This window comes from Sapajus apella, unplaced genomic scaffold, assembly GCF_009761245.1.
Source record: "Sapajus apella isolate SASKATOON/1434 unplaced genomic scaffold, GSC_monkey_1.0 scaffold66, whole genome shotgun sequence".
Lineage (NCBI taxonomy): Eukaryota > Metazoa > Chordata > Mammalia > Primates > Cebidae > Sapajus > Sapajus apella.
The window spans coordinates 10,505,761-10,577,849 of record NW_022437006.1 but is presented as its reverse complement, the minus strand read 5'-3'; the positions used below and the strand labels follow the sequence as shown (position 1 = coordinate 10,577,849).

The window sequence follows — 72,089 nt, the reverse complement described above, 5'->3', positions numbered from 1 at the left end:
TGAACCAGAGAGTCAGAGGTTGCAGTGAGCCTAGATTGCACCACTGCACTGCAGACTGGGCTACAGAGCAAGATAGATAGGTAGATAGATAGATAGATAGATAGATAGATAGATAGATAGATAGATAGATGATTGAATAGTTAGGAAGATAATAGACAAATAGATAAGAAAATACTAAAACTAGCTTTCTTTTACCCAATAGAACTTTAGGAGATAATTATCTCCCATTATCACATTAAGAAAAATAGAATTCTTTTAAATTACAACTAGTGCCCATCTTTCTTTTCCTAATTCTCTGTTTAGGGTAATCCTAGTTGTTTGACTGCCACCTACAGTGGAATATTTCCTTGTTCTTTCTTTGATTGGAATGCTCTTTGAGGTGAAGATTCTAAGGCCAGGTCCACATTAATGCAAAAATAAGCATGAGGGTCTTATAAGTTATTTATATAATATTGATATAAAAAGCCCATAACATAAAATCAGCACACCAAAAAGGAGTGAATAATTCCCCAAAGTCTAGAATTCCCAAAGCTCAACAATAGTGCTAGAATGAACTATTCTCTGTATTTTTAAGAAAGGTCTAACTAGTATAAATAATCATTGTGGGTTTATTCATTTATTAAAAATTATTTACTGAATACTTATAGTATGCCAGGTGCTGTTATAAGTATCAAACATACAACAGAACAAAACAAAACAACAACCCCTGTTTTTATAAAATTAATATTGGCAATTCAATATCATTGGGTTGACTATGTGCTTAGAATGATCTTTGTAGCACCACAGGGAATACTACCAATATAAATGTTACAGACTATTGATCTCCTGGTGCTTTATAATCTCAGTAAGCATGGAGGTGGAGTGAAAATAAGATTTGTGCTATGAAGGGGTCCATTGCAATGTAAAGCAAAGCAATATAAGACGGAGTTTAAGGCAAAACAAGTGGCTCAGGCAATCACAGTTCAAAAAACCTGAATGTGCTTTGTACTTAGCATGCATATTTGAAAAGTAAATTCTTCTTTGAGCAAGCAGAGTTTTTGAAAAACAATTTTGTGGAACTTGAGAAGGACCAAGAAAAATTAGAAAAATGGTAGAATATACATAATTAAAATAAGGTGGGTTACAGTGTCTCTATTCTTGCTTATCTATTGCTTTCTCAAAGAAGCTACTCTATAATTTACTAAAACTGGGAGTAAAATAGCATTTTGTGGGTCTTGAAACTTTGATGTAACCTTGTTATTTGAACTCGTATTGGCAGTTAGAGATTAATATGGACCAAAGCATTCAAATTACACAAAATTGTATTTTATGTAGCCAAGTAAAGTGACTTCCAAATGTGATGGATTTATGTCCAAGTTTAGACCATAGACAATTTGCAGACTGCCTGACACTAAACTTACTTGATTAAATTTTCCAGTCTCACTGTTTTACAATAACAGTTTCTAAACTACCTTATTCATATAGTTAAAAAAGCAATGAAAGCAGTATTTTTTGGTGGGAGAGCAGAGTATGAGTGAAGCTGTTTTGTTTTTGCTTTCTTAATCTTTTCTTCATTTTTTTTTCTAAAGTCAGAACATCATTTCTAAGATTTCGTTTCTAAAAAGAGGTAAATTCAAGTATTTCTAATGATGGAGGCAAGCGGATGGAGCTTACTATTATGTTTTCAATACTTGTGAATAGCCACAACTGAGTGATGGCATTATGGTTGATAATCAACAATTCTAAGAACTAGAAATTTTTTGTAAGGAATCTGGTTTCTCTCCATTAATTTTATCTTTTTCCACTACTACAAAAAACTTAGTGCTTTCTGATACATTAAAATTTTTATTATTATTATTTTTATTTATTTATTTATTTTTTTGAGACAGAGTTTCGCTTTTGTTACCCAGGCTGGAGTGCAATGGCTCGATCTCGGCTCACTGCAACCTCCGCCTCCTGGGTTCAAGCAATTCTGCCTCAGTCTCCCGAGTAGCTGAGAATATAGGCGTGCGCCACCATGCCCAGCTAATTTTTTGTATTTTTAGTAGAGACAGGGTTTCACCATGTTGACCAGGATGGTCTCGATCTCTTGACCTTGTGATCCACCCGCCTCGGCCTCCCAAAGTGCTGGGATTATAGGCGTGAGCCACTGTGCCCAGCCTAAAATTTTTATTTTAAACATTTTTCAGCATGCTAAGTTCCTTGAATACATGCTTCCTTCCCTTACTGCACTTATAATCTTTTGACAGAAACACACTAATTGTTTAAGATCATAATCAAAAGAGCAACTGCTAGGTGTGACCGAAGTTTGAAACTCTCGAACTTTTAAATTCCAAGTGAAAAATGATTGTATTCTGGGTAGAGTTGCCCCTAAATACTTTCATACACAAGATGACCAAGTACACATCACAAATCAGTAGTGAATAGCTACACCTAAAGCCCTGGAAATGAATATTGAATAAACCCAGTTTGCATATTAACTAAAACAAAACTAGCATATATTTTAGAAGAAAGGTCTAGTAACCCAAGGAATCTAGCTTCTTAATAAAATCGTTATTTTAAATATGGGCTAAATTGAACTGAGTTCACCCACAATTACCCATAGATTTAATGATAAACAAATAGGCAATGATCACAGTTCCATTAGAGTAGCTGCTAAACATGCCTGGATGTAAACCAGAATGTAAGCTAGAAATTGGCTTACTGTCCAATATGAGACAAAAGTCCTTAGGGCCCCTGCAAAAACCTATGCAAAATCTACGAAGTTTGTGGCAGCAGATGGAGGGACTGTCTTAAGTCACAATAGTGTGTTCTATATCACAACAGTGGTATTCAATAGATAGCGCCACCACTGTAACTACATAAATTGTTAGCAAGTTATTCAAATGTTTGAAATTTGAGGAGGAAAAGAGAAGATTGGAAATATATTTATGGGGCCAGCAAATCATGCTGTGGCCCTCAGCATATCCCTTTATATTGGTGGCCAATGGCACTGGAAATTCAGAAAAGCAGTCTCGCCACTTCAATTTTGGAAAGTGCTCTCATAAATGAGGCATTTTCCTCTAAGCACTAACCCCCTGCTTAGCTTTTAGAATTCCTATTTTTAATCCTTATAAACCAGTTTTAAATAGTTATTCACTATACATAAAATATATTTGCTGACAGCCTAGTAATTCTCTAAATGATGTCACCAAATCCTCAGACAGGACTAAGCCTCTAAAAGAACCTCCTCATTTCAACAGACAGAATGAGACCCCATTGGAATGCCAACAGCTGTGGCCAAAACAAATATCATTTCTTCTAAAATTAGTGTGCTTCTATTATAGTGTCTTCAGGCTCTTTCAGGGGAGGGTCTTGGCTGTTCATCAACACTTCCCCAGACAGTTAATATACTAGTTCTACAGACTTTGTCCCTGCAATAAGTCTGGTATGATTAATTGACTCACAGCACTGCTTACCAAAAAAAAAAAAAAAAAAAAACACTGCTGACAGTGATTGCTAAATGCCAAAATTTGAAAAGATTATATATGACTGATAGCCCATTCTGCCTTGTGAACTAACTGCCTAGAAGAGTTGGAAGTGGTGAAAATTGGGACTGGAAAAGTTGAAGTGGTGAAGAGCTATTATTTACTTTTCACTGTGCGCAGAACACTATATATTATGCAGCAAAATGAGCTTAAAATACGTTCCATAATCTGCATGGGATCTATTGGGTAAAACAACCTGAAAACCATGAAAATGGCCTTAGGACATGTCAAAGCAACATTCTAGTCAATGTCTCTACAAACACTACTTTACACTCTCAAGGATGGTTCTCAACCAGAAACAATTTTACTGCCAGGAGAAGTTAGGAAATTGGAGATATTTTTGGTTGTCACAGCTGAGGAGGATAAATAAGATTTACTGGGACCTAGCAAGTAGAGGCCAGAGATGCTGCTAAACATCCTACAATGCACAGAACAACCCCATGACAGATAATTATCTGATCCAGAATGTCAATACTGCTGAGATTGAGGGACCCTGCTCTAAAAACAGTACTATCCAGTAGAAATTTAATGTGAGCCACATATGTATTTTTAAAATTTCTGTTTTATTGTGAAATATAGAAAAAAGAAATAGGAAATTAAATTAATACCATTTTATTTAACCTACTATATTCAAAATATAATTTCAACCTCGAATCAATATTTTAAAATTATTTAGATATTTTACATTCTAATTTTTTAGTACTAGCTTTTCAAAATCCATTGTCTTTTACATGTGTAGCATACTTCATTTCAGTTTAACCACATTTCAAGTGGCTAATGGCTACCCTATTGTAAAGTGTATTTCTCAGGGTTTCGAAATATATATTTCAGTTTGTTTGCCTAGAAAGAGCTGCGTCTATCCAATTTGTAAGACATGAGTGAAGTCCTCTCCCAAGCTTATATTAAAAACTTTTCTAGTTCTAAACAAGTGCCATGACAGACAAAATTGAAGATGCTGTTTGGAAAGCCTCGAAGGGTCATACTTATGGAGCAAGCGACTTTAAAAAAACAGAGTTGTCTACCACAGGCTGGTGAGTACTGACCTTATTAACTGAATGCTAAATGAAATTGAATAGGACATGGCTGAAGAGCAATTCTGAATGCTTGGAATATAGAGCACATGAGTCCACTTATCCACAACATTTGAATTCTTCAGAATGTATTAAAATTGGTTATCTAACAGAAATACTGTAAGTTTTAAAGCCTCTTTTTCTTCAACCCAAAATGTAAAACAACTTTTGAATAGCAAATAAAAAAGCTTCAAGTCCCAGATCAATCAGTCAGCAACAATTATTTAGCTAGCACTGTACATGGACCATGATATTATGCAATAAAAGGGGATTAAAAACAGCTCCTTTGAGTTTCTTACAATCCGCCTGGGAATGAATAAATGATAACATATGAAAACAATTTTAGGACATTTAAAATGCAACATTTGACTGAACGCCTCTATAAACCCTACTTTATAATCTGGGGCATTTTTAAATAATATAGTTCCCTTTGTTAATGTAGAAATAGCTGAATATCATAGAAATCTATTAAAATTTACTGCTTCTAAATCAGTCTGCTAAGCCAATTACAAACAACTGAGTGCAGGTTTGTTTTGGAGCACACAAGTGTAGTTAGTTAGTTTTTTACTCTTTTAAAATAGTTCCTCATGTTATATTTTCAGAAAAGGAAAATTTCATGGTGAGATTTCATAAAAATACCTGTGACCACACGAATGTCACAAAATAGAAAATCATTCTTTTTCACCTCTATTCTCAAATTGTAAACAGATTCAGATGCGCATACAGCAATGACACCTTTATGAGGTAACAGGTGAAACCACACTTTTATGAGGACCCAAACCACAAGATAAAGTTTGTATCTTCTTTTCTCCTGAGTTTAAGGCCAAATATATCCTTAAAGTGGAAAACACACTTTCATTTGTAAATATATTTATCTAGTATTTTTGTAAACAAAACAAGCGTCTAAGAGTAGTTCTTAGAACTTTTAGCCAAGTACAGAAATAGTTGCGAATGTGGGCAAAAAGGATACACACTGATTCACTATGCTGAAAAATCATCTCAAGCATCTAGCTAGCCAAAGGTAGCTAGAAATATTAGATCTGTGCCAAGTGTACCTGAAATTCATTCCACTTAATCACATTTTAATTCAATGCTTCACACGCTGTTTTCTAAATGAATAAAATTATTAGTTACAAATAATGAAAATCACAATTGGGTAAATAGACTTTAACTAAGGTTTGAAATTTTTCTTTACAATTCAACAATGAAAAACAAATAATTATCCTCAGCAAACGAATGCAGGAACAGAAAACCAAACACCACATGTTCTCACTTACAAATGGGAGCTGAACAAAGAGAACACATGGACACAGGGAGGGGAAAGACACACTCTGGGGCCTGTTGGGGGAGTTGAGGGAGTGGAAGAAGAACCTTAGGAAAAATAACTAATGTATGCTGAGCTTAGTACCTAGGTGATGGGTTCATAGGTGCAGCAAACTACCATGGCACATGCTTACCTAAGTAACAAACCTGCACATCCTGCACATGCACTCCAGAATTTAAAATAAAAATAAAAATTTTTTAAACGGGACAAAGGACATGAATAGATATTCTTCCAAACAAGATATATAAATGGCCAATAAGCACATAAAAAGATGCTCAACATCACTAACAATTATGGGAGATTTAAAAACAAAAACTTCTAGAGTGACATCAGCAAGATGGCTGGCTACAGATACCTGGCACTCATTTCCCCAACAAGAAAGGACCAAAGCAATGAAAAAAACATCTAAGATTTGAATGGAGTGTTGAAAGGTGAGTGCTGGAGAGACAGCTGTGGTGATTGGAAGCATAGAGGAAAGTGTGGATGCAAAGTCTGCAACCTCATCTCCCTCACCCAGATCAGATCAGTTCGTAGACAGGAGGGACTTCCCCTTCTGGGGAAAACATAAGCAGAGGATCCCCACCAGGCCCCATTGCCATTGCAGACACCTACAGTTCTTACTACAGGAGAGCCTCACAGTCCTTGCAAGCCCTGAGCCCAGTTTGGAGACCTGCCAGAAATTCACAAAGCTGCACTGCTCCTGATTAGGAAGGTAAGATGTGCCCTCCCTACCCTGCAGACGCTGCCTGTGAACCAAGCTGCTATAGCACCATACTATCTTGAGATCAGAGTCTCAACTGGAGTGTGCGCTCCTCTGGCAACAAGTAGCCACTGCACTTCTCTATCACTGGGGCTCTATCTTTATTCCAGCAAGCTCAGAAGGGTGGCTGAACACCACAAACCCAGCTTTGCAGAGTCTAGGCCCAGGATCAACTGCAACTCTGGCCCTGCACAGCAGGAAAACCAACTCCTGCTGTCTGCACTTCCAGCTAGAGGAACAGTTTGGCAACCCTACCCAGGGCAAACCCACCCTTGAGCCAACCAAACTGATGCTTGCCATCTCTCCCAATCAGGAGGGGCCCCTGAATCATTGAGCAGATAGCATACCCATAGGGTAGTGGCACAGCTGCACACCCATCCCCAGGGCCTGAGAAACAGCCCCATGGTGTCTTCCAAACATGCCCCTGGCATACCCAAAGTCCCTACACCAACGATCAGGGTCTGAGTAAAGTCTTATAGGCAGCCCCTGGCAATGCTCCTCCAAACCAGCTGAGAAACTCTGTGGCCCACATCCTGGGCCTGAGAAACAGACCTCCCCTGGTGGACACACCCCCAGGCCAGCAAAGAAGCTGTATGCATATGCCCCTAGCCTTAGAAACAGCCTATAGGCCAATCCCAGTAAACATGCCTCCAGACCAGCCAAGCAAATATGTGCCTGTGCCCCTGGCCAGTGTAACATTCCCAATTCCAGTGGTCAGATCGCAAGCTGGCCGCCATGTGCACTCACGCTCCTTTGACTTGAGAAATAACTCAGCTAGCCCACCATGACAAAGGCACACCACCATCACCACAAAATCTCAGCATAGGCCACTGAGAAAGTCACAAAGGTCACCGGTGTGAATTATGGCTGAAGGAACTGCATAGAGACTACACTACTACAAGGCCAATGTACCCCATCAAACAAGCACCTCAAGTCACATTCATAATCAGTCTTTCCCTATAAACTCTATTCTATAAAATTGGGACAGGCAACTGTTCCACCAGATGCATAAAAATCAACGTAAAAGCATATCAAATATAAAAAAGCAAGAAAACCTAATGCCTCCAAAGAAATAAAATAATTTTTAAGTAACAGAACACAATCATAAGTAAATATATAAATTGCCAGAAAATAAGTTCAAATTAATAATCTTACGAAACTCAGTAAGGTACAAAAAATACAAATAGACAATTCAATGAAATCAGGAAAATAATTCATGATTTGAATGACAAATTTCACAAAGAGATAAATATGATTTAAAAAAGAAAAGAAAGAAATCTTAGAGATGAAGAATTCAACAAATGAAATTTTAAAAATCAAAAGCTTCAACAACAGAAGAGACCAAGCAGAAGAAACCATTTCTAAACCTGAAGATAGATCTTTTGAAATAACATAGACAGACAAAAAGGAATGAAGAAAGCCTATAGGATTTATGCAACACCATTAAGCGAACAAATATTCTCATTATAGTTGGTACAAAAAGAAAAGAGATGGGAAAGGGGTAGAAATCATATTTAATGAAATAATAGCTAAAAATTTCCCAAGTCTTTGGAGATAAATGAACATACACATGCAGGAAGCTCAAAGAATCCCAAGATATTTAACCCGAATAGGTCCTTACAGTCAAATTGTCAAATGTAAAAGACAAAAAAAAAAAAAAAAATTCTAAAAAATTCTAGAAAACATAAGAAAAGTGTCAAGTCACACATAAAGGAATCCCCATTAGACCAGAAGCATGTTTCTCAGCTGGGGCTGGGAGAGAATAGGCTGATATATTCGACGTACTGAAGGAAGAAAAAAAAATCAGCCAAGAATATTATACCATGCAAAGCTATCATTTAGAAATAAAGGAGAAATAAAATATTTTACAGACAAGCAAAAACTAAGGAAACTCATTAAGATTAGACCAAATTTACAATAAATACTCACTGGAGTCTTACAGCTGAAAGTGAAAAAATGATAACCAACATCATGAAAAAAAAGCAAAACAATAAAATTTACTGATACAGCCAATACACAAAGGAAAAAGAAAAAAAAATCAAATCTTGTTACCACAGAAAGCCACTCAATCACAAAAATAAACAAAATTGAAAGCAAGAAACAAAAAATATACAAAACAACTAGAAAATAATCAAGAAAATGATAGGAGTAAGTTCTTACCTACAAATAATAACCTTGTATATAAGATTAAATTCCACCACTTAAAAGTTATAGAGGGGCTAAGTGGATTTAAAAAAATAATTTAAAATACCCAGTGATATGCTAGCCACAAGAAATTCATCTTCCTTGTAAAGATATGTATAGACTTTATATTCCATGCAACCAGAAACCAAGAGTAAGCCAGCCAGTATAGCTATACTTATATCAGATAAACAGATTTCAAGTCAAAAGTCATAAAAATAGACAAAGACATCATATAATAATAAAACGATCAATACAACAAGGGAATATAATAATTGTAAATATATATGTACCCAACTTAGGACCACCCAGATATATAAAGTAAATGTTACTCCTTCTAAAGGGAGAGGTAGACTCCAATATAATAATCGCTGGGGACTTCATTCCACACTCAGCCTTGGACAGATCATGTGGATAGAAAATTAACAAAGAAACATAGGATTATTTAAACTGCACCATAAACCAAATAGATGAAACAGACTTATGAAGAGCATTTTACCCAACAGCTACAGAATACACATTTTCCTTACCAGCATGTTGAACCAGGGCTGATCCTATATTAGGACATAAAACAGGTCTCAAAAATTTTTTAAAACTTGAAATTATATCAAATATCTTATCTGACCTCGATGGAATAAAACCAGAACCCAATAACAAGAGAAACATTTGAAACTATACAAACACATGGAATTTTTTTTTTTTTTTTTGAGACAGAATGTCACTCTGTCACCCAGGCTGGAGTGCAGTGGTGTAATCTTGGGTCACTGCAACATCAGTCTTCCAGGTTCACGCAATTCTCCTGCACTGACCTTCCAAGTAGCTAGGGCTACAGGCACACACCATTTGTATGTCCACATCCAGCTAATTTTTTCTACTAAACACATGGAAATTAAACAACATGTTCCTGAAGAATGAACGGGTGAAAAAGAAATTAAGAATAAAATTTTAAAATTCCTTGAGACAAATGAAAAAAGAAACACAACATAATACAAAAACCTACAGTACATGGCAAAAGTACTAATCAGAAAAACATTCAGCAGTAAATGTCCAAATCAAAAATTGAGAAAAACATCAAATTAACAACTTAATGATGAATATCAATGAGCTAGAAAAGAAAAAAACGAATCCAAAATGAATAGAAGAATTTATAAAGATCACAGCAGAAATAAGTGAAATTGAGATTAAAAAAATAATAAAGATCAATGAAAAGGTTGGTTTTTTGAAAATATGAACAAAATCAACAATCCATTAGCTAGATTAAGAAAAAAAGAGAGAAAATCCAAATAAATGAAATTAGAAATAAAAATGTCACAATTGATGCCACATAAATACAAAGGATCATTAGAAACTACCATAAACAACTATTTGCCAATGTATTAGAAAATCTAGAAGAAATGAGTAAATTTCTGGACACATGCAATATACAAAGATTGAGTCCAGGAGAAATAGAAAACCTGAAAAGACCAATAATGAGATTGAATCAGTAATAAAAAGAGCCCCAACGAAGAAAAGTCTAGGACTAGATGGTTTCACTGCTGAATTCTATCAAAACTTTGAAGAAGAGTTAATACTAATTCTTCTCAAACTATTCCAAAGAATTGAAGCAAAGAGAGAACTCTCTTTAACTCCATCTACAAGGCCAGCATCATCCTGATAACAAAACAAGACAAGGACACAACAAAAAAATAAAACTACAGACCAATATTCCTGATTAACGTAGATACAAAAATCCTCAACAAAATACCAGAAATTTAATCCAACAATACATCAAAAAGATTATACACCATGATTAAATGGGAGTTACTCCAGAAATTCAAGAATGGTTCAATATATGCAAATCAATAAATGTATTACATCGCATCAACATAATGAAGGACAACAACCATATGATTAATAAAATAGATGCAGAAAAGGCATTTGATGACATTCAGGATCCCTTCATGAAAAGAATTCTCAATAAACTAGGATAGAAGGAAAGTACTTCAACACAATAAAGGCCATATATGACAAACTGACAGTGAACTTTATGCTAAATGGGGAAAAGCTATAAGCTTTGCCTCTAGGCACTGGAACAAAACAGGAATGCCTACTTTTGGCACTCTTATTCAACATGGTACTGGAAGTCCTAGCCAGAGCAGTTAGTCAAGAGAGAAATTAAGGGCATCTGAGTTGAAAAAGAGAAAGTCAAATGGTCTCTGTTTGCAGATATAACCTTACATACTGAAAAGAAACTAAAGATTCTACAAAAACAAACCAACAAAAAAATGTTTAGAACTGATAAGCAAATGTATTAAAGTTGCAGGATGCAAGATCAACATAAAAAATCAGTAACACTTCTATACGCAAAAAGCAAATTAATTAAAAAGAAATCAAGAAGTCAATCCCATTTACACTAGCTGTGGAAAGAATGAATACCTAAGAATAAATTTAACCAAGGAGGTGAAATAACTTTATAAGGAAAACTACAAAACACCAATGAAAGAAATCAAATTAGATACAAACAAATAGACTTTTCATGCTCATAATAGAATAATTAATATTTTTAAAATGATAATTCTACCCAAAGCAACCTATAGATTCATTTCAATCTATATTAAATACTAATGACATTCTTCACAGAATAGAAAATAAATCTATTTGTGTGGAACCAAAAAAGGCTTCAAATAGCCAGAGCAGCTCTTAGAAAAAAGAAGAAACTGCAGGCATCAAACTACCAGAATTCAAAATATACTATGAAGTTATAGTAACCAAAACAGCATGGTATTGGTATAAAATGGGCATATAGACCAATGGAACAGCATAGAGAACCCAGAAACTAATCCATGTATGTACAGGCAAATGGTATGGACAAAGATATCAAGAACATTCACCAGGGAAGAAACAGTCTTTTCAATAAATAGTGCCAAGAAAACTGACTATCTACATACGGAAGAATGAAACTAGACCCCTACCTTTTACCCCATACAAAAAATTAACTCAAAATGTATTAAAGACCTAAATGTAAGAGCCCCAATCTGTAAACCTACTAGACGATCACACAGTGGAAATACTCCAGACCATTGATTTAGGCAAATATTTTATGGCTGAGACCTCAAAAGTACAGACAACAAAAGCAAAAATTAACAAATGGGATTACACCAAACTAGAAAGCTTCACATCAAAGGAAACAATCAACACTGTGAAAAGACAATGTACAGAATATGAGAAAATATTTGCAAACTATTCATCTAACAGGAGATTAATACCCAGAATATGCAAAGAACTGAAACATCTCAACAGCAAAAAAATTCAATCTAATTTTAAAATGGGGAAATGGTCTGAACAAATATTTTTCAAAAGAAGACACACAAATGGCCAACAGCTGTTTAAAGAAAAAAACTCCTTAACATTAATCATCAGGAAAATGCAAATCAAAACCACAGTTAGGTACCTTAGTTAGGATGGCTATTATGCTATTGTCAAAGAGACAAGAAAACAAATACCGGTGAGAATGTAGAGAAAAGGGACTCTTAATCACTGTTGGTGTGAAAGTAAACAGTGCAGACATTATGGAAACAGTATGGAGTCTCCTCAGACAACTACAAATAGAACTACCAAATGATCCAGTAATCCCACTACTGGGTATTCATCCAAAGGAAAGTAAATCTGTATATCAAAGAGACATCTGTACCTCCATGTTTACTGGAACACTAATCACAAAAGCCAAGATGTGGAATTCACTTAGGGATCCAACAACAGATAAATGAATAAAGGCTGCATGCTTTCACACAAGCTAAATAAATAAATAAATAAATAAAAATTAAAAAGTTGATCTCCTAGAAGTAAAAAGTAGAACAGAGGATACTGGTGTCTGGCAAGGGTAGAGGGAGATGGGGACGTGGATGGATTTGTTAATAGATATAAAATTACTGCTAGATAGAAGGAATAAGTTCTAGTGCTCTATAGCACTACAGGATGACTATAGTTAACAATAATCTATAGTTTCAAATATCTAGAGGGAATATATTTACTGTTCCCAACACAAAAAGTGATTAAATGTTTGAAATTATGAAGATGCTAATTACCTTGATCTGATCACTATACGTTATATATATGGAAATATCACAATGTACCCCATAAATATGTACAATTATATGTCAATTTAAAATTAAATTAAATTTTGACAGAAAAAATCTTGAGATGAATGACAGTGATGGTTGCACAGCAACAATGTAAATGCACTTAATGCCTCTGAACTGTGCACTTAAATACAGTTAAAATGATAAATTTTGTGTTATGTATATTTTACCACTGTAAAGAAAAAAGAAAACTTCTGTAGAAGAGTCTCAATTGAGTGCATACAGAAGTCATTTACTGTGTTCTGCTTGTGTTCTTACTGAATTCTTGACCCTTATCATTTCCTTGTGCCCCAAAGAAAGAGACTGAATAGAAAGCCTGTTGTATTTGTGTTTTTCCCTATGTGTCAAATCCATGGATCAACTACCATTTCCACTTGATGTCACACAGGCATCTGAAACTCAAAGTATTGCACAACTGAATGCATTGTCTTCTCTCCCATGCCTACTTTCCCTCTTCTATTCTCTACTCATATATTGGCATCAAAATTGCAAAGTAAAACCTTTGGCTTTGGCCACATACACTTGTATGTCAAAACCACCACAGTCCAGCTTGCCAAGATACTGCAGGCATGGGTTCCAGTAGCACATGGTGTATCACGCTGTATCTCAATCATCAAATCAAAAAACTGGGGAGCTATACTTAATTTCTCCTCTACGCATCCCTGGATCTAATTCCTGATGAAGAATTGATTCTACCTCTTCAGACCTCACAGATCTGCCCCACTTATTCATTCTTTCCAGTATCACTTTAGCACCTAACCAGTCTTTCTATTGTTAGTTTTGTCTTCCCCTAATCTATCCTTCAATGTGTTATCAGTGACCTTTCTAAAATGCATATATGTGTATGTACCTTTCACGTCTGAAAAACTAAACTAAGGATACCTGCTACTGCCATTACAGCAACTCCTATTCCAGGAAATAGGAACATAGACGGAAAGAATGTAAAATGGAAGCTGAATGACATGCAATATCTGTTGACCAAGGTTACATCACTGGGGTAACATCCATATGTATTGCTGATGAAGCATTTACAAATGAAATCGCCTCTGTCGTAATTTGGTCTCACAGAATAGTCCATTTTTTTACATTCAATTTTTTCCCACTTATTTATATTCTTAATTTCAAAAATATTTAATTTTCTAATTATGTTTCTCACAAATTCAAGAAAATAACGAAATCTACAAATAAAATGCAACAGCATCTGTGATATCACTAAGCACTGAGTGCATCTTATAAAAAGAAAATTACACTCCCAAGGGCTATGAGAAGGTGCAATACACCTTAGCTGCTGAAACCCACATCTGTAGAACCCTGGGAAGCTGGACTGTGAGTGTTTGAAGTATAAGCATATGTGACTAAAACCAAAGGTTTTACTTTACAATATTCTAAAACTTCTCAAGTGTGATCAAATGTACAACCAAATAGGTAGTTTAAAAAGAAAAAATAAATGCTCATTATCCATAAGTAATGATTTTTGGTTTAAAAACCTCAGTTGATTCAATTGAGAAATGATTAGAAATAGAGTCAAGAAACATAGCTAATCATAAGATAAATATGCCAAAGACCCATTGCTTTCTTGAAACCCACAAAAATATATTTAGAAAGTATGAGAAAAAAAATCCCCATTCTCAAAAGCAACAAAAACCAAACTATCCTAAAAAAAATTGCCTTTTTAAAATAAATGGGGATGAAACGAAATATATATCATGGTTCTGCTTAAGGATATTGGATTAATTAAAAGTATAATGCAATGATTATCAAAATTTTAACAGGATTTTCTTGGTAATGAACTGTTTCTAATATTTATCTGAAAGAATATATTTGATATATTTTAAGAAAATTCAGAAAACCTCTTACTCTCCTCAGTTTGTTTTTTTCAGAAAATCTTAGGCTGGCTTTTAAGTGCCTTGCGTAATATATACCTCTGGCATTATCACACTTCACTGTAGCTGTTCATTTTCATGTCTTTCTTCCCTTGGACTTCTTGAAGTCAGAGTTAGTATCATTCATCTTTCCCATCACGCAGCACAAAGCCTGGCTCAGGGAACATTCAATATGTTTGTGGAGTAAGTGATTTTTAAACTGGTTAAACAACTACACCCAGAGAGTTATAGTTAACAGATCGATGTCACTCTGAAGGGCGGGCACCAGTGCCATGAAAGGATTTTCTTTGCCCTGCCTTCATCTCCATTTTCGTCAAAGATTCAATGAACTTGTATATGATACATGTGCTATTTTGTGAATGATAGGAGTCAGGGAGGAATAAATACTAACTAGGCAGAAATAAGAATGCTACTGTGTTCTGATTGGCTGGAAAAACAGATTTAATTTAGAAGAGTGCATTTCATTAAGGGCAAGTGTAAAATTGTGATCACACACATTCATGCACACATACACAGCCCTATGTGAATAAAAATTGGAGAACGCAGGACAGGAGTAGATTTTTTAGAACAAAGTTGGAGCCTTGGAAGCCACATACAGAGATGCAGCCTCCAAACTCTAAAACAAGATGGATTTTTTTAATGGTCTAAATGGTCCTAGACCCATCTTGAAAAGCAAAAAGAAGTTATAGTGTTTCCAGATTTAATAACAATCTTCAGGTTTTATGGTTATATTTGTTTGGATTAAAATCACTTAATATTTGATTGCCATTCTATATTTCTGTGGTATCAGTTTGTGTCCTCTTTTTTTTTAAGCAGAAATATAATTTTGTACCACTAAACAATTGCCTCTGTGAGCCATGGGAAAATTAAGCCTTTCCCTGAATCTTCATGTAAGCATGTAAGGACTCGACCAGATACAAAACCAGACATGAACTTGGCCTTCAGCCTTTCCCATAACTATGAGAATAGCATTGTTGTGGCCAAATGTAGACACGTAGACAAGGAGCTTGTTCTATTGGCACACTGGTCTTTTCTGGAAGCTTCTCAAATGTCAAGATATATGATAGGAGAGTTGCTCCATCAAATAAGTTTTCCTTGAAGACCCTCTCAGAACATCAGGCTGCGGCAGTGCAAGGCACTGCTGTTAAACAGAGAGTATGTGAGATTTACCAAATAAAGAAATTAGACTTGCCGTTTATGCTGTATCTTAAAAACATATTTGCTTCCCTTTCTTTTGTCTCTATTTCCCTCTTTCTTCCATTTACATACATATTTTGCCACTACCAATACAGCAGAATACAGTGGAGGCACGTGCATAAAAACTCTAACTTAACATAAGCGAATGATGCCTCAGGTTTATTTTCATTTTAGATATATGTGAAATTTGCGCTTTTAAAAGGTAAGTTTGAGCATTAAGTTATTGATACTTTTTCACTCTATCCCATGGCCATTATTCATAAGTGATATAAGTCAAAAAATGTGGGTTTCTTCAAACCTGTAGCTACCAGTCTGCATGCCTCACAGAACAAAACTACTTCCTATAAACATTTTCACATACAAACAAATTTTCCTGCATACCAGAAGGAATGCAACAGAGAGAGGCAACCTACCATTACACTTCCAATAAATGCAAGTGCACAAAATAGTTCCTGAACAGTTGCCACGGATTTCAGCAATATCTTTTGGTTTACCAGACACACAATTGACTAGCTCAGACTTGACTAAAAAAATAAAATAAAATAAAAAATAAATGCTAAATGTCTGGTATGTCTGTAGAAGAAAATGCCAACAATATCATGTGCTACACTGTTAACACTATGAAAGAAAGAAGAGTGCTAGAGATCAAAATTTTCCATCCTTACTTTCTCCCTTAATGAATTGTTCTATTTTCAGACTGTATAAATATAGTGTAAATATCATCTGGTATCTACTCTCTCCCTGATGCAAACACCATCGCGTGGGTTGTAAAAGACCAAAAACCTCTCCAAAATATCTAAATATTTATGGGGGAGGGAAAGCTGGAGAAAAAAGAGCTGGTACTTCCTTGGCTCTGAATGCCTGCTTCTGCTTAATTTACTCATTTACAACTCTTTCTGTTGGTTCTGACCCTAATCCACCCAACATGGAAGGAAACCTTTCCCATAATTTTCAATCCAAAAACAAAAGAAAGCCCTCGAAAAATGGGTGCTTATGACAGACTTTACTAAAGGTTGAGGAGTTGGACATTACAGTTACAGAAACAGATGCCACTTTACTAAAAATTTAATGTTCTAGTGCTTAATAACCCTTCAGACACCCCAACACCTTGGATTTTTACTCACTGCCTTTACCCTCTGTTATTTCCCAATACTGCATCATCTCCCTGGCTATTCTGCTCCTCTCCCCTTTCATGAACATTTCTCTTTCTCTACCCCTCCTTTCCTATATCTTCCCAATTCCAGTGAAGTCTCTGCATATCCAACCACCAAAATTAGTGCTAAGGCTACCTTAGCATATTCAGATCCAATATGGTGCTCAGCAGACCAAAACATATCTTCTATTTACAGTATCCACCTTCCTCTGAAGCCAGTTGTGGTTGGTCTTGGCCATTTCCCCCACTTAATTTATAACATATGTATTTGTTAAAATAATTTGGAGCAGGATCTGAAAATCGGGAGAAACCACTTGTCTATTTCTTTGCATATCACAATTTTTTACAAATATAAATTTTAAATTAACCTAAATATTCAAGGTAAGTGGAGTGAGTCATATCTCTCCTTTTGTGCTTATGGCTGCTTAATTGTGAAAAGACCAACATATAAAGAACCAGGAGATCAAGTCTGATTGAAACTTTTTCCTGACTTTCTCACACTGTCAGCCTCCCTGGCTCAGCATCTTGAAGTATCCCCTCAAGTGTAACTATCGTTAAAGGCTATGGAGGACAAAAGTAAGGTAGTGTCTTAACATGAGTGAATTGTGACAGTTAAGAAAATAACATTGTATCCAACTTCAAATGATTTGTTAGTACCTAAATGTTACCCTAATTATCTTTTCTTCTAAATTGTCTTCTGGCTTTTTACAGGCATAAGCAGCACTGATTTTTTTACACATTTTGTATTTACATACTGTTGTATTTTGTAGTCATGTAATAAATTATGCTGACATAGATGGGGGCACAATCTCTATTTTCAAACATTGTTTGTCTCATGTCTTACAGATGCTAGCATCTGATTCTCACATATGAAGTGAATCTAAATGGTCTCAACAATTTTTGCCATGGTTATTATTCTAATGATATCAGTTTCCAAGAAGTTTCACTTTGACAAGAAAGAAGGAAGCATTTTGCTAAAGCGAAGAGAGTTCCCAGATTTATCTTTTTTTTTTTTTTTCATCTAGCCAAAACCGTATTTCTGACTGAAAGTATTTCTTATTCACTCACCGTGTTGTTCAACTCATGGTTTAGAGATGCCCTGGAGGTGAAAATGACTGCTTAAGGCTTATTCCATCCAACCCTATGATTCACCAGTCCTATGAGCCATAGTTTGTAATCATAACATAATGGAAGATATTATTTTATTAAAGGAGAAGCTATGACTTGTCCAAAAGTGAAATATATATTATAGTAAATATAAGGTGAATTAGGATACAAATTAACACTTTCCTTTTGTATGAACAGGATTTGAGTGAGTCATTTTAGATGGGAAAAAAGAGACTAAAAGTTTAATTGATTATTTAAAACATTTGGTTTATTCTTAATGAGTAAATCATCCTAAATTTTGTGTTTTCTTTGTTCTTAGGGAACTGAGCTTTTGAATAGAAGGATTTAAAAACTTTAATATTAATTAAAATGTATTTTGTCTCTTTAGTTACTTTGGAAATATATATGTTTTAAATTTCTTTTTATAGTAGATATATTTCCACTTCAATAACCAAAAAAAATTATTGGTATCATTAAGTACAAGCATTTAAAAGAAAAGCAAGTAATTTGTCAATATGATGAGTAGCTAAATTTGAAACTCAAACACTTTAAGAACCAACTGACTTACAGTAATTGTGTTGTATTTTTCCATTACAGACAAGAGCATTTTGGACTACCTTATTATAAATTCAGAGTCCAGGGAATTCCAATGAGATAATGTCATTAACCTTGAGTACAAATAATCAGTGGCAAATATTGTAATATGATAATGTGAAAGTTGCAAGAAGCTCATTCTCAGACTCTATTTAAAAACCTGCTAAATAAACAATAGGATGAGGCACAGTGCAAACTAAGGGAGCAGAACTTTAAGGCATGTTACCTAAAATAGAAAGGTTTTTAAATAACTCTAAGAGATTAAGAGTGAGCCCTCATGCTTAACTGCTGTTAAATTAGTTCAGCATGTGAGCATTTATCATGTATCTCTCTCCTCTGCATCATGTAAGTGACCAAAGATAAATGTCAACTTTCATCTCAATGATTTTCATTTGGTTTTTTACTTTGCCTATTGTATCATTTAAGTCAGTGAAATTTTCCACCATTCTGAAAGCATGCAGCTTCCTCAAAAATGCTCCATTTCCACAAGCTGCACACTCTACTGTGAATGAGAGAAAAATGTTGACTCTTTAAAGGGGCAATGCCATAGGAGAAAAAGATCATTTGAGCTGTGCTATGTATGTTTACACCTACAGGCTGCCAAAGCCTCCTTGATATTCATCAGAAATGCAGCTGTAATTAGGGAGAGTAAAAGAAAATCAACTTCAGTTTGCTAACTGACCTGAGGCATCTGATTTATGTACATGTTCATTTTGTTAAAACATGCAAGCATAGAGCTATTGGAGGCCATATGCCATTCGTTATGAAAAGCACATTCCTTTAGTGTTTGTAATGAAAACCATATGGCTTTCTGAAAGTTAATTATATCACAAATATGCCGTAATAGTGAGGAGTGTGGTCTAGCATTTGCTGGAAGAAACTTCGAGACTGGTTTTGGGTCAGTTTCTCAGTTGATTCAATTCAGCATCTTCGGGAAGTCACATGCCCACTGTACCTCAGTTTCCCAACACTGAGAGTGATGATAATAACATAGAACCTAAATAAGAGAAGCGAACTGAAATGTTTTCCTACTTAAAGGTAAATAAAAAATACAAACTATAATTTAGGTCAATAAACAAAGAGTAAAAAGATTCTTTTGAAATGTTATCTGGATAATTTATCAAAATTGTCTCCTCCTCTTTCCAGTGCTTCTTTCCCACCACCACAAGAGTAATCTTTCTGAAACACAAGTCTGATTGTTTATTCCACTGTCATACATTACTTGCAAAATAATGCTTGAATTCTGTATAAATGGTCCCCAGGCTGCTGGTCTAACCTGACCTGCCACCAGTCTTTCCTTGCCCTATCACATAGACGTACACACCATGGCCTAGAAAGGTTGCACTCATTACACCAACTATGTCCTACATTCTATTCTTCATTTAACTCATGTGTGTGTCAAGGCCCAGACCATCATTTTTCCCAAAGGAAGGACTTTAACTCCGTTAGGCCATTGGTAGTTCCTTGTTCTGAGCTATAATAGCACTTGCTGTATACCTTCATAAGCACTTACTACATTGTAGAGTAATTATTTTTAAACACACCTCTCTCTTCCCACCAGAATTTTGGCTCCTAAAGGAAAGGGTCTACGTTCTGTAAAATAGCAGGTGCTCAATAAATAGCTTATCCTCCACTTTTTAAAGTCAGAGGTAACTAGCTGTTTGACCCAGGGGCCTAGTTGTTAACTAGTTTCCATACCCATTTTCATCTCCAAACCCTCTCTCTCTGTTAACATTCAATAATAGTCAGAAAATGATCCCAAGGGACTCATAATGTTCTTAACTATTGGAAACAGTTTTCCACTGTGCTATCCTTTTGATGCAAGAAAGTAAAATTATTTTAGAAAGGTTTTCAACAAAAACTAAAGTCAAGTGTTTTCTGTTTAAACTTAAGCTGACTAAAAAATTAAATAAAACTCAAGTCTTCATTCCCCAAGTATTCCAGTTAAGCATGGTTTTATGGAATATTCATGCAGTATGGAAGCTAAAATGAAACAAGAAGCCAACATGTCCAACAATGACATCCCCACCTTGACATAACTGAAGATAGTTGTGCTTGCCGTAATAATAATGACCCTAAATTGTCTAGCATTAAATTCCCACCCCAGCGAAACAGAACATTATTCTAATGATCCAGTTTGATTTTTTAAAATTGGTTTGGTTATGTTTCTGGTTTATACTTTAAAGAAAGAGAAAAACCTCTCTGAGATTCCATGGGAGTGGGATTTTGTAGAAAGCAGGCGTTCAAAGAATCCTGTTTCAGGAACTAAATCATATCCACATGTGCTAAGAGTAGCAAAAAAGCAAGAACATTTATGTCTGTGATATGTTCATGTGACTTAGAGCAAAACCAGAGAGGAATGTCTAAATGTCAAAGAGGACATTGGGTAGAGTCTGACTTATAAATTTGTTGGGAGCTGCTTTATAAGAAACAAGCTTTAGAATCTGACTTGAGGACAAGCAACAGGGAAATAATAATAATTAATAATAATAATAAGGGCAGGAGGTTATTGATGGAAATGAGCTCCAAAATTTTAATTTCCCCAAAATAGTTTCCAGACGGTTAAGACTATCTTTCTATGTATGACATTTTCAGGCATTAAATAAAACACAATTTACTTAGTAAATAACTAAATTAAAAGCTATACATTTGCCTACATGATAATTTCTCAGTAAGATACCACATTCATTTCAAATGTCGCTGTTGATACTAATCCTTTGATGCTCAAGACACCTGCCTGCCTGGGGGTGAGCAGTATCTTCTAATTTCATCAGAGTTTCAGATTTGTCACCACCCCTCAGATGCAGAGCTCTGAGTTATGAGGATGTAACAATCCTGCGCTTTGATATCCACTCTCTTCCCAGAAGGAGAGTCCTAACCAACTGTTTGAAGATGTTCTCCCTTCTTCTTTCTGCATCATAGGATGCAAGCTATGAAACTATTGCAGGGGAGAAGAACGAAAAACTACTAACAAAGGAAATAAGGTGGCATTTCCTGATTCTCCAAATCCTTTGTCATCTTACTGGAAACAGACCCAAACTGAGGCTCAGAAGACTGGAGGCTCCTCCTCAAGCCTTCCTCTCTGCTAAGTTAATGAACCACTTTTTACATCTGTGAGTCTTCTGCTTTCTTAATAGAAGTACTAAGAGTATGAATAACCCTATTACTATAACAGGTGAACTTATTAAAAGTCTATTATATAAAAACATTGACTTGAAAAGGATCACTTTTACTACCGAGCCATGTATTTATTCATTCATTCATTTGGCAATTATGTTTAAATGCCTACTATATATCAGATAATGGGTGCCGGAATTTACTAATGACTGAAGCACAGTCCCTATCCTTGCTGAGTTTAAAGTCTAATAATGAAGACAAGGGTTGACTGAATAATCACAAAACAGATAATTACAAACTGAAATATATAGAATTACAACACATAATTATCATGATCCAGAAAATACTGTATTTTCACTATCGAATGCTGTTGTTTGTTCTCTAATTTGCATATCAGCTCATTTTAATCATCGAGAGATTCCTGAAAAATAATTTTCCAGCATAGCATGCTATTTGTAAGTTGAGGCTTTTAGATAATGATTCAAATTGCAATTTCCAGACGAAGCTGAGTCCACATTTAGTGAAACAGAAGAAATCTGAAACCAGAAGATAGGAAGGCAAGACCTAAAGGATTTTCCTAGAAGGGCATGGGACATATTTACAGGAAAACCATCTTTCAGTCTTTTGAATATAAAGATCCTACATCTAACCTGAAGGACACAGCATTAAATGAAATTAGCCAGGAAGAGAAATACAAATGCATATACAATACAAATGCAAGAGAAATACAAATACAAATATGTAACCTCACTTATATGTGGAATCTAAAATGGTCAAATACAGAAGCAGAGAGTAGAATGGTGGTGACCAGGGGCTGGAGGCAGGAGTGAGGGGAAGATTCAGGAGATGTTAGTCAAAGGATATAAAATTTCAGTTAGACAGGAAAAATAAGTTCCAGAGCTCTATTATACAACATGGTGATAATAGTTAATAACAACATATTGTATACTTGAGAGACATTTTGTGTTCCCACCACAAAAAATAAAGGATAAGTAGATGAAGCAATACATATACTAACTTGCTTAATTTAGCCTTCCCACAATGAATATATATCCCAAAACATCATGCTGTACACTATAAATATATACAACTTTTATTCATCAATTAAATAAATAATCCTACATCTGTGGTATTACTAACAGCTTACCCATTACATTTACTATACGTCAAGGTATTGTTCTAAGCACTTTATAAATATTAACTTGTATAATCGTTGCAATAACTCTCTAATGTAGGTAATGTCAGTGGTAGTGAAATTATTACCATGTTTCAGATGAGGAAAATGAGGTACAGAGGGATTACACACAACCAGTAAGCAGATCTTTGATGCAAACCCGGTCTGTGCTCCTATCCACCATGTTCTACAGCCTCTCATTTATACAAGTGTTCTGCTGAAACATGTCAAAAATTATAATTTTTTGGCTCAATCATATAGATAGCATGTTGAAAATATATCTCCACCTGCTTTTCATATTCTAAGAATAAATTCTACTTGATAATTCCTGATCAGAGTCCTATTTAAAACAAAGCAAAACAAAACTTTCAATTATTTTCAATCAGAAATTTAGTCTACTTGGACTTTTTAAAAAGGAATGTTTCATAACTATTTTTCAAAAACGAGGTTCAGTTCCTCATGCTTTAACAAGATGCTTCTTTATTATTGCGGAGTACATAGCACATAGGTTTGACAGACATTTTACCATGAAGGAAATGATTCTCCTAAAATTTGGTACAGCATTATGTCAAATGGTGCCATTAGTCTAAAGTTTAGACTATAAATTAATGTGGAAAAATCAAACCTGAAGTGGCCCCATTCTATCTTCTTAGAAATGTATCTACAGAAGGTGTGTTGATGAATACACCCTTGTCATCTCAAATCATGCTGCTTCCTAAGTTTCAATCATTCCAGAAGATTTCAAAAGAGGAAGAAAAAGGAACAAAGTAAAAGAGACATAAATTTAGTGTGAAGAGTGCCTTTTGAGTTTTTTAATGGTAGAAAGAGTCTTTTTGAGATGAAGATTAAGAAATGATTAGAAATAAGATTCCTTATTTGATGTGAGAATTAGCACATAGACTGTTTTGGAACTTAAAATTTCAGAAGCCCATTTTGAAACAAAGAATTACTACAAACACTGCCAATCATTGATATGCTTCCTACTGCTTATCGAACAGAAAAAATAAGAATCTTTGAGGTAACTGCTATCAAGCTGTGTTTGAGAACAAGAGTTTTACTACTATACAGAAAATTGAGAAGATAGAAAATTGCATATACTTGTTAAGATATGTCACCAGCTAAAACAAAAGTAACAGCTAGAATTTATAAATACTTTTCTTCTGGGTAGATATTATCTGTTGGGTCCTCATTTTGTAGATGAGAAAAAAAAACACTTAATTCAAAAATGACCAAGTTAATACTTTAGAAATATGAGTATAGCAAAATACATGAATATACAGTGATTCCTTAACATAGAACTCTAACTTGCACCTCCTAAACTTGTCAGAAAACTGTTAGCTTTAAGCAGGTGCATCCTTCTCAGGAAGGGGAAGGATCAAGCTAAACAATGGTGATTGGTTGTCAGCAAGTCATATGTAGATGAGGCATATGAAAGGATGGGCCAGCATGCTGTTCCTCTACCCCATTATCACCTTGAAAATAAGCGTCTTCATATAGTCGAGAGTTGCAACTGGTGGACCACAGGCGACATTCAGGCCACCTCACATACCCTTCACCCTACTCTTTCGTACCATACATAACTTAAAATGCTCTCAGCAAGATACTCTAAGCAGTAGACATACTCCTTTTGATTGAGGCAGAGCTGTTTGCCCAAGTTTTTGTTTGTTTTCAGAGTTAAGGTACTGAGGTTAAAGCAATATGAAAGACTCAGCTTTCTCAGCTGAAAAGGGATAGAGATGATATAGGAATTAAAAGGATGCCAAAACTATTTCTTCTATTTTGTCAACATATAACTAAGTGTAAAGGTCTTAGAGCATAGAAACCTAGTGACTAGGTTTCAATTTGAAGGGCAAAATTATTTAGAATGAAATGCAGTCAGCCACTGCATTGAATGATTGACAGTCCATTGAGGCACATCTCCATCTTTTAACAGAAGATCTAGGAAGTGATACAAAATAAATAAAAGTTCTCATCTTTACTCTAGAGGAGTTCAGCAAGTCTGGGAACTGCCCGTGAAATAGTCACAAAAATTTTCAAAGCAGCAAACCATAAAAAGCAACTGCATATGGCTTAATTAAACTGGGTAATGAATCACAGCCAGTATTTGTCAAAAGTCAGGCACTGCACTATGTGCTTTATATACATTTTATCCCCATTTCACTGTGAACAAATTGACGCTCTAAAAGTCTTATGTAACTTGTCCAAAGTTACACATATGTACAAATTCTACTCTCTCCCTCTCTCTACTATCACTCACTGCCCATAAACAATGTACTACATTACTAAAAATGAAGGTAGCATAGTGACATTGAAAGTTACAAAATATTGTTAAATTAAAAAATAATAAAAGTTATATCTACCACAACCATGAAAAGTTTATATGCAGGTAGGGGAGACTTGGAAGGAAACAGAGAAGTTAAAGAAGTTATGTTAGGGTGGTAGGATTATAGAGGACTCTCAGAAAGTTCTTTTTATCTTGCTGCAAAATTAGGTGAAGTGTATTTAAATTTGATAGAAAGGTGTTGAAATCCATCAAGGAAGACTTCCTGGATAAAGGCACTTTTCATCACTGTTTCAGAAGAAAGGGGGTTTCATGTTGGCCATAAGGAGGAAGAAGTTGTCAGAGCAGTGACAAGACAGTTAATTCAGTATTTCAAAGTATACACAGTAGTCACCTTCTTATCCCTGGTTTCAGTTACCCAGGATCAACTGCAGTTTGAAAATATTCAATGGAAAAATGCATAAACTATTCATAAGTTTTAAATTGTACACATCCTGAGTAGTGTGATGAAATCTTGTGTCATCCCACTCCATCCCTCCCAGGAAATTAATCATCTCTTTGTCCAGTGCACCCGTGCTGTGCAATATGTATGTATGGGAAAAAGCACGGCATATATAAAGTTCGGTGCTAACTGCAGTTTCAGGCATCCACTGGGGGTCTTGGAACATATCCTCATGGTCCCAGAGAGATATATGTTAAACAAGGCTGCCGTAACACAAAGATAGTTGCAGGAAGGTTAAGCTGAGATGTCTGAATTTTACAAGTTAGAAAATGAGAAGTCACGGGATAAAAGGATGTGAGAAACTTTATTCTAATTGCTGTGTAGAAGATGGTTGAGAGGAAACACAGACCAGAACAGGGAGACCACAAGAAGACAGTGAAATAAGAAAGACGTTAGGATGTGGTGTGAGCTGAGCATCGGAGCACAGCTATCTCAACTACCCCACAAATAGTCTCAGATAAATGCATCCACTGCTCAAAATTCTCCATCTTTAAAGTGAGGGTAGGGAACCTACAACCTTGGTAATCCCATGAGACTCTTACATTACACCAAGGCTGTCAAAGGCATAAAGTTCTAAAGGTATGCAAATAATATGAAGAGAGAATACTCAAAGTATTTAAGTGTTGCCTTCTCTCTGCTCTTCAGGAACCCAGGAAAGTTTTGAATGAGTCTCATATGAGTGGGCATGCATGCCACACCTATTAAACAGACAAACAATATAGTTAAAATGAAACGCTCTGGCTTGCATTTCATCATCAGCAACAGATAGAGTAGAGCTGTAAGTTTGTCTACCTAGGATGGTGGAAAAACTGCAAGAGGTAAATATATTTTAAAAACAGCTGCTATTTTAGAACCACACAACATAAGGACTTTGTGCATTCCCTTTTGTGTGACTTCAGACCATGAAATAAGCACATACTTTGGGAAGACATGCGCTTGTTCTAATTATGGAAATGATTGAACTGATCAAATTACTGGCAGCATATCTTGCGTTACACCAAAGAAACTATTCCAACAAAGGGCTTTGATTTGATGATTGAAAACTGCCAGCAATTTCTGCAGGACTTTGAAGAAATGGAAAGCTCAACTGATGAGAAAAGCATAAACAAGGGCAGTAGAAGGTCATTTAACCTTTATTATCACTGTGGTGGTAGTTGTTTTAGCTTTAGTTACCACTGCCTAATTCAAAGAAAAATAACTATTAAGAAAAAGAGTTCTATTAATTCTCTGTAAACTTTGAACAGAAATCCTGATTTTTTTTCTGATGATGCTTCTTATAGTCAGATGTTCAATTTGTATCATATTTACTAGATTTTAAAACAAGCGCTTTTCCAATTTAAAAGATTGAGGGAGAGGGACAAGGGAAAATATTGGCCTGATGCTGATCATCTGATTGGCTCATTCCCTGTGTCCCATTTCCTGCAAATAATAACAAAAAAATTCAATCTTTGCCTAGATTGGAGAATGAGAGGTGACTTCCCTGTGGATGTTTGGTTGAGGGAGGTGGTAAGTAAATCAACAAGGTAAGACAACCCCTCAATCATTCTTGAAGCAGAAATGCTTTGTATTTCTTCAACGAAATAGAATGAGACTTATGGGAGTGCCTAGGGGCATGAAATAGAGAACTCAGTAGCCCAATGAACATAGCACACATTCTTGTCATTTCTGTTCTAGACAAGGTAATTAAAATATGCATAAGATTTTCTGCTCCCCAGTTATTTTTACTTCCAGGTGGATTGAACAGTCAGCTGATCCATCTTGTGGGCAATGCCCATTCACCCTTGACACTCTCCTGTTCCCCATTCTGTGTATCGTCCCTTCTCACACACAAGCATATGCCAATAGGTGAGATATCAAAAGTAATAATATGGCCATTTAGCTCTAGAATGCCTTTAAAGATGTTGAATTTTCAGTGGCAGATCTACAAACTATCCAATTTTCCCCAAAGAAGTAGCTTCTGTCAAATGCAGAAGGACACCAAGAAGTCACATCTTTGAATATGTTTTTCTTTTTGCCCTTTCTGGCCGGCCTATATGACAAAGAATGATGAACAAAGTCATAAATTTCTAATTGCTCATGCTTTACTAAGAAAACTGTACTGACTTGCATAAAAATGGCATGCTAGTTAACCCTCAGCAGTTAGTTTGTATATTCCTGCCTTCCCAGGCCAGCCTTCTTAGTCTCTCTGCTGACAGAAATTTCATTCCTTTCCTGCCCTACTCTCAAAATGTGTTCACAAGACAGAACCCAAGAGACTGATTCTTCTTCAGGGAAGAAATAATTTATGAGATTTTAAGTGGGTTCTTCTTTAGAATAAAGAGCTACATTTTGAAAGAGGAGGAATGAATTTATAATTATTGAATTTGGGGTTTCAAAAATAAAATAAAAAGCTGAATTTTGAGGAGAGGTCCTCTTGGTGCCTCTGAAATCATGCTCTCTGTATCCTGGAGTTGACGCAGGTGCCAAACGCCCCAAGACCTGACAGCAGTTCATCACTTGTATTTCATTTGCATCTGCTCCACTGATACTTACTTACTCGTTTTGGGGGTGTGTGTTTATTTGCTGTGAGTTCAGTAGTTACAGGAAGCTTATGGGGTTAAGGTACTTAACCATGAGATGAGATGTAAGCTTCCTGTCCACCTCTCTGGATCCCTGAGCTTCCTTACCTATGGCTTCAGACACTGGGTCCCTTTCTCTGTTGGCATTACCACTAAAGCTGGAAACACTGACCTGAAGAACCCTGCTCCTTTATGTCTCCTTTATCAGCAAGTACTCTGGAGGGGGCAGGAGAGAAACACCAAGAGGTCAACAGGATGCTTATAAAGAGTACCTTCCCAGCTCCCTCTTCCACCTCCCACTCTGCCAATTCCTCCAGATAAGAAGGAAGGAAGCACTGCTGCTTCCATGCATTTTCATGCAAGCAAAACCCAGTAGAACACATAATACTATGTGATCACCATCTCCTCCCTTCCCTCTCCAAACCTTCTCTTCCTGTGGTGCTCAACACAGGAAGTGCTGGTGTGTGTATCACAGTAATTGTTGACACGAGCTTGGGAGTCCACCTGGGTACAAATCTCAACACCACCACTTACTCCATATGAGATACTAGGCAGGCTTCCTAATTGCTCTGAGCTTCACCTTCTTCATCTATAAAATGGAGAAAATAACTATTTTGCAGATTGATATGAGGATGAAATAGAATAATGCATGCAAAGCACTTAACAATATGCCAGGTACGTAATGAGCACTCAAGAAATGGTAGCTATTATTATTAATGGGACGACCATATATCTAATTGCTCAAAATTGTCAGGTACCTTAGACATCATTCCTCCTTCTTTTCCCTATAGCCAACCTGATCTTAAGCCCATTGAATTCTACAACCTAAACACAGCTGAACTCACTGCCTCCTCTCTCTCACTACCTTAATAGCTCAGGTCCATATATTTCCCTCCCTGAACTACTATTAAAATCTTTTAACTCACTTATATATCCAGTTTCTTCCTATCCCACCATTCTGCACATTTCCCCAATGTGAATTTTCTAAAACAGAAATGTGCTCCCGACACTCAGTTAAGATCTTTCAGGGATGCTACACCTTATTTCTGCAATCTCAATTCCTCAGCATAGTATTCAAGGCCTTGCACCCCATCTCACCACTCCCTTGCCACTCACTATGCACTTTTTTCCCCCAATGCCATCTGAGCTTCTTAAAACAGACCTCATGTCCACATGCCTTTGAACATGCACATTTCCTTCCTTTCTTTACATTACTAACTCTCACTTAGCTAAGTGAGAAACTTAGACTCAGCTCCCAGAGTTCTTTTCTGAGAAATCATCTTGATTCCTCATTCCTGTTCTGCATTGTTTCATTTTTTACATACCTGTCCTTCTCCTTCTGTTTAGAACTGAGTTTCTTGAAGTGAGAAACTGTACCTCGCTGTATTGTAAGTGCTTAACATAAATGTTGATTCAATTCGTTCAACAAACGTTTACTGAGCACCCATCTCGTGCCATGTACTGGGCTGGGAGTTAGATGCACATGGGCCATCAGTGCATGGTCCCCTGCTGTTTTGTGATATTGATGTCATGGGAAAGTGGGAGCCGAGTCTGACTACTTTAGATAGAAATACTTGTGTGTACATGTCATCTAAATTTATTTTCACAACTACCCTATAACATAAATATTATCGCAGTTTTGTCCATGAGAAACGCAAAGCTCAGGGAGATTTAACGGCTCGGCCATATCATCTAGCTGGTGATTGGCATTAGGTATTAGGGGAGGCAGTGTTTCATGTTGGCTATGAGCTAGCTTTTGGAGTAAGACCTACTTGGGTTCAAATCCCAGCCTTTCCACATATGAGCTACGTAATGTTACCAAAATTACTTATCTTTGAGCTCTGTTTCCCCTCTTAGAGGAGGAAAATAATACCTACCTATCTTGATAGCTGGTGTGAAATCCAAATTTAAAAATGAATATGAGCTTTTAGTCCAGGGACTGGTAAGGTCTCTGGGTAGGGAGCAGATATCTCAGAGCCTGCATTCTTAATCACTCTATGGTCTTTATATTCTGAGGAAGCATTGGGACTGATTGAAGAAAAGTAGATTCTCTCTGAAATTGCACAGGGAACCTAAGGCTCAGACTGAGAATGCCCTTATTTCTAGCAATCAAGGACACCAAGAAAATTGCCTGTTTGTCAACTACATTGTAGATATCCCCTAGAGAATTCAGATCTTGCCAGCCATCAAATAATGAGACTTTGCAAAATGTGAAAGTGCTTTGGAAAATACAAATAGGCAGTGTTGTTTTTATTGCTAACAGTCTAAGATGGGACTCTATGTGACTCCAGTGAACTTGTCAAGTTGCCTAAAAAATAATTTCCTTCTTTCAACATTTCTTTGGCTAGTATAATCATGATTTTATATTCTGTTGAACTCATGCTACATCTAGTATGTTGTTAATCTTTTAGAGTACTTTGGTCCTGTTTTGTAAAAATGAGGTAATCCAATATAGATGTGATAAAATAGAATAAAATTTTCACAATGTATTATAATCTTAAGGCTATGGACAATTATAATGATAGTGGGCAATTATTAAATAGTAGACAGTAGTAATCATACTAGGTGTTAGGTACTTGGGTTTAAAAAATACATTAATTTAATTAATGGAAGAAATCTGAGATTTAAAGGGGCTTAAACTCCTTGCCTCAAGTCACATGCTGTGAGCACAGAGCAGAAATCAAACCTGTCACAGAAGCCAGCTACTCATCAGCCATTCTGTACTGAGCAGCGACTACATGGAAGGTCCTGGACTATCAGAAACCAATGTGAACAACACACTGCCCCATCCTCCAGGGGCTTATCATGTAGCTCCAACATATTTTGTGCAACATCTTGCACAAAAGAGGGGATAAGTGAACACATGAGTAGATGTAATGGAGTAGTCAGTCACTAGATTTAGTCTTTCCTCGCTGAGTTTACTGCATGGTGGCACAGCCCTGTGCTCAGACAATAAAGTCATGTTCCAGAAGTTCTTATCTTTCAGACCTGTAACATATTGAGGGCTAGCAATCAAATATTATTCAAAGCAGGGTAAATTGCTGCCTGAAGTGAACTATAAATGAAGTAAGAAAGAAACGCACAGCTGGAGAATCAGGAAAGACCCTGTGAAGAACATACCATCTGAGATTGCATAGACCTCCCTAGCCACATCTTAGCTCCCAGCGTCACTCTGCTATTCTCATTAGAGTTTCCATTCTATTAATAATTTTGACCTAAGTCCCAGCACCTGTCGGAACTTTATCTCATAATCAAAGTAAGAAGACCTGGTTTGCCTTTCTGTCTTCATTTTTGTAAAGTTGTTCTGTGTGAAACATTTATTTTATATTGTTCTGACTCTTACCCTGACAATGTGTGACTGCCACCAGGGTCCACAGCTCCATAGATAACTGAGTCTAAGCCACAGAGACATTTCTTGTGAGGGCAAAAGGAATAGCAAGAGCTCCTGGATTCAGCAGGATTTCTCTTCCTTCTGAAAACAATGGGGACCTTTAGATCAGTGTGTCTTCTGGGTTTGGACATAAATCATTTTGTGACACTGCATCTAAAACACATGCTTCATACTGAGACTAAGATTTTGTAAAGTTAAAGCTTATCATTTGGTGTCTTTGCAAGTAACCTTTAAAGATACCAACATTAAGATTCAGTAATAGGATAGCAATTACTTTTGACTTGAGTTTAACAAAATTTTACCTTAATTAGTTCTTAGGTTGATAAGCTACTCAAACGAGTTAATAATATCCTGAAAATGTTCAATAGGAATATACAAATAATAGCACTTACGCATAATTCTATCTAACTTATCCAAGACTTAGATCATTGCGTTCCCTGATGCTAATAGGTCCTCCTGGCTTTGAGTTATAGCTTAAAAAGCAAACGTAAAATTCAGGCACAAGAAAATATCTGCTTGAGGTTCTTGCAAGCTATAGAGACACAGCTTTTACAAAGTCCCCTTTGTAGGGTACCCTCAAGCACTAGGATGTGCCAGAAACGCAAATGGCCAAAACTGTGTACTGCTCCCTCTGAGATCAGTTCCTATGCACTGTCTCCCACCAATCCGTAGACTTCACAGTGACCAGAGCCATCTCTCAATAATACAAATGTGGTCAGGCTCCTTCCTTGGTTAGAACCTCCCTATTACTTACAGAATCAACTCCTGACTCCCTAAAGAAGAGGGTCTGCCACAGTGTTTCAGCTTGAGTTTCAGCCTCAACCCCCAGACAAACTCCTTCTTATGTCTGTGCCCTTTGCTCAGTAATATGGTTTGGTTCTGTCTCCCCACCCGACTCTCATGTTCAATTGTAATCCTCAATCTTGGAAGTGGGGCCTAGTGGGAGGTGATTGGATCATGGGGCAAGTTTCTCATGGTTTAACACCATTCCCCTCTTGGTGCTGTCATCACAATAGTGAATTCAAGTGAGATCTGGTTGTTTAAAAGCCTGTAGCACCTCCCCCATGCTCATGGTCCTGCTCCTGCCACATAAGATGCCTCAGTTCCCCTTTGCCTTCTGCCATGAGTATAAGTTTATCAACACCTTCTCAGAGGCCGAGAAGATCTTGCCTTGCTTCCTGTACAGCCTGCAGAATCATGAGCCAACTAAACCTCTTTTCTTTACAAATTACCCAGTCTCAGGTATTTCTTTATAGCAGTGCAAGAACAGAGTAATACAATCAGGCTACCCCTCGGTCAGTGCCCTTTGCCCAGGCTCTCTCAGCCTACTGTGGCTTCTCATCTGGGAAAACATTTCTATTTATGTTTTAAGAACAAATTCAGACATCACCATCTCGAGATGGCTCTCTGTGATCCTTCCACACGTACATCCTCCTCTGGGATCCTCTCCTTCTTGCTGCCTGCTCCATCTGTGACACTTCTTACATAGTGCCATTACTACCTGTTGACAGCGCTGCCTCTCCCCTACACTCAGAATTACCAGAAGCCGAGTTTTCTTCCCTAGCCCTTAACAAAGTGCTTTACACACAGCAGATTCTCAATAAATATCTGTTGAGAGATATAGACCAATGGAACAGAACAAAGGCCTCGGAGGCAACACAACATATCTACAACCATCCAATCTTTGACAAACCTGAAAAAAACAAGCAATGGGGAAAGGATTCCCTGTTTAATAAATGGTGTTGGGAAAACTGGCTAGCCATGTGCAGAAAGCAGAAACTGGACCCCCTCCCGAGACCTTACACTAAAATTAACTCCAGATGGATTAAAGACTTAAACATAAGACCTAACACCATAAAAATCCTAGAAGAAAATCTAGGCAAAACCATTCAGGACATAGGCGTAGGCAAGGACTTCATGACCAAAACACCAAAAGCATTGGCAACAAAAGCCAAAATAGACAAATGGGACCTAATCAAACTCCACAGCTTCTACATGGCAAAAGAAACAGTCATTAGAGTGAATCAGCAACCAACAGAATGGGAAAAAATTTTTGCAGTCTACCCATCTGACAAAGGGCTGATATCCAGAATTCACAAAGAACTAAAACAGATCTACAAGAAAAAAACAAACAAGCCCATTCAAAAGTGGGTGAAGGATATGAACAGACACTTTACAAAAGAAGACATACATGAGGCCAACAATCATATGAAAAAATGCTCATCATTACTGGTCATTAGAGAAATGCAAATCAAAACTACATTGAGATACCATCTCACGCCAGTTAGAATGGCAATCATTAAAAAATCTGGAGACAGCAGATGCTGGAGAGGATGTGGAGAAATAGGAACACTTTTACACTGTTGGTGGGAGTATATATTAGTTCAACCATTGAGGAAGACAGTGTGGTGATTCCTTAAGGACCTAGAAGTAGAAATTCCATTTGACCCCACAATCCCATTACTGGGTATATATCCAAAGGATTATAAATTGTTCTACTATAAGGACACATGCACACGAATGTTCACTGCAGCACTGTTTACAATAGTAAAGACCTGGAACCAACCCAAATGCCCATTGATGATAGACTGGACAGGGAAAATGTGGTACACATACACCATGGAATATTATGCAGCCAGCAAAAATGATGAGTTCGTGTCCTTTGTAGGGACATGGATGAAGCTGGAAACCATCATTCTCAGCAAACTGACACAAGAGCAGAAAATCAAACACCGCATGTTCTCACTCACAGGCGGGTGTTGAACAATGAGAACACATGGACACAGGGAGGGGAGCACTACACACTGGGGTCTGTTGGGAGGAAATGGGGGAGGGACGGGAGGGTGGGGAGGTGGGGAGAGATAGCATGGGGAGAAATGCCAGATATAGGTGAAGGGGAGGAAGGCAGCAAATCACACTGCCATGTGTGTACCTATGCAACAATCTTGCATGTTCTTCACATTTACCCCAAAACCTAAAATGCAATAAAAAAATAAATAAATAAAATAAATACCTGTTGAATAAAGAAATGAATGAAGTAGGTAAAATTTATCTGTAGCCTTCTTCTACCCATCTGCTGAGCCTTCCCTTCCTCCTCCCACCAATGTCCACACCACTGTTAATTCCCTGTCTCCAGCCTAGCTGTCCAGTTTTGTCCTAATAATCAATATCAAATACTGCTCCCAGGAAAGGTTTTGATAAACACAAGGCTGACCCTCACATTGGGTTTTTACAATTTACTAGGTGACAAAATCATAAGCCAAAATAATAAATCTCTGATTGTGGGATTTCTTTAGCCTTGTAAGAGGCTCTGTCACAGTCTCTCTGCCTACACTGTGGCATTTTGTGTAGTGGCTGCCTTTTCATGATTGTTAGAGGTGCCAGAATCTCTATAAACCCTTGGCTGTATAATCTGGGGCCCTGGTAAATCCGTCTGCTTCAAACTGAATGGTGCAGCCAATCTCCAAGAACTGCCAAAGTATTGAAGCTGCTTGAAAAAAATAAATCTTTCTGTTTTTCTAATAAGGCTTCACATTTGAAAGATAAGGAAGCCTTTGCCTACAAAATGATTTAAACTCAGCAGAGGTAATTTAAACACTGAGTGATTTTATCTTTCTTATTTGGTTAACTATTTAACGTACAGTTATTAATATTTCCTAATGGGGTAAGTGAGAATGAAATCATTAAAACCCTAATAGGAACTGAGCAAAGAATTCTTTCCCAGTAGCCTTTCAGAAGATAACCAGTCAAACAGTGACAGAAAGGAAAAAAAAAAAAAAAGATGATCTCAGAAAAATAACAGAGTTCAATAAACATCCAGCTCCGTTTCCTAGGAATTCTGCATGCTCCTTCTGAGTGTTTTATAAGAGGTCTTTTTAGGAAGATAAAGGGTAAATGGTAAGTTCTAACATGCCTATTCATCAGAAGAGGGAGTGACCCTTTTGGGAGTGACACACACTGCCCAATATCCTTACACGTAGGATGAAATAACTTGTGTTTGAAATACATCAACAGGAGTCTGCCTGCCCAGCTACCCTCATGACGTAATGGCTCTGTGAATTAATACCATACTGCTGAGCAGAGACAGAGAAGGAGTCACCTAGACATTGGGCAATGAAAGTTTTCAGTCTGCTAAGTTAAATCGGAGAATAATAAGATTTTACCAGCTTTCCTGGCTGAGTCTGCTTCATGGTGGCAAAGCCCTGCACTTAGGCGGTACAAAATCGTGTTCTGAAAGTTCTTAGTTTCCAGACCATAACAATATCATACCATATGGAAGACTAGAAATCAAACTATACCTTTAAAACCCCAAACACTTTATATCAGATGGTGGCATTACTGTGTGGGGATAGACAAAGCGGTTGACTTATAAAGTTCATCAGCTACATTGTCAAATCCAGAACCCCACAGTGATGGGCAAACAAATACAAGCCACCTCTTCCCCTACCCAACTGAAACAGATTATGACTCAAGGAAGCAATGTTATATATTTCAATAGCTATCAGACACTTGGGCCACCAGAAAAGCCCACTTATACCATCTGATTATATGTTATACTAGATTATGTATTGGTTTGGAGCAGAAAATGGTTCTGAGTTCCAACTCAGGCTCTTGAGTTTGTCTACACACCCCTTTTAGTGAAAATAAGATTCCTTTGCTTCCTGACTTCTCCACCTCCCCAGAGTAGAGCAAAGGTCTGGCAGCTGAGACGATTTCCTGAAATCATTTAATGCTGGAAGAAAGATGAGGAGTATTCTAGTCCAATTCTCTGATCCAGTGTAGTAAAAATTAAAAGAGCTCATGCATGTAGAGCCTGTAACACAATAACTAGCATATGCTAAGCCCTCAATAAAAGTTACTATTAATAGTACCAATAGTAATATCTCAGAGCTGTTTAGTGGAACTGGAACCTGTCTGTCTAGATGCTCAACCTTTGCAACAAACCCAGTGGCCTCTCACTGTGAAAGGACTACCTAGAGGGTGAGGCTTTGAAAAACTGTTTTAGAAGAGCCAATTATTTCCAAGCTATTTATTTTATTGTAAATTCCACCATTTTTATGCTCAGATAGTTCAATTTAACAATATCAACAGATAAAGTCTGATTTATTTTAGATTCCCAATTATTTTCCCATTTCTTTTAATAAAAGGAGTCCAGACATACAAAGCAAATGTGCTAAAGAAAATCCCTAAATGATTACTTTCATTAAAATTGTGTTTACTTGAAAATTAGACAATAAACCTTAATATCTCAGGGCTCCAGCTGTACAGTTTGACAATAACCAGCACCTACAGATACATTTTAGCAAATACACTCCCACAAGATGCTTCAGGCTTTACAAAATGCCATGGTTGCTAGAAAACAACTTGGAACCAATGACCTTCTAAGCCTTATCCAAAAGCAAGCAAAACAAAACAAAATGAGGAAATTACTCCATCCCCCAACACAAGAACAGTAAGTATTTTCCTGTTTCCTGCCTAAAGAAATGGAGGACCTATCCAACATAGTTACTTTTACTTTATTCAGTCATCAAATAAATGGAATGGTTTGATTCTAACAAACCAGAAAAGTAAGTGTGGCTTCATAATCTCTCTGCCTAAAGGACATCATTATTGCCTAAAATAAATCAAACATTGACATTTCAATTTAAGTAGCAATAATAATAATAATAATGATACTGGCCAGGATCACAGGGAGGCATTTTGTTGGGGGAAAATGGGTTCCACAGTCAAAATAATTTCCAAAAACTCTTATTCAAATGTAGTTAAACTGATAAAATTAGCCACATTTCTTTACTACAGTATACTCCAAGGCTTCAGTTCCCTAATGTGAATTATTTCTCCTGGACAGTAAAATACTATGTATCAATTTGCAAACATTTCTTTGCAGAGAATCAGTTGGAGCTGATATTTCCTACAGCTCATTTTGGAATGCTCTTAGATTATAGGCAGGTATTGAAAAGCACTTTCTAGTATTAAAGTAACCATATTGTATGGAGTACATTCTGACAGTAGATCCTTAATACCTACCAGTTATATAATCTTAAAATATATATTACTAACCATTGTCTATAGAAATTGAATTCACATTAATAGTGAAAAGAAAATTCACCACTTCTTACCAGAAAGATTATAGTTTGTTTACCACATACATTTAATTATTATTAAAGCTTTTTATAAACACTTTTTCCTTCTTCAGGTAACTGCAATTAAAGTTGACCTTGTTGAACTATTGTAAGCATCAGTATAGATTTTTAAATGTATTTTTAAGTTATTTTCTCATGAAAGTGCCTATGTATCTGTATAGAAAATTTAGCAAATGCAGAAAAGTTTTCTTTTAAATAAAATAGTAACTGATAACTAATAATTTCACAGCCTAGAAATAAACCTTGGTATGTTCCCTTTCACAGTTTTGTCTTTCAGTTTTTTCATATACTGAGCATTTTCCCTTGTCATTAAAAACCATATAGATTCAAAGCGTATTACCCATGGCTAAACATGGTGGACTGAAATCATGCATTCATCTTCTTTGTTTCCTATTAAAAAGTGGAAAGTTACAAAGAGAATTCAAGAGTAGGCAATGCCATTTTGTTTTTCAAGATGAAAAGTAGATAAAGGCATGGTGATTGCCTTAGTAGAACAGAAATAGCTAAAATTCAGTCTCTACAGCTGGAGATTTTATCTAGATATATGTAAAAAAAAATTCATTCCGGAATCTTCTCCAAAGAGTTCCACAGAAAGTGGAGATGAGACATGAAGCAGAAAAGGACTGGCTTCAAATCTGTATGGGATTAGATGCACAGGTCCTACTGACTATTTCTTCTCCCCCTATCCCCAAAACATGGATGGTTCATTCTTTGGAGAAAATAAACCAGAGAACCTCCTAGACGTGGAAATGCGGAACCCAGCAATGGTCAAGAGAGAGGGTAAGGATGATCTAAGAGACTAAAACTGGGAGGCTGAGTGAAAGCCTACAAATCAAAAGATGAGACCCCACCACTGTCACCCCCCTTCAGAACACTGGCAACAAAGCTGATAACTGCAAGGTAATAAATTGGAGAATTATTCTATGAATAAACAAAACTAAATAAACCTACATACTTAAAAAGTCATTTTTACTAATATTTGTGGCCCAACTAACAGAAAAGGTAACTGTCTGTCCTATTGTCACAGGATCTCTGAGGCATCACTTTTCTGGCTGGAAACCTCTGTGTGGCTGCTACAGCAGAGCAGGCAGCTCCAGGTGCTGGCATGGGCACCGGCTCTCTGTGAGGCTACAGCTGAACCAGACAAAACATAAGCAACTTCCATGGCTGGCACCAGGGAGCATGGTGGTGCCTGGAAGTCTCCTTCCTTGGAGACACCAGGGTCCCAAGGAAGGAGTCACAGCCCTGGCTCAGGGAGCTCCCAGGCCTGGGCTCCCCAAAGGACCACAGCTCTTCTCTCCTTCTCTTCACCTGCAACATGGCAAGCAAGGGGCATGTCTCAGCCCTGTTTGCATTATAGCTCTTTTAACCTCACCATTCATGATTTCTTGTCCAGCAACCAGGAAGAATGATGTAGTCAGAGAAGTGGAAGATGAGGAAGAGGAAGAGGAGCTTTATTGAGCAACAGAAGAGCTCAAAAGGGACCCAGAGTGGTAGCTCCTTTCCACAGCCAAGGTGTCCCAACAAGTGTTCAGTTCCTAGCAGAGAGGGTAGCTCTTTGTCTCTCTGTCATCTACTCTACTCTGGCTGAGCCTGGGGCTTCTATGGGCAGCAGAGGGGAGGAAATGCCTGCCAATTAGTCCATGGGCAGTCCAGAAAGGGCAGCACACTCCAATCTGTGGGACTGGGAGCCTGGTACCCAGCATTCAGGCCCTCACTGGGGACCCACCCCTTTCCCACCAGAAGCCTGTCTGTTTCCTGCTGCTGTCCATGGCACCCAGGCTGCTCACACCAATAGGCACCAGCAAGACTGCTCCCAGCCACCTTCAGTGACCCCCTCAGCTTTCCTGCCCTCAGGCTTGTCTGCATTCAAAGTCTGGAGGGGGCTGAGGCAGCAGGGCCTGTTATGTCAGCACTTCCCTCAGCACAGGCATACCCAGCTAGACTGTGACAGTACTAGACTCAGTCCCAACCCTGCTCCAAGATCAGAGAGGGCGCTGGGAGTGCAGAAAGGCCAGGCAGCAGGAGCAGGCACCTCGGAGCATGCAAGGGCAATCAGGGCCTTCCAGGGCCCCCAAGAGTGCAAAGAGTCCCAGTCCACAGCCCAGACTTGGGAAGGCATGCAGCCTCAGCCACACCCCCTCACAGCCTTGGGTAGGCACTCCAGGTCCTGGCTGTGCCACAGCTGGCATCCGGGGCAGGGGCCACATTGCCATGAGCGCTCCGATTTTCCCAGCCAAGCCCCACAGCAGTAGCCCCCAGAGCCGTGGGCTGCAGGAGGGCCGTCTGCCTCTTCCCTGAGCCCTCCCAGCAGCCACTGGTATGACAGCAGTGGCTGCACCAGGCAGCCTACAGCTGCCATCACTGTCATCTACAATAATGCTCTGAACTTAGCTCCCGGCAGCTTTATGATGCCTCACTCTTAACTGTTTGTGGAGAGACAAAACCTCAAGACATAGGAGGAAAGCTTCAAATGTAAAAAATGTATACACATTAAAAACTAAAACTTAACGGAACCCCAAACATTTAAGGAAAAAGGGTGAAACACAAAAATAAAACCGTGATAAACATCAACCTGGCATTTCGAAGCCATACCAAGATGGACGCTGCGTGGCCCGGCAGCAGCTCCGGTGGCGATTCCTGCTCGGGCCTGATGCCAAGGCCCAGACGGACCACGAGGGTGACGCTGGGCCAGAAACTTCTACAGCTGTTGAGAAAAAGGAGAAGCCGCTTCCAAGACTTAATATCCATTCTGGATTCTGCTTTTGGGCACCCACTGTTGTGACCTATTATGCTGACTTCTTTAAAACCTTCAAAGAAAGCTTTCACACTAGCAGCTGGTTTCTCTGTGGCAGTGCCTTGTTGCTTGTCAGCTTACCAGTTGTGTTTTACTGCATAGTCTCTCTGGAATGGCATTGTGGAACTGGAGAATATGATGTCAAGTATCCAGCCTGGATACCCATTACCACTACCGCCTTTATTGCAGCAGGAATTTCCTTCAACATTACTTTATGGCATGTGTGGTCATTTTTCACTCCGTCATGTCGTTTACCCAGTTTATGGGGATTATAATGTTTATCTCACTCCTTGGATGATTTCTGGAGGGTCTTCTATGTTGACCAGGTTAACTTTGAACTCCTGGGATCAAGTGGTCCTCCTGCCTCAGCCTTCAAAGTAGTTGGGACTGCAGGCCCACACCACCATACCTGACTGGGCATGTAAATTTGAAGTGAATGGTTAAACATCCAGCTAGCTGAAAGCATGGCAGACCCTAACAGAAAAGCAACTACGTTGTGTGTTTTTGCAACTATGAAGTGAATGGTTTCCTGGGAAAAACTGTGACTTTGTATAACTGTTGTTAAAACCAGAGTAAATTACAATTCACTTGCAAAAACAAACAAAACAAAAACAAAATCAACCTATATGCATAAGAAAAGATACTGCAACCATGAAATACAAAAACAGAATCTGTGTCGGGGGACACAGGGAGTGGGGAAAAAAACTCAGAGACGTTTTTTATTTATTATGGAAATTTTTAAATACTACAGAAAAAAAATCAATGGGAAGTTCAGAATATAATGAGATATTTCCCAGAAAGTAGAACACAAAGACAAAAAAAATGGGAAATGGAAAGAAAAAGAAATAAAATTAGAAGGTTAAGCTAAGAAGTTCAATACCTGACTAGTAGGAATGCTAGAAAAAGAAATAAGAGAAAACAAGACAAAGAATGTGTATGAGAGAATAATAATTATATTTTTAAATATATAGTTTTTTTTTTTATTAAGTAGACTATTTTCCAGAACAGCTTTAGGTTCACAGTAAAATTGAGCATAGAATACAGAGATTTCCCACATACTCCCTCCTCCCCTACATACACACATATACATACTCCCCTACTAACAACATTCCCCACCAGAGTGGTACATTTATTACAATCAATGAACCTATATTGTCACCCAAGGTCCATATTTTATATTAGGCTTTAAACTTGGTTGTGTACATTCTATGGGTTTTGAACAATGTCTGACATGAATTCACTATGATAGCAACATATAGTTTCACTGCCCTAAACATCCTCTCTTCTCTCTCTATTCACCCTATGCTCCCCACTAACTCCTCACAACCACTGATCATGTTACTGTCTTCACGGTTTTTCCTTTTACGGAATGCCGTATCATTAGAATCATACAGTATGCCTCGTCAGATTGACTTCTTTCACTTGGTAATATGCATCTAAGATTCCTCCATGTCTTTTCATGGTTTGATAGCTTATTTCATCTTAAGCACTCAATACTATTGCATTGTCTAGATGTACAACATGTTATTTACCCATTCACCTACTGAAAGATATCTTGGTTGCATCCAAGTATTGGCAATTATGAATGAAGCTTCTATAAAGATCTCTATGCAGAGTTTTGTGTGAATATAAATTTTCAACTACTTTTGGCAAATACCAAGGACAGTGATTGCTATATTGTACAGTAAAAGTATGTTTTGTTTGCTAAGAAACTGCCCTACTGCCTTCCAAAGTGGCTGTACCATTTTGTGTTACCACCAGCAATGAATGAGAGTTCCTGTTGCTCCACATCTTTACCAGCATTTGGTGTTGTCAGTGTTCTGGATTTTGGCCATTTAAATAAGTGTGTAGCAGTATCCATTGTTGTTTTAACTTGCATTTCCCTGATCACATATGATGTGCTGCATCACTTCACATGCATATTTGCCATCTGTATGTCTTCTTTGATGATGAGTCTGTTAAGTTCTTTGGTCCATTTTTAGGCTGAGGTTTTTGTTTTTTATTGCTGAGTTTAAAATTTATCTGTATATTTTGAATAACAGTCCTTTATCAAAGATGTCTTTTGCAAATATTTTCTTCCAGCCTATGACTTGTCTTCTTATTTTCTTGGCAGTCCCTTTCATGGAGCAGAAGTTTTTAATTTTACTAAAATTCAGCTTACCAATTCCTTCATTTATGGATCATGCCATTGGTGGTGTATCTAAAAAAACAAATTATTGCCAAACTCAAGGTCATGTAGATTGCCTCCTATATTAATCTTCTAGGAGTTTTATGGTTTTGCATTTTACTTTTAGGTATATGATCGCTTTTGAGTTTCTTTTATGGTGTAAGAATTGTGTCTAGATCCTTTCTTTTTTTTTTTTTTTTTTTTTTTGCGTATGAATGCCCATTGTTCTGGCATCATTTGTTGAAAAGACTATCTGTGCTCCACTGTATTGCCTTTGCTATTGTCAAAGATTGGTTGACTGTATTATGTGGGTCTATTACTGGGCTCTCTATATGAACATTGAATATCTCTCCACTCATTTAGTTCTTCTGTGATTTCTTTCATCAGAGTTTTAGAGTTTTTGTTCATATTTTGTTAGATTTATACCTAAGTATTTCATTTACTTGCATGCAAATGTAAATGGCATTGTGTTTTTATTTTAAATTCCACCTGTTAATTGCTAGTATATAAGAAAGCAATTAACTTTTGAATATGAACCTTCTATCATGCAACCTTTCATCACTCAGTTCTAGGATTCTTTTGCTGATTTTAGATTTCCTTCACAGACAATCATATGATCTGTGAGCAATGTTTTATTTCTTCCTTATCAATCCATATATCTTTTGTTTCCTTTTCTTATTTTATTGCATTAGTTAGGACTTCCAATATGGTGTTGAAAAGCAATAGTGAGAAGGAATATTCTTGCTTTGTTCTTGATCTCAGTGGGAAAGCTTTGAGTTTCTCAGCATGAAGTATAGTATTAGCTGTAGGGTTTTTGTAGATATTTTTTATCAAATTGAAGAAGTACTCCCTCTATTCCTAGTTTTATGAGAGTTTTTATCATGAATGGGTGTTGGATTTTGTCAAATGCTCTTTATGAATCTATTTACATAACTATGTGATTTTTCTTCCTTAGTGTGTTGATGTGGCAGTATTCCATACAATTCCTGGAGAAAAGTTGTATTCATACATTGCATTCTGTAGCAGTACTACCTGCTAGGTTGTCTGCCTCCAGATCAACTGGTTTTGCCAGGAAGCCCAGCTCTCTCTGTGCCCAGGAACAACCAAAGGCATTTTCTTATCTAACCCATTATCAAAACAAAACTTGCAATTATAGATTCAGTTGGTAAATAACACACTCTCCCACTCAAGACTTTAGACAAAAGGGCTAGCACTCTTTCATAGCTTCCCTGGTGTTGTAAGCCACAGAGCAGCCCCTGATTTTGGCCTCATCCCATTTTTAAGTGCTTCTAAACTTACTAGACCGGAGAAAAAGGATGGTAAATAATTTTCATTCCTCTACTAAAACTAGTCAATTAGTAGAGCTCACTGGAGCACCACGCTGAAAGAATTGAGACCTGGTCTAGGCTCTGTGGAAAAGAGGGTACATCGTAATCCTGCAAAAGATTATCTTTTTTATATTCAGCAATTCCAAGTCTGATTTAACTATGATAGCCACTTTCTAAAGAATTTATCTTGGGAATAGTTTTTACTGAATATAGTCTAAAAAATTATGTGCTTTACATTGTACACTGCTCCATGTCTTAATAAGCTCATCCCTGGAGTCACAAAGGAACATGGCACATTGTGTAGCAATTCATACAGTCAGAGGGGTCATGATCATATAAAGACTGTCTTACTAATAAAAATAATCCAGTGTTTAAAATTTTGCTGACACTCTTTGTAGTTAGACATCACTCTTTATGATGAAAATTTCAGTCTCTGAGCTCTCCTCACTTACTGTATTCCTAATGGAGAAACCTGTATTCTGGGGAAACCTTCTTAAAGATTGACAAACAGAGAAATTTGAGTCTTCTCCTACTTAATTAGCATAACACAAAGATGTCTCTAGAAATATTTCTCAATACAATATGATTTTTGTAATGAAAATCTGAAGTGCTCAAAAGAGAAGAGTTCACTCTTTAGAAGTTCACACATGGATTAGTCCCTGTCATGTAACATTAGATTTGCATGTTTCAGTAGGTCAGCTGTTAGCATTGCTGCTCTAGGGAGGGATAGAGCAGGGGGCAGGGACAGGGGATTGGGGAGGTGGCCTCTCAGCTGTTGCATGTGGCATTGCACCTGTGTGCCTACTCAGAGCTTTTTGAAGTTTGGCCCCATCCAGAATACTTGTAGTTACTTGCATGCTGGTAAAGACAAACAGATTGATTTTTAGTTCTGAAAAAAAAAAATGCCTAAGGGCATTTTTTTTCCTGCTCTTTTTTCTTCTTGGACTCTACAGAACACTTATTATCAACTTTTCTGGAATTTAGGCAATCCTGGGAAAAGTATAGGGATTTATTCTCTACCTTTTATTGGTAACCTCCAACCGAGCTTTATTTTTTCCCTAGCAAAGGGGTCCTAAATCCACATACCTAGAAAACCCAGATGACCTGAACTTTTCAGTAAATCTATGCTACACTCAAATCCCTGACCATGGATGCCCTCCTGTGCCTCTCTCTTCTCATTCTGGCTGACTTAGTGTCTCATCTTCTTTCTTTCTCTCATCCATAACTCTAAGTGAAACTTATTTCTGTTTTTAATTGTTTGTACCCTCTTTACTATTTTTAGGATCTCAATCTGGAGAATCAGTGAGTGGTAGCAGAACTTCCATGGACACTGATATCAGATAGACTAGGACTCAGACTCCAGTGTATCCAGTGTCTGGATTTAGGCAAATTATTTAATCACTCTGAGCTTAAGTTTCCTCATGTGTACAACAGATATTTTAATAGCTATTTTGCAGGTCTTGTGGAGAAATGAATATGTGAAAAAGGCCTGATGGGTAGATGCTGAATAAATGGTATCCATTATTGTTGTTACTTTAATTATCATTGCTTCAATCTGCCAGTGATCACTGTCTATGTACTTTTCCTCCTCACCATGTTATTGCCCATCAACCTATCCCTTCTCTGTCATGGGCACAAAAGCACTGATCCAAAGCCTGAATTACTAGTTATCTTGGTCAAGACCATTTGGTTACTGCCCAGGAAAGAAGAGAAGCTCCCTTCCCATCCACTTGGCATAATGGGTCACATTATTTGCCAAAAGTCAACTAATGAGACCAGGAGACTTTGTCATAATCAAGCTACCACCTCCTGCAACCAAAGTGAAAACGTGAAGACTTCTGGGCAAGACTTTGAGTGAAGACTTCAGGTGTTTATCAATTACTTCAATTAAGGCTAAGCCCTATTCTAGATAGCTCCACAGCAACAGACTTTCTTCTCTTGCATTTTAACTGTAGCCAGTGACTCCAAACCATTCCTCCTTGGGGAGAAATGAAGAACTCCTTGTTCGGTTTAGGATTTGCAAACCTGGGGAATCCTCATCTTTACTAACCTATTGTCCTGGTTCAGCACTCTAGAGAACTCAGTGTCCCATGGGAGAATGTGACACAGCTGCAGCTTCCAGACAAACAGCCACCTCCCTTGTCAGAACAGAGAGGAAAACCAGGCCTCTGGGGCTCTGAGCCAGAGGAATTTAGAATGTATTCTCCCTCTTTGGTCAGCCACTTCCCTGAGCCCAAAGGACTTCCTGCACCTGCTTTTCTCTGACCTCTCTGAGAAGTCACAGTTCCTCAACAAGCTAGCCACATTTAGCATCCTTACCTACCTGAATATCTCCTACCCTAGCCTCCTCCCACCCCTATTCCCAGTCTCTTTACTTGCTCTTTCCTATGTGTGGAGAAATCTGGCATAGTCCTTCCTATTCTGACCTTCTGCCCTGAAAGGCACAGATGGAGAGATACTTCTTGGCTGAGCAATTATCTTGACACCAGCCACATTTGGGGAGAGAAGTGGAGAGACCACCAGTTTTTAGGACTTCTCTACTTCTCTATGATTGAGCCCTCATCATTAGGACTAAATTACTGAAACTGCTAGCAGCAGGGTTGTCGGGTCTCTCAGGAAAACTATACTAGATATTTCTACTCTTTTTGAGAAAACCTGCTCTCCCCACTGGTCTGAAAGAGGCAGCTCTATCCTCCCCTATGACCCTAACTGCTTGGGCCATGACAGTTTGGATCATGATGAACAACTGACCAAAGAGGACTCAATCCTTTACTAGACAGTGACTTATGACTCATGTAGTCCAGCTTGAACAGATGAGCTGGGCCAATCAGACCCTCACAAATTGTGTATCAACACACACACAAGCCAGTTGCTATCAGTACTGTCAGGAAGGCCACTAGAATCATACCCAAGATGAGAAAGCAGAGGAATTTGGTCAAGACAGAGCAGGAGGGAGTAGAAGCATGAACAGAGGCAGGGATGGGAAGGCCATGATGATATGAAGAGACAGAGCAGCCCCAGCTGTGTCTTCTAGCTCCCAGCCCCACCCTATGAGACTGACTCTACCTTTCATCTTTGTCCTATGACTGTCATTCAGTCGCCTTCTGGTGGAAGCTAGTTCAAACAAGGTTTTGTTTGTTTACAACCAAAAGAATCTTGACTGAAGCAGTTTCTCCAGAATAGATTCCTGTGTCTAAACATTTTCCCAGACATGCTGCATTGTAGTCTGAGTCTCCTGTTAGTTTGTCTAAATAATAAACATAGCCATCACTTTCTGAATGCTTTCCTTGTGCCAGGCAGTGTGCTAAGGGCTTCATACGCATTTGTCTCGTTTTTTCTCATAGTGATGTACTAATAGTATCCTTGTTATACACGTAAGAAAACTAAGAATTAGAAAAGCTAAGTAAAATTGGCCAAGGTCATGCACTTTCTAAGTAGGAGACCCAATATCTGACTCTGTGCTCCTAAGTATCCCTAGGATATTGTCTTCTGTACAGTCAGACTGGCAGAATGAAGCCATGCAGCTCCAACCTGCAGGAGTGTAGCTGTAGGCTCCGCAGGCTCTCCTGGGAGGAGCCAACATCCCAAAGCTGTAAGCCAGTAAGGATGTCCAAGGTGGGACTAAGAATTATAGAGACCACCACAGGCATTGGTCACAATATCCACTGTCCCAGCAGTGGGCCTCAAAAAAGATCAGATGTGTAAATCCCTTTTCCGATCTCCAGCTCACTATAGTATTCTAAGAGGAAGTGCAGAAAATTAAAACATATTAGGAGGCCGGGCACAGTGGCTCATGCTATTAATCCCAATACTTTGGGAGGCCAAGGCAGGCGGATCACCTTAGGTAAGGAGTTTGAGACAAGCCTGGCCAACATGGTGAAACGTCATCTCTACTAAAAATACAAAAATTAGCCAGACTCGGTGGTGTGCACCTGTGATCCCAGCTACTCAGGAGGCTAAGGCACGATAATTGCTTGAACCTAGGAGACAGAGGTTGCAGTGAGGTGAGATCACACCACTGCACAGGGCAACAGAGTGAGACTCCATCTCAAAAAACAAGGCCAGGCACTGTGGCTAACACCTGTAATCCTAGCACTTTGGGAGAGCGAGGCGGGCAGACCACGAGGTCAGGAGATCAAGATTATCCTGGCCAACATGATGAAACTCTGTCTCTACTAAAAATACTACTAAAAAAATTAGTCAGGCCTGTCTGTGGTCCCAGCTACTCAGGAGGCTGAGGCAGGAGAATCGCTTTAACCCAGGAGGTGGAGGCTGTAGTAAGCTGAGATCACACTACTACACTCCAGCCTGGGCAATAGAGCAAGACTTTGTCTCAGAAAAAAAAAAAAAAAAAAAAAAAAAAAACCCATGTTAGGAAAAGCAGATATGACTGCAAACTTCCCTACAGCACTGATGATTTTTTGGGGAAGAATTCCTAAATATATTAAGTAATACAGAGGTGAACTTGTTTTTTTAAAAAAATAATTCTCCTTTATTTACCCCTTGGTAACCCTAAACATTTTTTAATGAACATTTTCTAAAAATAATGTCCTAGAGATTATCTTTATTGTTAGGCTTCTGCTTCACTGACACACAATCCACAAAACTTATTTATTTGTACAGGAAAAGATAAAAATAAATGCAAGTTGACACTTAATGAAGTATAGATGGTAGCATGGTATTTATTAAGTTTTCCAAGCCCCAATTTTGATCAAGCACTATTAATTATCCTCCAGAGTATCTTCTAGGATAATAGAAATGACATTAAATGAAGATGTTTTATTCAAAAACACATTGACCTTTCCAGGACAGATAAATGACTGATATTGGGGGTCAGCGTATAATACTACTATGGGAAGAAAGACAACAATATGTGCAAATAGCAATTACATGTGCTCAAGAAGTTGTTGCGGTTTTGATTTTTTTTAACTAGAGCTGTAATTACAGGGCTACTAAAGATGTAAAGTATATAGTTAAGCTTTCGTCAGCACTTTTATTGTAACTTAGTGAGATTAGTCATTTTCATTGTTCCCTTTGTATGCCAAAAATGGAAGACAGCTGTTTGTGCACTAAAAACTTCTTTTTAAAGGACAGTTCTCTCTGGTTATCAAGCATATTTTGCCATCAGGGAAACATATTTTAAAGCTTTTGCACTGTCAAAATGAAGTGTGTAGGAATGATTGCTTTAGCTGTTACTTCTAAATAATGACAGGAAGATTTAACATGTGGAAATACTGCTCGACGATGACATAAAATATCAGGCTAGATTCACAACAATTCCAATCCCTGTCTCTTCCTGCAAGATGTATCCCTGATGGCAGTCATCAGTCCCTGAATTCATTCCCTGAGCTTGAGAGTTCTGTAGAGGTGTTTAGGGCCAGTTCTGTGGCAGTCCTCATGGAAAAGTCTGAGGACTGGTAACCTACATCATGACCAGCCCGTCACCCAAGAACACAGCCAGCTTCTTTTGCAAGGTTGTACCCATTTAGATTTGATTTCTATCAAATCTAAATCTGAGAGTTGTGACTGACTTAAGCCTATTCATCTTTCAAGGTATAAACCTCAAGAATTTTTTTCCACTACTTCATTAAATATTTGCCATCTAACAGACCAAAAAGCATGCAGCTTAACTACATTTTAAATAAAACTCATGTGTATCATTTTTTCTTAGTTGCAACATGTCAAGTTACCAAGAGAGGTAATATTTATATCTCTTCTGTGGATGTTTTAAAGATCAACATTTTTTTAATTCCAGACACTCAATTATTTTGTTTCCCTATTCAACAAATAATCTAATAGGAAATCTACTGGGCTGCTTTGCAGAAGGAATTTTTTTAATAGTCTGGACTCTGAAGGTTATACTTTAGTTACTGAGTAAGACCTAAAAACATAAAATAATTAAATAACCAACACTAATCAATGTATTAAAAGATGTCTATGGCATGGATGGAGAGGTGCAGCTCAGACCTGCTTTTAAGAGTCACTGCCCATCTGTCAAGACCGTGGAGAACAGACAACCTCCAGCTGTTAACCTCTTCAGCTTCCAAGACAAGGTTACAGTCTTCTCAGGGGGCATCTAGACAGTAACTTAGCAAGGCAATAGTACAGGACCTGGCCGTTTCTGCCCAGTGAGAGTCCCTCTAACATGCCCTCTGCTACAGGACTCTCCACTGGACTGCAGGAACTTTATAAGGTCTGCATGCCATTTGATGGCTCCTGTGCTCAATCCCACTTCTTTTTCTTTCACCACAATCACTTATCAATAAACCTTTTGCAGTCCTAACTATGTCCCAGAGTCTGCTTTCTGGAGATCCTTACCTGCAACAGGGTCAAAATATTAGCCAAAGTCAAGAAGGGGTTGGAACCAGGACTCTGCCATTAGCGGAGGTGAAGGGGAGTTGGGAGAGGTATTAAAGTTCACCAAGGGATTTGTGACAATTAATGAGCTTTTAGTTCAACTCCCTTAAATGATACCTGTACGTGGAAGGCCAGGGAAGACCAGGAACCAGTGAAAGAGAGTTCAGATAAGACCACTCCAGTGTAGGTTAGAGAGGAATGGCACTCCAGGAAGGAGGATGTGGCTCTCCACCATTCCTCTCCTGAGAAAGAGACCTTTGTAGTGATGTTGTGGGGCAAGTTCATATCTTGCACTGAGAAAAGCTCAACTGGAGTCCTAGCTCTCTCACTGAGAATCTGTGTGACACTGGACAGGCCACTTTACTTCCCTGGATATCCTTCTTTTACAAGGTCTGATGTTGATTCTCCTGCCCACCTCACAGTGCAGTGAAGTGGAACTAAGTGAGATAGTTTACAGAAAAGCATTTTATTGGCTGAACAGCCCTGTGATAACTAAGAGAGGATAAGGTCTTGTTGCCATGCCACATATGAAGGGCTAGGAGGAAGCATGTATGATGGTGGTGACAGAGCACCACCACCACCTCTTTCAGATACCAAGGGAGGGTGTGCAGAGCTCATCCCTTCTGAGAATGTCCACTCCCCCTCTCCTCAGCATTGGCACCCAAAGTCTAAGGACTTACGCTCTAGATACATTTAGCAAATCTCTTCCTTTTCAAATGTATATCACTTATTCATTTTTTATTTTCTTCCTAATATATTTATAATTTAATCTGGTGATGTTAGGACAAAATATGCACTTAACACATATTTGGACTGAATTGAACTGATCCCTTAATTATTTATTCTAGTGGTCTTTAAATGCTTTGTGATAGCTTTCACAAGCTGCTTTTTAATATGGTAACAGCCCGTTCTTTACGTCAGAGTGAATGTCACTAGGTGTTAAAGAACACGTTAGCTACCACATTCAATAGGAGAGAATGACTTAGGACAGCAGGAAAATAAAGATTCATGGCCTTTAGTTTGTCTTCAGTGAATTTTTTAGAGACAAAAATTACCTGTGACCCTGATAGTTCCTATGACGTATAAATTGCATTCTGGACCTGGGTGGGAGGGGAAACATAATGCCTTTTATTTTGTTCTTGTTTCGTTTTTCCTTTTTTGTGTTCAGTGTCTCTTTCCCAATTTCTTCAGATAATAACACTCCCACTTCGGACAGAGACTATACTCCCTATCCTCAGTTAGTTCTAGTGGAACTGCCAATCACAGCAACTATGGTTGACCAGGATGGGCCCGCAACCAGGATGGGCTCCATCATGGTACTCATCCCCCTGGCCTATGTGACTGTCCCAGAAAGTAGAAAATAACTCAAGCCAGCTAAGTGAATTAACTTATAGATGGACATTCAAAAAGTGGCGTTCTTTTCATCCTCTGTAGAATGAAGGGTGGGCTGGTGTAAATAAACTTACAGCTATCTGGGGTCAAACTCTTCCTTTTTCTTACCACACAGAAGTCTGTGTGCAGTGGTAGCAAATGAGGCCAAATTCCAAAAGGAGAAAAGAGGCAACAAGGAAGAAAGACAGGGTGGTGGGGGAGGAGAAGAAAGAAAAAAAGGCAGGATTAGAGAAAAGGAAAGAAGGAGTAGGAAAGAGACAGGGAGCTGAGACAGCAGCTTTTATTTCAGACTATTTCAAAAGTCAAGAGCAGAGCTAAGAATAGATGTTCATAACGGCCAATCCAGTTTTCAGGCCATATACACATGCTCCCTGACCCCCATGCAGGCTTTCCAGTAACAGGGATTATAGAGAGAAAGAGAGGTAGACAGATGGTTATAGACAAGAAAGAAGAGAAAGGGTGTAATAGAGGAGTGAGGGAGAAGAGGAAAGAGGACAGAGGGAGTTCAAAAGAGAGAGACAAGAGGGGAGGAAAGGAAAGAAGAAAAGAGGAAAGAAGAGCAAAGATGACTAACAGTGTATAAATATACTACAGAAGTGACTAAGTGAAAGGTTTCAGTATTATCATGTTGACTTACTTGCTAAATCCCAAAGGAATACTGAGAAAGTACATTTTGTGATTGAGAAAATAACATACTTTCCTACACTGGAGGGTACAAATCATCATATAGTAATTTTAAGATCATTAACTTGAAAACTTTTTAAACACTACACAAAATGGGCAACATTACTATTTTTCCACATGTGATTAAATAATTAGGATTCTTCAGTCAGAAACTACGTCCTTATATTGCTGTAAGTACCTTCGGCATAGTAAGTAATCAATGTTGTAAAATTAACCTGGGCTACATGGACAGAATAAACACAGTGAAATTTGAAGTTTCTCAAATTGCATCCCAAAGGCTGCAGCTAAGACATTATACAAAGTGAGAAAACACATCTGTCTTTGGCTTTCCCAGAACTAAAGGTTGGAGAACTTTCAGAGCACTTTCAGAGCACTGAGAAAGAACACAGCTGCAACTGGGAAGAAACATTGGGGAGCCACACAACCAAACAAGAGTCTACCAACTCACCAATAAGCCTAAGTGTCACCTTCTGGATCACACTCCAAAGCTTCAACACCAAAACCACCCCACTAACATACACCCCTCTGAAACCACAGAAAAGAAGTCAGCTTCAAATACAGACTCTCACAAAGCTGTGGCCTAGTGAAAACACCCAGAAAAGAAATCTATTTGACTGAACTCAATCTATACTGCAGTTAAAGGAGCGCCCACATCTCATGCAGAGATGAGAAAGAACCAATGCAAGAATTCTAGTCACTCAAATAGTCAGAGTGTCCTACATCCTCCAAATAACAGCACCAGTTCTCCAACAAGAGCTCTTAACCAGGCCTAACTTGCTGGAATGACAGAAATATAGAATTCAGAATATGGGTAGGAATTAAGTCCATCAAGATTCAGGAGGATGGCAAAACCCAATCCAAGGGGAATAAGAATCACAATAAAGTAATACAAAAGCTGAAGGATGAAAGAGCCAGTATAAAAAAAGAATCTAATGAGTCTGACAGAGCTAAATAACACAATATTAACAGTAGAATAAACCAAGCTGAGGAAAGAATCTCAGAACTTGAAGACTGGTTCTCTGAAACAAGACAGTCAAACAAAAATAAAGAATAAAAGAATAAAAAGGAATGAACAAAATTTTCAAAAAGTATGGGATTATGTAAAGAGGAAAAATCTACAAAGCAATGGCATTCTTGAAAGGGAGGGGGAGAAAGCAAACAACTTGGAAAACGTATTTCAGGATATCATACACGAAAATTTCCCCAACCTTGCTAGAAAGGCCAACAGTCAAATTCAGGAAATAGAGAGAACTCCTGCACAATTCTACAAAAGAAGATCATTCCCAAGACATATAATCATCAAATTTTCAAAGGTAAGAATGAAAGATTGTTAAAGGCAGCTAGATAGAAAGGGCAGGTTACCTAAAAAGGGATCCCCAGGTTAACAGTGGACCTCTCAGCTAAAACTCTACAAACCAGAAGAGATTGAGGGCCTATATTCAACATTCTTAAAGAAAAAAATCTTCAACAAGGAACTTCATATCCAGCCAAACTAAGCTTCCTAAGTGATGGATAAATAAGATCGTTTTCAAGTAAGCAAATGTTGAGTGACTTCTTACCACCAGATCTGTCTTGAAAGACAGAGATCTTGAAAGGAGTGCTAAACATAGAAAGGAAAGACCACTACCACCTAATACAAAAACACTTGTAAACACACAGACCAGTGTCACTATAAAGCAACCACACAATCAAGCCAACATAATAACCAGCCAACAGCACAATGACAGGATTAAATCCACACATTTAATACTAACATGGAATGTAAACAAGCTAAATGCCCCCACTTAACAGGCACAGAGTGAGAAACTAGATAAAAAAGAAAGAGTCTATGGTATGTATGCTGTCTTCAAGAGACCCATCTCATATGTAATGACAATCATAGTCTCAAAATAAACGGATAGAGAAAAATCTACCAAGCAAATGGATAACACAAAAAAGCAGGGGTTGTAATCTTACTTTCAGACAAAACACATTTCAAATCACAAAGATCAAAAAAGACAAGGAGGAGCATTACGTAATGAAAAAGATTTCAATTCAACAAGGCCTAACTATCCTAAATATATATGTACTCCACACAGGAGCACCTGGTTTTATAAAGCAAGCTCTTAGAGACCTACAAAGAGACATAGGTTTCCACACAATAATAGTGGCCTGCCTTGGTAATAGCAGACTGCCTCGGTAGTGGTGGACTGCCTCAGTAATGGTGGATGCCCTTCCCCACACAGAGCTGGACCACCCCAGGTCTAGCTGCACTTGCTGCAAAACTCTCAGTCCACAGTGCTTCAGATTGCTGGTCTTTGTGAGGGTAGGGCCTGCCAAGCCAGATCACCTGGCTTCCTGTTTCAGCCCCTTTTTTTCAGCTGAATGGGCAGCTTTGTCTCCCTGGAGTTCCCAGCACTAGTTGAAATAGCCACCCAGATTTGTGTGAGTTTTTGCATGGAGACTCACTGCACCAGCTAAAACAGCCATGATAGAAACTTGTGCTTTTCAGCCCAGGAATCTCCTGGTCTATGGGCAGTAATATCTCATTTGGAAATGTGGTGATCACTCACCCTCTGTGTTGTTCTTGTTGGGAACTGCACTCCAGAGCTGTTCCTATTCGGCCATCTTAGATCCCTATCTCTGGGTTTTTTTTTTTTAATAAATTCTTTTATTATGACTTATACAGACCATTCATAACATCCTTGAATTTTCTGGTTTGTCCTGAACAACCCTCTTTCATAAACAACCAGTCATTTTATTCTATGTCTAAATTTACCATACAAGATTCTTTCTCATATAAAATTATTTGTCTTTGCATTTTCCAAAAAAAGATAACTCTTTACTTCTATAAATTTCTTTATATTTCTCTTATTTCCTGATTCCTTTTACCATGTTTTATACATAACCTTTACATAAGCTTTGAATTTGACAAAAATTGGTCCTTTTTAAAAAGGACACTTTTCTTAGAAAGAATGTTTTCCTACAATATATTTTTATTGGAAAATATCCAAATTATAAAATATCTATTATTTAATTTAACTTTAGATTCTAAATTATGAAAAGTTCATCTACAAGTATGTATCCTATTGCATTTAACTAATTGTTTTATTTTATTCATTTACCTAGATTAGTTATGAAAACTGTGATAGTCATCATTTAAAGTTATGAAACTTGTCATTGCAAAATTCTGAGACAGTGAAAAAGATATGACCTAATTGACTCCATCTTGCTTCTAACTTATAAGTTGTCTTTGTTCATTCTTGAACTTTGGGAGGAACTAGTTTATAGTTTAGCTTTGAAACAGAGATGATAACAGTCCTTTCCCAAAACAAACATTTTACTGTCCATGGACTGGACTGCCTAAAGCCACAAGATTAGAAGTTACGGTAATTTTACTAAATAAGTTAAGATATAGCTATTTTTATTAAACCAATATCAGTATCTTATTTATTAAAGATTACACAAGAAAAGATCATTCTGTCTTATAGTCAGCCTGTCTATAAATTGCACAAGCAAAGTCACTAAACAAGCAAAGATCTTTCTGTCTTATATACTTTATAGTATTTGGCAGGGATAAGTATGAAATTACTTGACTAATAAATGCAAACAAAAATGTATGCTAGCAATTTTTTAAACATTTCTAACATTACCAATAATTTTAAAGCTAGCTTATTTATTAAAGATTTTACTTAAGTCATATAAACTTGAAAACACATTTGACTAGTCTTTCCTTTTTCTGATAATGTTTTTGGTTTAGTGCTTTTATTTTTCATAAGGCCAATTATTTATAACTCTTTTATATATTTTCAGTAGTGAAACATTGTGTATACAACACATAAATACATAGACATATCAGGCATGCCAATAGAAGCACATTTTATAGATTCATAAAGATTTTTTTTTTTTATATCTTAGACTTTGAGATTCTTGATAACTTGTTTCACAACCCTAGGTAGTTATCAGCTAAGTAGCCTGAAGTTTGCATATTAAAGGAAACAACTCAGGTAAAAATCAAACAGCAAAATTTACATCATAAGGTACAGAGAGAAAAGATCTGGTGGCACTAGAGGGAGATTAAAGACGGATGCCAAATCAAACATAAAATTATTTAAATCTATTATAGGATTGCATAAGGTGGCCAATTTTATTTATATAGGGACTACGTATCTGTTAACTAGATCTCTGAGCTCTGGGCAGAGTCCACACTCAATCCTGGGTCTCAAAAAAAGGAGAATTATTTTGAGGTTAGAACACATTATGCTTTTACAGTGCACTTTAAAAAATTGTTTTTTAAACAAAGACATTTCTAAGTGTCTAAACTGCAATCTTCCTTAACAATCCCAGAGTAGCCTCTATTGCAATAGCTATTAATAAAGAGAACAAAATTCAGTCAACTGAGAAGGAAAAAACCACTTTTGCTCAAAAAAAAAAGACCAGGTCCCAGGAGAGAAAAAAACAAAAACATGAAGGCTTTTAAATACAAGCACACACATACACATACACACACATTTTGGATGTTAGCTTTTAATTAAGCTGACTTTTAACCATTGAGATCCCTTTGGAAAACATTTTTAATTTCATAACTATTTTGACCCAGGACAAATTGCTGTTATTTCAGAAGTACCAACTATCAAACCAGAAAGGGCTTGATTTAGGAAACAAACCCAGGATGTCACGGTGGAAATAAAAAAAGAAGGCAGAACCTTAACTATAGAACTGCAGCGTGTGGCAACAGCCATTACTTTTAGTTTGGCCTGACTAGTAAAAAGTTGGCCTCATTATGTATATAAAGCCCCTTTCATAATCAAAAGTAAAACTCTTTCCTTTTTTTCCCTTTTGCTGGCCATTTTTCTCCCCCACCGCTTCAGAGGCATTGTTCCCAATAATTTGGAACCTTCTTTGGATTTGATCAAGTCAGACAGAGTAGATCAAACCCAATGGGGAAAATGACCAAAACAACAACAAAAACAGAAACAAACAACAAAAACGAAAAACAGTTAAGCAAAACAAATGATGGTATGACTTATATGATCACTGAGCACTCTATTGGTAAGGTGAAATTAAGACCTGCACAGATTTTTAATCTTAACTTTAGCCAAGACAAACCCCAATTTAGTTACTTACCTAGAGATGGGTCTCAGGCTGTAGACTGCTCTCTACCATCCTAGAAGCAGAACAAAAAAGAAAAAGAAAAACCTAATCTTTCTTGTTGGAAGCAAGCTCAAAGGGAAACAGGAAATCTTGTCTTATTGGATGCAAGTAAAACTCAAAAAAAAAAAAAGAGGAATTGTAGAGCAAAATTAACTTTAAATCTTGACCAAATTTTGGGAGATCAGGGATTCTCTGGTGGGGGTACTCTCAGATCTCAGCAAATTGTCCCTATTGGTTTGAGCCATAAAGTTAGCTCATGCTGGTACCAAACACCAATAGGAGATTTGTCAAAGGTCAAGAGCATCTCCACTCAGAATCCCTCTGTGGTCAACAAAATGTAAACCCCGAAAACCTAAGACAGGTGTCAGTTAATTTTGAAAGTTTATTTTGCCAAGGTTGAGGACACACACCTATGACACAGACTCAGGAAGTCCTGATGACATGTGCCCAAGGTGGCCAGAGCACAGTTTTACACATTCTAGGGAGACATGAGACATCAATCAACATATGCAAGATGAACATTGATTTGGTCTGGAAAGGGAGGACAACTCAAATCAAAGACAGGAACACTCAAATCAGGGAGGGAGCTTCTAGGTCACAAGTAGATAAGAGACACATAGTTGCATTCTTTTGAGTTTCTGATTAGCCTCTCCAAAGGAGGCAGTCAGATATGCATTTATCTCAGTCAACAGAGGGGTGACTTTGAATAGAATGGGAGGCAGATTGGCCCTAGGCAGTTTCCAGCTTGACTTTTCCCTTTAGCTTAGTGATTTGGGGGCCCCAAGATCTATTTTCGTTTCACATAGCAAACCTCCATATGTACCCCCAAACATCAAATATTTTTAAAAAGAAATTTAGAGATCTCTTCCACAATTCTGGGACCCCAATGCCAGAAAACTTCCAAATACTTCACACTCAAAAAAATATGAGCTTTCAGATCTGGGCTTTGCCCTACTGGATATCCCCACTCCATTCTAAGAAATAAGAAGGAATTGCTAAAATATGAGGGGTTTCTGTCAATAAACCTCAATATAATGACTGAATACTTCCCAAGAATTGCCTCTTGTCAGGCTCTGGTCAAGGAACGGAGTCTACAGAAATTAATATAAAATGTAATCTCTGACATCAGTGATTTCATGAGGTAGCACACGACACTAAGCCAATATTAGCCACTTGATCAGCCTTTCAGCTGTGCCTGCTCTAGCCTTTAAAATGAGAAAGAGTGTGTCCAGATAATAAACCAAATGTTTACATGTGTGGAAGGAAAGAGTATCGCTAGGGGTTTTTTTTTTACTCTTAATCACTTATTTGAGCACACATAGTACCCGGCAAGAAAAAAAATCTCTTCTCTGTCTTTGCAACACCAGAAATTTGCCTTGCAAAAGGAAGGGTTTCCTCCCTAGTTTAGGTTTGCTTCAGTTTCCCCAGTGATTGTTCTCAAAGGTCCCAATATCAGAATCTCTCAACATATTTTTCCAAAAAAAACGATGATAATCTTATGTCTTTATAACATGACCACTTATGGGTCCCAACAAAACTGAGAAAAATAATAGCTTTCTTTAATTCTTCTCTAAGAGCACTCTTCTCTACTCTCATTGTCTTCCAGGTATACATCTCTAACCCAGATCTTCCTGATCACCAGACCTGTAATGACTGCTGGACACCTTTATTTGACTGTCAAGTGGCTGCCTTAAGTTCATCATGCCATAGACTGAACTCACTGCTTCTACCCCACCTTAATCTTTTTATTCTCAATAGTTAGCTACATGGTTCACTGGTCCTATCCTCTTCTTCACTCTTTACTCAGCATTTGTCAGTTTCTGTGAAATAAACCCATAATGCCCTACTGACTTATTGTATTCATCCACATCTTTCAATTGCCACTAGCGCTACTTTGGTTCAGTCCACTGTTTTCTTTTGGACTGCTGCTATTCTCCCAACTAGTGTCTCCACTTCTAGTTTTACCTTCTCTGATCCAGTTTCCAAAGTTATTTTTACAATTTAAAAATCTGAGTATATCTTCTCCATTCAAAGCACTTTAATAGGACCGCGTTTATCGTCAAATAAAGCCCTTCACATAAATAACTATGATTTCATTATATGACCTGTTTATCTCTCCAGCTTCACATAATGCACTCCCCACCTTATTGTCCATAATCCATACTGTTCCAATTGTAGTTCTCTCAATGAAAAAAAAATACTCTATTGTCTCTGAAATTTTGCACATGCTGGCTAAAATATTTATTCTTTGTCTTTTTTGTCTGTGCTCTCTCCTAGTTCCACTTTCCTTTTTTCCTGCTTACTCTTCCAAAAAAAATTTTCCCTGTTACCAACAGTACTACAACTGTGTTGGTGTCTCTGAAATTTACTCCCATAGGGTGCTTGACTTACTCAATATTTTAGCTCAAACCCATCGAACTGACGGTAGATGCTTTGGAAGGCAGAATCATGACATGTTTGTTGTTAAGTTCCTGATGATTAACACAGAGGCTGGCCCAGAGTCAGACATCAAGAAAGATCAATAAAAGGAGAATAACATCAGTAAGATGGCAGAGTAGGAAGCCCTGGACCCTCCTTCTTCCCACGAACACAAATTCAGCAATAATTTATGGACAAATTTCCTTTGTGACAAATCAAAAGCTAATTAAAAAGTTCCTGCACCCTGGAACAGCATAAAAACAGACATAGCAGCCAGGCGCAGTAGCTGGAAGACATTACATTAAGTGAAATAAGGCAGTCACAGAAACACAAACACTGCAGGGTATTACTTATATGTAGAATGTAAGAAAGTCAAACTCATAGAAACAGATAGTAAAATGGTGGTTTCCGGAGGTTGTGGGATGTAAAACATTAGGAAGATGTTAGTTAAAAGACACAAAATTTCAGTGAGAAAGTAGGAATAAGTTCAAGAGATTTGTCATACATCACAGACACTACAGTTAATAACAATATATTGTATACTTGAAAATTGCTGAAAGACTGAAGTGTTCTCAGCACAAAAAAATTGTAAGTATGTGAGGTAATGCATATGTTCAACAGCTTGATTTAGCCATTCCATAATGAATACATATATAGAAACATAAATTTGTACACCATAAACATATATAATTTTTACTTGCTAATTAAGGTATTTTCAAAAGAAAAGAAATTCTGACATATGCTACAAAATGAATGAACCTGAAAACACTGTGCTAAGTGAAATAAATCAATCACCTAGAGTATTTATCTTTTTGTGACTCGTTTATTTCACTAAGCATTTGACTTCAATTTTATATAAATTTATGGTTTATTTCACTTAGCATTTGACTTCAAATTTATATGGAGTATTTAAAGTAGCCAAAATCATAGAGACATAAAATAGAATGGTAGTTGCCAGGAGATAGGGGGTGAAGGAAATGTGGAGTTATTGTTTAATGGGTATAATTTCAGTTTTGCAAAATTAAAAGTATTCTGGAAATGAATGGATGGTGATAGATGTACAACAATATGAATGTACTTAATACCATTGAATGTACACTTAAAATGGTTAAGAAGGTAAATTTTATGTTACATGGATTTTACTTCAAGAAAAAATTTAAAAAATTAAAGGAGATAAAAACTTTCCCAAACAAAAATTCAAAGAGTTTATCTTCAATAGACCTAACTTGCAAGAAATGCTAGAGTTCTTAGAGTTGAAACACAAGTACACTAAGCAGTAACACGATAGCATAAGAAAACGTATAAAATTCATTGGTAAAGGTAAATATGTGGACAAATACAGAATACTGCATTACTGTAATGGGGTGAAAAATCACTCCATTAATACTAGCATAAAAGCTAAAAGACAAAGTATGAAAAATAAATATAACTAAAAACATGTTAAAAGATTTACAATATGAATACACATAAACTGTGACAAGAATAATATATGAGGGGTTAAAGTGTAGAGTATGTGATTGAACTTAAGTTGTTATCAGCTTAAAATAGACTGTTATAACCATATTTTATGTAAGCCCCAAAGTACATATGTAACCACAAAGAAGATAATATTTTATGTAACCACAAAAAATACCTACAGAAATTACACAAAGAAAACAGAGAACAAAAGCAAAGCATATTATGTTAGTTTATTTGGGCTGCTATAACAAAATGCCTTAGACTGGGTAATTTATGAATAACAGGAATTTATTGCTCACAGATCTGGAGACCAGAAAGTCCAAAATCAAGGCATCAGCAGATTCAGTGTCTGGTGATGTGTCAATCTCTGCTTCAAGGATGATGCTTGCTCACTGCACCCTCACATAGTAGAAGGGGTGAATAAGCTCCCTTAGGCCTCTTTTATAAAGGCACTAATACATTCATCAGGGTGGAGCCCTCATGATCTAATCATGAGGGCTCTAAAGAGCTCCACACTTTAACATTATTGCACTGGGTATTAGGTTTCAACATATAAGTTTTGGAGGGAAACAAACATTCAGATCATAGCACATATTAATACAAAAACTTTACAAAACACAAAGAAAGCAAAAGAGAAAAAGAGAAAGGAACTACAAGACTGAGAGAAAACAGCTAGCAAAATGACAATAGTAAATCCTTTCCTGTCAATATTACTTTAAATGTAAATTGATTTAACTCCCCCAGTCAAAAGATAGTCATTAAAGAGTTTTTTTTAAAGACCCAACCATGTGCTGTCTACAAGAAACTCACTTTAGATAAAAAAAAAACACACATCAGTTGAAAGTAAAAGCAAGAAAAATATTTTCCATTTAAATGGTAATCAAAAGAGAGCAGGAGTGGCTGTACTTATATCAGAAAAATAGACTTTAAGTCAAAAATTGTCAAAAGAGACAAAGAAGGACATTATGCAATGAAAATAGTTCACTCCATAGGCCATAATTCCACTACAAGAGCACTTAAATATATAAAACATTGACAAATGAAAGGGGAAAACAGGCAGCAATACAATAATAGTAGAACTCAGTACCCAACTTTCAATAATGAACGGAATATGCACACAGAAGATCAATAAAGAAACAGAGGGCTTGAATAGCATTATAAAACAAATGGACCTAACACACAGGTACAGAACGTTCCATCCAACAGCAGCATAATACACATTATTTTCAAGTACACATGATTCTTTCTCCAGAATAGGTCACAGGTTAGGTCACAAAACAACTTAACAAATTAAAAAAGATTGAAATCTTACCAAAGATTGACCATTATGGTCAACCTTTTTTGACCACAATGGAATGAAATGAGAAATCAGTAGCAGAAGGAAAACTGAAAAATTCACACATATATGGAAACTAAACAACATACTTATGACATACTCACAAAAAACAATTGAGTCAAGAGGAAATCAAAAGGAAATTAGAAAATACCTTAATACACATAAAAATGAAAACACAACATACCACTGCCTATAAAGCGTAGCAAAAGCAGTAGTAAGAGAAAAGTTTATAGTGACGAACATCTATATTACAAAAGACAAAATATCTCAATAAACAACCTAGCTTTATACCTCAAAGAACTAGGTAAAAGCGATAAATTAGTTCCAAAGTTAGCAGAAGATAGGAAATAACAGACTATCACACAGAAATAAATGAAATAGCAAATATTAAAACAATAGAAAAAAATCAATAAAACTGAGAGTTGATTTTTTTAAAGATAAATAAAAGTGACAAACTTGTAGCTAGACTAAGAACAAAACACTCAAATAAATAAAATCAAAACTGGAAAGAGGAAACATTACAACTCTTGTCACAGAAATAAAAAAGGATCCTAAGAGACTGCTATGAACATTAGCCAACAAACTGGATAACTTAGAAGAAATGATAAATTCCTAGAAACATATAACTTTTACCAATAATAAATCATAAGGAAATATAAAGTCAGAACAGACACATGGCTAGTATGAAGACTAAATCCATAATCAAAAACCTCCCCAAAAATAAAGCTTAGTATCTGATAAATTCACTGGTGAACTCTACCAAACATTTAGACAATTAATGCCAGTCCTTTTCAAACTCTTCCAAAGAATTGGGAGGGAACACTTCCAAACTTATTGTATGAGGCTAGCATTACCTTGATTCGAAAGTTGTACAAAGACAACACAAGAAAGAAAACCTAGAGGCTAATATTCTCAATGAATATATATTCAAAAAAGTCTCAACAAAGTACTAGTAAACTGAATTCAACAGCACATTAAAGGAATTATACATCATGACCATAAGAGACATATCCCTGAGATGCAAGGATGATTCAATGTTAAAAAATCAAGTAATTTAATATACATTAACATAATAAAAAATAAAATCACACGATCTTTTTAATAGATGCAGGAAAAGCATTTGACAGAATTTGGCATTATTTCATGATGAAAACTGTCAACATATTAGGTACAGGAGGAATCTACCTCAACATTATAAAGGTCACATATAAAAGTTCATAGCTCACATTATACTCAATGGTAAAAAAGTGAAAGCTTTTCTGCTAAGATCAGGAACATGGCAAGGATGCCAACCCTTGCCACTTCTATTCAACATAGCACTAGATGTCCTAGCCAGAGAAATTAGACAAGAAAAAATTAACAAAAAGATTCAAACTGGAAAAGAAGAAGTAAAATTGTTCCTATTTGCAGATGATATTATGTTATACAGAGAAAACTTTAAAGGCTCAATTTTTTAAAAATCTGTTAGAATAAGCAACTAATAATAATAAATTCAGTAAAGTTGCAGTTCACACACAAAACTTAGTAGAATTCCTATACACTAACAACAAAAAACTGTTAAACAATTAATAGTGATAATCAAATTCAGTAGTCAACATAAAAACTTGGTAGTATTCTTATACCCTAATAACAAATATCTGAAAAGAAAATTAAGAAAACAATTTCACTTGCAATAGCACCAAAAAGAATAAAATACATAAAGATAAACTTAACTACAAAGGTGGAAAACTTGTATATTGAAAACTACAAAACATCGATGAAAGAAACTAAACAAGACACAAACAACTGGAAAGCACCCCATGTTTATAGATTAGAAGAGTTAATACTGTTAGATCGTTCATACTACCCAAGGCAATCTACAGATTCAAAGCACTCCCTATCAAAATCCCAATGGCATTTTTACAGAAATACAAAAAAAAAAAATTGAATTCATGTGGAACTACAAAAGACCATGAATAGCTAAATTATTCTTGAGAAAGAAAAACAAAGCTGGAGGCAGCATAGTTTTTGATTTCAAAATATGTTACAATGCTACAGTAATCAAAACAGCATGGTACTAGAATTAAAAAAAAAAAAAAAAACAGACATATAAACCAATGGAATACAATGGAGAATCCAGAAATCAATCTATGCACATACAGTCAAATGATCTTCAACAAGGGTGCCAAGTTACACAATAGGGAAAACATAGTCTCTTCAATGGTGTGGGAAAACTGGATATCCACATTCAAAAGAAGAAAATGAGACCCCTATTTTATACCATACACAAAAATCAACTCAAAATGCATTAAAGGTAAATCCCCTAACTGTAAAACTCCCAGAAGAAAACACAGGAGGAAAGTCTCTGGACATTAGTCTTGGCAATAATTTCATGGATATAACACCAAAACTACAGGCAACAAAAACAAAAATAAACAGGTGAAGCCACACCAAACTAAAAAACTTCTGCATATCTGAGGAAACAACCAACAGAGGAAAAAGGCAACCTACAGAACAACCAATCTACAGAATGGTATTTGGAAACCATATATCTGATAAGTGGTTAACATCCAAAATATACAAGGAACTCCTACAACTCATAAATCATAGTGTACCCCATCACTACAAAAAATACAAAAAATTAGCTGGGCATGGTGGTGGGTACCTATAATCCCAGCTACTTGGGAGGCTGAGGCACGAGAATCCCTTGAACCCAGGAGATGGACATTGCAGTGAGCCATCCCAACATCAGGGTGGACGTTGCAGTGAGCCATCCCGATAGCAAAAGAGATTCTGTTATTGCACTCCAGTCTGGGCAACAGAGTGAGACTCTGTCTCAAAAAAAAAAAAATTATATATACATATATATATATATAGTCGTGTGCTACATAATGATGTTTCAGTTAAAGACAGTCTGTATATTATATGATGGTGGTCTCATAAAATTACAATGGAGCTAAAAAATTCCTGTGGTCTAGTGATGTCCTAGCTATGGTAACATCATAGTGTAATACATTACTCACATGTTTGTGGTGATGCTGGTATAAACAAACCTATGGTGCTATAGTTGTATTAAAGTATAGTAATGTGATTACATATAGTACATAATATTTTATAATGATAATAAGCAACTATGTTGCTGGATTATATATTTAGTAGACTATGCTTTTTATTGTTGTTTTAGGGTGCACTCCTGCTTATTTAAAAGAAGTTAGCTGTAAAACAGTCTCATGCAAGTCCTCAGGAGGTATTCCAGAAGAAGCCATTATTATCATAGAAAAATGACAGCTTCATGCATGTTATTGACCTGAAGACCCTCCAGGAGGACAAGATGTGGAGGTGGAAGACAGGGATAATGATGATCCTGACCCTGTGTAGGCCTAGGCTAATGTGTGTGTTTGTGCTTAGTTTTTAACAAAAAAGTTTAATAAGTTAAAAAATTTAAAATAGAAAAAAGTTTATAGAATGAGAATGTAAAGAAAAAATATTTTTGTGTAGCTGTGTAATATGTTTGTTTTAAGCTAAGTGTTATTACAAGTCAAAAAGTTAAAATAATTAAAAAGTAAAAATGTTACAGTAAGCTAAAGTTAATTTATTACTGAAAAAAGAAAACTATTGTTTAATAAATTTAGTGTAGCCTAGGTGTACAGTGTTTATAAAGTCTACAGTGGTGCAGTAATGTCCTAGGTTTTTATGTTCACTTACTGACTCACCCAGAGTAATTTCTAGTCCTGTGAGTGCCATTCATGGTAAATGCCTCAGCCTCCCAAGTAGCTGGGATTATAGGTACCTGCCACCATGCCCGGCTAATTTTTTGTATTTTTTGTAGTGATGGGGTTTCACTATGTTGACCAAGCTAGTCTTGAACTCCTGACCTCAGGTATTCCACCTGCCTTGGCCTCTCAAAGTGTTGGAGGTTACAGGTGTAAGCCACTGCACCCAGTAGCACACTATATATTTTATATTGCATGTATATACATCTCTCTATGCAAACTCAATTTTATAATTTAATCACATTAGTAAGCCAATAAAAAATGTTTCTAAATTCTGAAGGAATATAAAAGTCTCTAATAACTATTATTCTACCATATGTGCTATTTATACCTTTATGTTGTCAATGCTAAAAGATCTTTTAATTGTCCTTAAAACTGACCTTTTTGCATCATACATCAAAATCTCTAGTTAGTTGAAATAAGCTTACTAGCAACCAATGTTTAAGGATAACTTTCAGTATCTGATATTTATTGATACAAACACAAGAAGAGAAATTTTAATTCCAGATGTATGGGTGAATATTTTATTAAAAAAAAAAAATTAAACACCCATAATCCCAGCACTTTCTGAGGCTGCGGTGAATAGATCATCTGAGGTCAGGAGTTGGAGACCAGCCTGGCCAAGATGGTGAAAACCCATCTCTACTAAATATACAAAAATTACCTGGGCATGGTTGTACGTGTCTGTAATCCCAGCTACTTGGGAGGCTGAGGCAGGAGAATCGCTTGAACCCAAGAGGCAGAGGCAGCAGTGAGCAGAGATTGCACCACTGCACTCCAGCTTGGGCAACAGAGCAAGACTCCATCTGAATAAAATAAAACAAAGTTAAAATAACATAATATATAATAACCCATGAAAATCTTTCCTCTATTTCTTTTTAATAAATATGCAAGTAAGAAGACATTAAAGTTTTATCAGATGTTTCCTTTGGTAATTTTGGTGTTGATTCAAAAATGCTTAAGATGCTTAGAAAATTATCAAATTGTGTTCTGCAGCAGAAAATAGTAAAAGTAACTTTAAACTTGCAAGTCTTGTGTGTTATCAGTGGCACCAAATGTATCCATGAAACTGCTCTGCTCAGGATGATGAACAAAGGAACTCATCTTCACCATCAGCACCCGATTCTTCCCCAGCCTCCACAAAGCATACCTGTTGGCAATCCTCCTGATTATCATAGCAAATGAATTTTTAACAATATCCCATGGGAGCTGGAGTAGAATATACAAGTAGCCAAAATCAAAGCCTTTGTAGATCAGAGTAAGTCTCTTTCTGGGTTAATGGTAGGAGTCCCAGGAAAGGAAATTTGCCATGGACTTCCCAAAAATGAGGCTGCTCTTTCCACTAAGAGAGACTATTGTGGCCTTTGAAACATTAACTATTTACTTAAATTTAGGAAAAGTTACCAAAAACTTTCAAGCAAATAAAATTGAATCTACTTCAGAGAACAGTGATACTGGCTGAAAACCATAGTTTACATTCCATCTTCAAAGTGAGATAATGCAGGAATGCCAAAAATTCAGCAGAGCCTTCTCAAGTAACAATCTTGTCCTTAAGAAATCATTGGGATTTTGAGCTGTGGAATTTTCCACCCATTTATCCTCTCATTATCTATATTTTTTTCCTCAAGTGTCAGTTGAATCCTCTCACTCACAGTTGTACAAATCACAGGACTTTTTTTTAATTGTCATAAAACAGATACATTATTCATCTACCCAGTTTCATCTGAAGGGAATCCAATAAATAAGAAATTTTATTTTCCAATACAATATTAAAGCTGCTTTACCCCACAAGAGACACAGCAGGAATTCCATCCATGATCTATGTAAGTACAAAACTTTTTGCCTATCGGAGCGTGTGTGAATTTAATTTTATGAAATGTAGAACTGTCTTTTCCTGTTATGCTTCATAGTACTTGTGTATAAATATGTAACAAATTCAATGTTTTTATTAGTTTGTGAAGCATTATGTACCATGATGATACCAAGAACATCCTGTGCTTTTCCTAGCAATTACTGAGTTAGAAGGACACCATTGACATTTGTGCTGCATCCTTGATAGAAAGCATGTACATATTACAGGATTTGTTTCCCTCTAATGTAAATACAGTGGAGCAGAATATTCAAGTGGTGATTATACATAAGTCATTACCTTTGCCTCTGGATTATGGATTGAACTAGAACCCAGGTTAAGGTCATAATAACCCTCCTTAGCAGACGCTTCTATCACTAATGAAAAGAGGGTGTGCCAAGCTCAACACACACACCTTTCTAATTGGCGGAATCCAATTCTGATTTCTAAAAGTCCTATATAAAAAGAAGGTAGAAATGATGTTAGCATTGATACAGAGGTACATAACAGCTCAATGTACAAACATAGGTTAATGGTGTAAGGATAAATCTTTCTTTCTTCCAGGAGACAGTTCACCACTCCGACCTGTAAAAGGATTGTGGGAGACATAAAGTGGCAGGGAGAAACCTCTATCTGTCTCCCAACCTACCCCTGTGTCTGCATGTTCCACCCAACTCTCCATGATTGAATAATTAAGTCCTTAGATAGTTACCATGTGTCCTTAAATAGTTACCATCAACCTTAAATGAAAACAAAACAAAATGTGGAATCAGTGCTCTTAGTCCAAAGATAAAAGATACATTATGGAAAAGATAGGTATGACTTTATAAACAAAACAGAACTTTCTCAACAATCTCATTAACCAATACTCTTTCATCGTAAGTGATCATGGTTATTTGGCGTCAGAAGCAAAATATGGAAAGATCTTTCTGCAGACAAGTAGAGACAAGGCATAATAAAGGGAGGGTTAGGTGTGTAAAAAAATGATGAAATTGACATACTTTAGTGTTTAATTCATAAGGAAGAAAATATATCAACTAGAGCAGGGATTTAACCCCTTCTGGGTGGAATGTCAAATACACATATAAACAATTATTTCTGTTCCTTTCAGCATCAATGCACATTAAATAGTTTGAACTTCTATCTCAGTACTTGGATTTGTTTCAAGGCTTGGTAAATACACTTCGTAAAATACTTTCACATATGAAAAGTTACAAATTCCAACATCTTTAACTGTATAAAAAGGTCACTGATTCCGAGTTGAGGAAGTTATAATTTGTGATGATTCCATTTCAAACCATACCCAAACCTACCATTAAACTCACAGCTGGCATCTAAAATGACAGATGGGGAGAATTTCTGGGACTTACACTTTATGGGGGATAAGAAGGGTGGTCCTGTACTAACTGATGTTAAAAAGGCCCTACATTCAACTACAGTGAACCCAGAAAACATTCCAACAGCATTACCCAAGTGGTGAGGCTGACCTCTTCTGCAGATGCTTGTACACAAGATTTGGTGTTTATTTTGAGACGTCACCTTCCTCTTTCCCCATTTCAAGTTGATCTTGTGTCCATTTTAACCTGGTTTTGTCTGTATAAACACATTGGGATAAAGGAAAGAACTGTAGGATTTTTGGACCTCCTACTCCTTAGTGGAGGACTTCGTATTACCTTTGACAAATGAGTTTGCTAAAACAAATATTTTAAGAAGTGGGAGAGAGAAGGGGGGAGAGCAGGGGTGGTTATTTAGCCTTCCTGTTTTTCCCTAAGTTAAAAAGTTTTGAAGGACTAGCTCATCCTATGTTTCTATACAAATAAAACTGATAATAATGCATGACTTTTGTTTATCCCTGGAAATCGAGCAAGGCAGGGAAGGAAGGGAACTGAGTGTGATAGGACAGTATAGGTCCACAGAGCATAAGAGGGATGTAAGAAGATGTGATAAATTGCTAATCATGTAGAATTAGAGCAAACCCTCAAGGTCAACCACTTCAACCCAATTGTTTTAGAGTTGAAAATTGAGGTTCAAAGAAGGAGGATCTTTTCCCCAAAACAAATAACTGAACAACTAGAGTTATTATATAAAAATGACCATTGCAAACATTTTTAATAATAACAACAAAAATGTAAATGTAATTTATTGGCCATTTGCTAACTGTGTTACCTAGAGCAAGTTACTTAAGCTTTCTGTGCCTCAGTCTCAACATCTGCAAAATCGAGATGATAATGGTGTCTATTCTTAGGCTTGCTGGAAAAATCAAATCAGTTAATACCTGTAAAGTGTCTAGAACAGAACCTGGAAAGAGTGTTTGATAAACATCAATTGTTTATTATTATTATTACCACCACTACTACTAATTTCAGACAAGCCTTTTTCAAGTAAATGAGATTTTGTTGATGAACCAAAAAATTCAATCCACTGTGGATCGGAATGTTGCTATGACATGAACACCAGCTTTTAAGGATACACTAGAGTAGAGTCTAGCATCAGCTTAGAGCCAAACAAAGGAGGGAAATAGGGATAGTCTTATCTCCATGACTAATACTCGCTCATTTTTAAAAGTACTTAAAATTTTCAAATTGCATTTTTTAAAACTCAAAGAATGGAATTGAAAACCCAACCTTTCTACGTCTGTTTTGATTTTTAGAAACCTTGACCAAGACACTTTCTCTTACTTGGTAGTTTTCATATATGGTGTAAATAACAATCTTAGTCAGGTGTTGTGGCTCGTGCCTGTGGTTCCAGCTACTTGGGAGGTTGAGGTGGGAGGATACGTTGGACCCAAGAGGTCGAGTCTGCAGTGAGCCATGATCATGTCACTGTACTCCAGCCTGAATGACAGAGTGAGACCCTGCCTCTATATAAATATATAAAATAAAATAAAATAAAATAACAATCTTTACCTGAGTTGTAACGATTAAATGTACTTGAAAGCATTTCTGGATTATAAATTTTGCAGAGAATTGTACATTCTTTAAATGCGCCATGCATTACAATTATAAAATATTTATATTACCTTGAGATCACTGGGGGGAAAAATGTCATTTTTGTTTTCTTTCAAGGATTTAGCATTGACCATGGAAATAGCATATGTAATCAGAATATTCATGGAAAAATGTGCTCAAAAGAAAGAACTCCGAGCTGGGAATTGGAGGTTTGAGTTCTAGCCCCAGTTTTCTCATGGATACCTTCATATGGCTTTGGGCAACTCATTTAGACTTCCTGGCACCATTTCCTTTTCTGTAAAACACAGGGTGCATTAACTGATCTCTTCTCCTCTAATTCTATAATTCTAAATGTCATGCATATGCTTACATGAATCCATGAAGCACTAAAACCTAGTTAATTTCAGAAAA

At 37.0% G+C, this 72,089-nt stretch overlaps 1 pseudogene; it reads left to right on the top strand.

Moving 5' to 3' along the window:
* The first annotated feature begins 40,615 nt into the window (after positions 1-40,615).
* LOC116530392 lies at positions 40,616-41,557 on the top strand (annotated as a pseudogene).
* The last annotated feature ends 30,532 nt before the right edge of the window (positions 41,558-72,089 follow it).